The 64,620-nt window shown below is 53.8% G+C and overlaps 7 protein-coding genes across 15 annotated transcripts; 5 read left to right on the top strand and 2 right to left on the bottom strand.

The window, feature by feature from the left end:
• Positions 1-6,190: 6,190 nt before the first annotated feature.
• On the top strand, positions 6,191-18,374 carry RSPO1 (R-spondin 1). Of its 3 annotated transcripts, none has more exons than XM_027668664.1 (7): positions 6,191-6,449; positions 6,579-6,698; positions 13,703-14,091; positions 15,711-15,902; positions 16,724-16,873; positions 17,212-17,400; positions 17,965-18,374. In XM_027668664.1, the coding sequence occupies exons 3-7, from the start codon at positions 13,998-14,000 to the stop codon at positions 18,114-18,116; spliced, it is 777 nt and encodes a 258-aa protein (XP_027524465.1). In that variant the 5' UTR covers positions 6,191-6,449; positions 6,579-6,698; positions 13,703-13,997; the 3' UTR covers positions 18,117-18,374. The 3 variants fall into 3 exon arrangements, with proteins under 3 accessions (XP_027524465.1, XP_027524462.1, XP_027524463.1); XM_027668662.1 differs by having other exon boundaries at positions 6,193-6,250; positions 6,375-6,698; XM_027668661.1 differs by having other exon boundaries at positions 6,191-6,698.
• A 6,563-nt stretch (positions 18,375-24,937) lies between these two features.
• GNL2 (G protein nucleolar 2) lies at positions 24,938-34,514 on the top strand. 2 transcript variants are annotated; one of them, XM_027668660.1, is made up of 16 exons: positions 24,938-25,170; positions 25,246-25,330; positions 26,171-26,265; positions 26,722-26,861; positions 28,118-28,302; positions 28,566-28,632; positions 29,684-29,842; positions 30,402-30,515; positions 30,639-30,767; positions 31,092-31,196; positions 31,280-31,438; positions 31,582-31,698; positions 32,023-32,441; positions 33,080-33,159; positions 33,840-33,937; positions 34,334-34,514. In XM_027668660.1, the coding sequence occupies exons 1-16, from the start codon at positions 25,107-25,109 to the stop codon at positions 34,481-34,483; spliced, it is 2,166 nt and encodes a 721-aa protein (XP_027524461.1). In that variant the 5' UTR covers positions 24,938-25,106; the 3' UTR covers positions 34,484-34,514. The 2 variants fall into 2 exon arrangements, with proteins under 2 accessions (XP_027524461.1, XP_027524460.1); XM_027668659.1 differs by having other exon boundaries at positions 30,402-30,767.
• Positions 34,515-35,117: 603 nt separating this feature from the next.
• DNALI1 (dynein axonemal light intermediate chain 1) lies at positions 35,118-38,008 on the bottom strand. Its single transcript, XM_027668665.1, has 6 exons — positions 37,889-38,008; positions 37,669-37,775; positions 37,422-37,591; positions 36,798-36,976; positions 36,437-36,601; positions 35,118-35,463 (listed from the first exon to the last, which is right to left on the bottom strand). The coding sequence occupies exons 1-6, from the start codon at positions 37,967-37,969 to the stop codon at positions 35,428-35,430; spliced, it is 738 nt and encodes a 245-aa protein (XP_027524466.1). The 5' UTR covers positions 37,970-38,008; the 3' UTR covers positions 35,118-35,427.
• Positions 38,009-38,088: 80 nt separating this feature from the next.
• Positions 38,089-41,722, top strand: SNIP1 (Smad nuclear interacting protein 1). Its single transcript, XM_027668680.1, has 4 exons — positions 38,089-38,222; positions 38,299-38,401; positions 38,839-39,398; positions 40,261-41,722. The coding sequence occupies exons 1-4, from the start codon at positions 38,095-38,097 to the stop codon at positions 40,523-40,525; spliced, it is 1,056 nt and encodes a 351-aa protein (XP_027524481.1). The 5' UTR covers positions 38,089-38,094; the 3' UTR covers positions 40,526-41,722.
• Positions 41,723-42,418: 696 nt separating this feature from the next.
• Positions 42,419-49,117, top strand: MEAF6 (MYST/Esa1 associated factor 6). 6 transcript variants are annotated; one of them, XR_003531853.1, is made up of 9 exons: positions 42,419-42,546; positions 42,651-42,766; positions 42,846-42,933; positions 43,454-43,499; positions 44,080-44,272; positions 47,061-47,090; positions 47,194-47,251; positions 47,852-47,885; positions 48,354-49,100. XR_003531853.1 is itself a non-coding variant. In XM_027668670.1 (8 exons), exons 1-8 carry the CDS (start codon positions 42,451-42,453, stop codon positions 48,360-48,362), a joined length of 612 nt encoding a protein of 203 aa, XP_027524471.1. In that variant the 5' UTR covers positions 42,419-42,450; the 3' UTR covers positions 48,363-49,117. The 6 variants fall into 6 exon arrangements, 4 of the variants coding, with proteins under 4 accessions (XP_027524471.1, XP_027524472.1, XP_027524473.1 ...); XR_003531854.1 differs by lacking the exon at positions 47,061-47,090; XM_027668670.1 differs by lacking the exon at positions 47,194-47,251 and having other exon boundaries at positions 48,354-49,117.
• A 2,117-nt stretch (positions 49,118-51,234) lies between these two features.
• Positions 51,235-53,450, top strand: LOC113959561. Its single transcript, XM_027668678.1, has 5 exons — positions 51,235-51,364; positions 51,504-51,772; positions 51,963-52,056; positions 52,152-52,491; positions 52,759-53,450. Exons 1-5 carry the CDS (start codon positions 51,235-51,237, stop codon positions 52,808-52,810), a joined length of 885 nt encoding a protein of 294 aa, XP_027524479.1. The 3' UTR covers positions 52,811-53,450.
• A 3,234-nt stretch (positions 53,451-56,684) lies between these two features.
• ZC3H12A (zinc finger CCCH-type containing 12A) lies at positions 56,685-64,513 on the bottom strand. Its single transcript, XM_027668673.1, has 5 exons — positions 64,093-64,513; positions 61,051-61,190; positions 60,296-60,530; positions 59,693-59,799; positions 56,685-59,590 (listed from the first exon to the last, which is right to left on the bottom strand). Exons 1-5 carry the CDS (start codon positions 64,491-64,493, stop codon positions 58,575-58,577), a joined length of 1,899 nt encoding a protein of 632 aa, XP_027524474.1. The 5' UTR covers positions 64,494-64,513; the 3' UTR covers positions 56,685-58,574.
• Positions 64,514-64,620: the final 107 nt, after the last annotated feature.

The raw sequence follows: 64,620 nt of genomic DNA, 5'->3' as shown, positions 1-64,620 counted from the left end.
GGTGGTGATGAGGGGTGATGGGGGTGGTGATGAGGGGTGATGGGGGTGGTGATGAGGGGTGATGGGGGTGGTGATGCAGGGTGCAGGCTGGACCAGCCTCACCCCGAGGTCGTGCATGACATACATGTACAAAAACTGAAAGAAAGAGGAAAAAACAGAAAGAGGGAGGGAAGAGCTGCTGCAATGGTACTGCCGGTCCCTCTCGCCGAGGGGAAGCACGGCAGTCATCCTGCCCTTCACTCCTCATCCTCCCCATCTCAGCCTCCCCTGTCCCCTTGCCCCGGCCCCAGGAGCCCGAATGTTGCTCCCTGCCCAGCCTCCTTCATCCCGGCCTCCTCCTGCAGCACTGGCTGGGCCTCGCTCTTCTCCGTGTCTGTACAATGACCGAACCCCCCGGGCAGAATTAGCTGCTCACCAAGCACTGCATCCAATTAATTATATAGTTTAGCACACAATACGTAGACACTTCCCATCCACACCAGCAAGGCTCCCAGCTCTGCTGGAAACCTCTGCAGAGCCGCTGCAGGGCAGAAGGTGGCTGGGCACGGCACGGGAGAGTCCTGGGCTCTAATTAGAGTAATTACAGGTGCCCTGTAAATGGCTCAGAACAAAGTAAGCACATCGCTACGGTTCTTGCTGCACAAGGATCCCCTCCACATGTTTTCAGCTGATCTATTCAGCTGGTTTCAGCACCCTGATGCTCCTGGGTCGACCTGAGCAGGTCCCTGCCCGGGGGACGCGCGTCTGCTGTTGGTGAGGACGCACGGACAGGCACTGCTCACCCTTTGGTCTTGTGTCAGTACAACCTGGAGCACCAGCACCAGTTCTGTGGGCCAGCAAGAACCTCTAGCTCATGCCTGGGAGGTTCCCAAGCAACCATAGGCTCCCCAAATCACCCCAGTGTCCCAAAACCACCCCAGGCCCCTCCTGCCACAGCCTGTTCTCTGCGGGCACAGCTGGGCCAGGAAGGAGCCCTGTGTCGTTCTCAGCACCAACCTGCCAGCCAGGGCTCTGCTCCCACTGTGGCAGGTGACCCGTGGGGCACTCGGGAATCCCCAGGTCACCAGCCTGTCCCCACGCAGTGATGGGAGTCCACAACAATTACAGGCTTCCTGCGTGTCCCGCCTCTGGGGTTTTGTCACACATGATGTCCCACATCTGGGACTCACCAGTTGGGGATGGCAGTGCTATTTCCATGTCAAGCTGTAGCTTTTTTACCCCCAGCCGTTCCAGGGCTTACAGCTATTGTGTGGGGCTTTTAATGTTGCAAGAATTTATATTGGGAAAAAAGTGCCTTTTTTTTTTTCCCCTCAATGCCTTGGGAAATGTCATCCAGCAGGAATGTTCCCAAGAGCTGATCATGGCGGAGAGGAGGATGGGCTCGAGCAGGGACTGCATTCCCAGCTCCCATCCCTGTCCCCAGCCTCCCAGGACCAGCTCCTTAGGCTGTTGCTCCCATGGGTGCCCCATCCCTGCTGCCCAGACTCTGCCCCGTGCTCCTGGGGGACCTCTGTAGCAGCAACAGCAGAGGTAGGAGGGAGGGAGCAGATGCCTGGAGAGGGACAAGCTGCTCACAGAGCCACTCCTGCTGCAGAGGCTCTTAGTTTCATGTCCTCTTGGCTGTGCCAGTGGCCTCTTCCACTTCCAGCTCTGGATGGAGTTTACAAGAAATGCTGGAAGTCCCAGCCCTGTGGTGTGTCATCATTCAAACTTCTCTTTAATAGTGTCCCAAAGTAATTTATTTTTCCCAAACATCAAAGCCCCCCGAGCAATCTGGGAGAGGCAGGGCTTCCCCCCAAGCCCTGGCAGCTCCCACACACCCCTGCCCTGCTCATGGGGGCTGCACACCCTCCTTGGCTGTCTCAGGTGGGACTGTGGAGCATGGGGGGGCAGAGCTGTGACACTGCACACAGGATGAGAAGGCAGATCTTCCCCCTGAAAACACAAGGGAGATGCATATTGATTGCTCTGCTGTGAGGGTGCTGATGCCTTTTCTGGGCTTAGCATCACATCACAGACCACTTCCACCAGACTCAGGAGAGGTACGAAGGGAAAAAGAATAATGAGGAGAAAGAAATAGCGAGGAGATGTGAGTCTGCATCTCCTTCTCTTTTGCTGGGATCCTGAGCTGCCCTCCACCCTCCAGCTTACCAGAAAATGCTGGGGATGCAGGCAGAGCATCTCATACCCAGGGTGTCCCCCCCGTCCCCCCAGCACTGCTCTTCTCCCCCGCCGCAGGAGTTTTGTAGAGGGAATTTGACAGAAACATTGCAGCAGCCTCTAAAAACACAGTGTGCTGCTGTCCCTGCCAGCACTCCATGCTGGTTTGCCTCAAGGAATCTGTGAGATCCGTCCTGCTGTGATCTGTAACAATATTGGGATTAAATTAGCTTCCCTGAGCTGCAGAGGGGTCAGTGTGTAAGGCCCCTGGTTAATCCAGCAGGCCAGAGAGAACAGAAGCCTCCCTGCATTGGGAAAGGAAAACAACAGGGTCTGTTTGCAATCCGTGGAGCTAATTCAAACAGCATTCCTCAAACAACAGGGGAAAAGGGCCTTCAGAGCAAATGGGAAAGGAGCGTTTCCCAACATGCGCATAACACCCCTCCTTGGGGAGAGGGGGAATGTCCAGACTGCACGGCTGAGGTGTCAGAAAACCTGGCAGGCACGAGAAAGGGGTCTGAAGAGCTGGGCAGCTGGTGTGACACATGGGAACTACCCCCTGCTCTGGGCATGGTGAGCCCAGAGCAGGTCAGTCCTACTGGACCCCACGGGGAGCACCTGGCTCTGCCTGCACCACACCCAGGTGGGGTGGAGCACCTCATCCCACCCAGCTCTGTGAGTGATGGGATCTTGCTCTCCTGTCTCCCACAGAGAGTTTTACACCGGTGTAATTATGGCTCTGCAGCTCGTGGTGCTCAGCACCAAACGGGGATGACAATCCAGGGGCAATCCCAGATGGAGATGCTTCCTGCCCAGGCTGCTGCCAGGCTGCCAGTGCTGCCACCTCCGAGCACAGCCAGCAAGCAGCTCTGGTTGGATGAGAGCCTGGGCTTGCTTGGGAAGCAGAGGCATGCCCGAGTGATCCTATCAGGAAGTCAATCCCTCTGGCTCCCACTTCTCCTGTGGAAGGCGTGGTCCTGCGTGCCCCTGTGCCCACCCCAGCATGGGCTGTGCAGCCCCTGCAGGAAGCCAGTCCTTGTCCTGTAGCCAGAGCGAGTGTCGGTGCAGTGAGTGGGCACTGGGAGAGCAGTGTTCCTGGGGCTGCAGGCTGCAGGTGTGCAGGTGTTTACAATTTACAATTACAAATAATTGCCCAGGCTATCAGTCATCCTGCAGCAGAGAACCCTTGGAGCAGCAGACCACAGCAGAGCTCTCATCGAGCCTGGGACCGTCTCAGACACTTTGGGACGTACTTGCTTTCCTTCCGCTTTCTCTGTGAGCACCTTTTCTGCTTTTTGCTTATGCTGAGATATTATCAAAGGCTGATGAGGCACCAGGGATGAGTAATACACCCTCTGTGCCAGCGGGGAACTTGTAGGCACTGGTAGGGTTAACGTGGGTCTGACAGAAGCTGTGGTGCTCAGTGCTGGGGCTGCTGGGTGCAGACCTGGGTGCATCCCCGGGCCCACTGACCTCAGCTGCACCCTGGGCTGAAGGACACAGCTCCTGGATGTCCCTGTGGTCCATGGGCAGGGTGGGCCTTCCATGGAGAAAACCCCTTTCCCCTTGTTGAGAGAGGCAGAGGGGTACACAGGGCAGGACAAAAAAAATGGCAAGTTTTTAACATAAGGGAGAACAACATGTTTAAAGGGTGGTCTGGGGGATGTGGGGGAGTTGGTGCTTCCTCTGCAGAAACGGGAAGCAAGGTTCTCCCCTCAGCTTTGTTCAGTACCACTGTGCCAGAGTCCCAGCTGGAGGAGCCTGGGCTGCCGGGCACCTGCTGTGGGCGTGAAGGAACCCTCCAGTCAGAGCTCTGCTTTCAATCTGGAGTCACTTGGCATTTTAGCCTGCTAAAATGTGGAATTTCATGTCCTTTTGTACAAGAGAGAAACAACCTGTTTAGGATTAATTTAGGATCAGCCTGAACAGCCATTAGTTGAAGAAAACCAACTCAGTAAACAAGCTCCTGTCAGAGGGAGAAGAAATGTGGGACTTGATGCTGGATTTACTGTGGAGGGTGTTAAGGCAGGATTTAGTGTGATTTACCATCCCCTACAATGACACCTCTAGCACCAGGGCACTGTGAGCACGTCCCTTTGCCCTCAGTCAGACCTGCTGCTCTGTTGGCTCATTCCTGCCATGATAGTAGCCCTGCTCCTGTCAGCATTGCCAGGACAGAGCTCTGTCTTCAGGGTTTATTGCTCACTTATAAACATTTGCTCCAGACTGAAACTTGATCTACAGCTGTCAACTGGGGCTACGGTGCTCCAAGATCAGAGAGGAGAAGGTTTGGCTGTTCAACAACAGCATAAAAAAAGATCTTGGGTTCATCAGATTTTTTCATTCTTACAGTCAACAGAGTGATGTTATCCCAGAGCAACATTTGATCGTACTTGAGAATTCCCTAGAATAGAAAGCAGAAAAGGTCCAAATATAAGTAGAAAAAGGTCTTCAATATGGAGACTTGTGGCAGCGACTGCTGAGCATCTGCCAACATTCAGAACACATTCACAATGCTCTTATGAGATAAGAAGGATCTCGGTGATATCATTTACAAGTGGGAAATGAGGGACATTTAATGAGGTGTCAAGGAAAATTCAGGATGAATAAAACTTCCATGTACATGTGCATTGACACACACACAGTGCAAAGGAAAAAGCTGCAGAAAGGATGAGTTTTCCCTCCCAACTGTTTTGGGTTATTTTGCACTCTTGTGTTCCCACCTGCCCCCACACAAGCGCTGTGCAGAGCAGAGAAGATAGCAGGTGTGTGAGGAATTCAGGAGGCTCTCCAAACCCATGTGGCTGGGGGGCTGCTTGATGCAACATCTTGTACCCATATCCCTGCCCTCCTCTTCCTCGGGGCTGTCAGGTCCATGCCAAGTCCCATGGAGCATTCCAGGGCTCATGCCAGGGGCTGTCAGGGATGCTCAGGGACCCATCTTCAGTGGGGGCTTGTGGGCAGCAGAATGTCAAAGGGGAACTGCCCTGGCCCCAGAGAGGGACCCAGGAGGGATTCAGGAGCCACCGTAGAGTCTGTCACAACCTTCAAATGAGCCCATGCCCTATGGCTTCCAGCTTAGAGCCCTGCCAGCCTTGGGAGTCTCCCCCAGGAGACTGCCAGGGTCCATGGGCACAGCACACTGAGGGGCTGGCCATCAGCTTCTCACACAGCTGAGCCCTGGGACCACCTGCTGGGGCACCAGGGCCCTCAGCAGAGCCCCAGGGCCACGGCCACAGCCCTGCAAGAACCGGGGACGAGGGTCAGTCGTGCCTGGCACCCACTGCCACTGGCCATGTGGCACCGCTGGCCCTTGGGTGGACACTGATTCTGCGTGTGGCTGGTACAGGGCACTGGGTCCAGCACGGTTCCATGCCCACGTGTCCTGGGGCACCAGTTCCCATTTGAGCTCCAGTGCAGGATCCTGCTCATCCCGCCCGGCACGGGGAGTCTCAGGGAAGGTGCTCAAGCCCTGACATCCCCTGTGCACCTGAGAGAAGCAGAGTCTGTCCCATAGCCCTCCTGGACACCTCAGTTCAGGCAGAGGAGGAAAGGGGAGCTGATGGCACCGGGAGCAGAACTCCCAAGCTGCTCAGGTGTGCTGGAGGGCAGGTGTCCAGGCAGCCCCACCACAGCCACACTGCTCTCCTGAGCAGGAGCATTTCCTTCTGCTGTGCAACCAGTGATGGAAAAATAAGCAGGCAGTGAGCTCTTTGACTTCATGCCTTCCCCCCTCCAGAGGATAATAAGCTGCCTTTAATATCTGACATGTTTATTAACAGATGCAGTTGTGACAGTTGATGACTTCATATGCCACTTACCACTAAAATGTTCGTAATAACTCAGAATTAACTGTCATAAATAAAAAAGACTGCAAAGACAACTCAATGGTGTGTCACTCTGCAGTAATTTACTGAGACCCCGTTGGCTCTGGATGTGAGGCTAGAAGGTCCTTTGTGGAGCTCCAGTCCGGGTTTTGCAACAGTCACAATATTTTGGCTGGATATTGTCTTAGGAGGTGGTACTAGTGGGGTGGAATTCCCTCATGCAGGAGTTTGCACTGGATGCCTTTACAAAGCTGGATACTCTGGTAATAATAATAATAAAAAGCCCCGACCCCGTGGATGGGGATGGAGTCTACGGATTGAGACCAGGATTTATTAATGTGCAAATTGCTCTGATATGATCACATACTTTCTGCTTTGCATACGCAGGGAGCAGCGTGGGCTGATGGAGTAGGAACTAGCCTGAGCGATTTTACGAGCTGAGATCCTGCACATCGCAGAAGGGTTTGTTTCTCCGCGCAAAAGCTGGGACCCTGTAGAAACCTGCTTTAAAAAACAAGTGACCAAAATACTCAAATGCACCAGACTTCTTCATGAACTCGCCATGAACATATTTTTCATTTTTTTTGGCAGAAACGTGCGTGTAACTTTCTCTGGAGGAATCGAGGATTTTTGTAGTTGGTCTTCTAGTATTTTAAATCTGAGAACCCAGTAGAGTCTTTTCCACAGTGATGAGGGAGTGACAAGTTGGAGGTAAGGGCTTCAGCATGCATGTTTGTGTCGATGGAGCTTTTGCAATGTGGGCTGCTAATGAGGAACGTGAGCCGTGTCAGCATCCGACTGCGGGTTTGCCTTGTGCAACGTGGATAATGAGTTCAGACAATGAGAGCTGTGCGGAATCACAGCGCGATCTGTGGGATCCACATCCCCCCACCCGAGGGGTGCAGGGAATCTGGGCTGCTGCGTGTGCCCCCTGCCACCGTGCTGCTTCCCGATCTGGGGAAGGGGACACGGAGAACCGGTCTGGATGTTGATCAGCTTGCTGGAGCTCGTTGTTGATCCTGGACTGGCTGCGGGGTCTCGCAAGCCATGGTGTGGCGGGTGGCCGTGCCCTGCTGCCCTCCACTGATCCCAGAGACAGGGAAAACGGGGGGACAGGGCAGTTAAGCAGATGCTGTGTTCAGTACTGCTGTGGCTGTGCCTAACCCAGCCTCCTGCCAGGCACCCATGGGGGCACGGCAGGCACCCAGAGAGCGTGGGGTAAGTATGTGCTCCTTGGGGTTTCGGATGCGGGATCAGTGGAGAAATGATTAACAGGGATCATGGCAATAATTAGACGTGGTGTGAACACCCAGTGCTGATGTGCCTGGGAAGTGCTGCTGGATCTGTGGCTGCCGTGGGTCAGTGAGGGCTCCCGTGGCCGGGCTGGGACACGGGTCCCCAGTGAGGCTGCTGGTCAAGGTGACACCTCCACACTGACAGAGCTGGGGTGCTGTGAGATGTGGGTGTGGGTGACCCTTGGGCTGCTGGAGCATTTTATAGACTCGAGCGTGTATTCTCCCTTGAACAGCCCTGGGGACAGAGGAAGGGTGTTCAGGTTATTCAGTTAAGGTTTGAAGAGGTGCCTTACAGTAAAAGGCATTAAAACAGGGTAATATTGGCAGAATAAAATGCTGCACGACAAGGCAGGCATGGAGCCTCCACTCTCCTGCACCAGGGTCAGCAGGTACCCACGCAAAAAATCCTGTCACCTGAATGTCTGTGAACTTGTGGCAGTGCTTACAGTCCTATTTGGGGTGGCCAGGTCTGTGCTGAGATCCCACAGGGACTGGGACTTGCAGTGAAACATCTGCCTGGAGGGTTCTCCAGTTGGAATCATTTTGTCTAAGTCCATCCATGATCCTGGAGCAGGTGAGCTCCTGACTCCATCCTCTCATCCCCACTGTGGGGCCAGGGCAGCAGAGGCTGGGTGGGAGGATGGTGGCAGCACTGCAGGTCTGGGAATGCCAGCGCTGTGACATGCCTGGAAACCACCCTGGAAAAAGGGCTCGTTTCAGCTGGATCAGCTCCCTGGCCCTCCCGCAGCCGCTGCGAGAGCAGCAGCACCACCCTGAGGGATGCAGCAGGGAGGAGCTGGGGTGAGGAGCACCCGCTCTGGAGGTGCAGGGCAGTGACTTCCTGAGCACAGCCAAAACGACCTGGCCCTGCCAGTGTGTGCAGGCAAAGCAGAGCTGAGCAGGAACCCCACGTTTCCATTACCTGAGCTAGATGTGAGCTGGCAAAGCTCTGCCTGCACTGCAGAGCCGAGACTGCAGTGGGCAGTAGAGCTGGGGGCCAGGTCAGCCCCCCTGGCCTGTGGGGACAGCCCTGGAGTGGGCAAAGGGGACCATGCAGCTGAGAGAAGTGGCGCTGGCAGCAGAGACCATTCCCCAGGGCAGTGTGAGGGCAATCTGTTGTCTTGCCAAGAATGGAAGTGCCCGTGTGCCTAAGACCTGGCAAACACAGGCAGGCTTACAGTTGTATCCACCACCAACCTGCCTCCAGGAGGATCCTCTGGGATTGCAGCTTCCCCACGCGCTCATGGGCAGCAGGGTGAGGGGCTGGCTGCAGGATGCCCTTCATTGCCAACCACCCCGAGCGCTGCCAGGCCTGCAGAGCTCAGAGCTCAGTCCCCCCATCCCAGCAATGCAGGGTGCTGTCGTCCAACAAAAAGGCAGAATTTGGATGTCCTCAGTCCAGGCTGGCAGCAGTGGCCAGTCTGGAGGACACCTTGGCTGCCTGATTGCTCCCTCCTACCATCCGAGTGCCCCGTCCTGCCCCATGCCCAGGCCTGAGGCTGCGGGTTATTTTTCCCAGTTTGTTTTCCTCTGCTGCTGGAGTTCACACTGCTCCTGGCTCTGCAGGGCTCATGTTTCCCAAGCAGTGACATCTCACTGGGAGAGCCAGAGCACCAGGAATCCCTGCAGGAAGCTCCACTTGGCAGATGGTTCCTGTGCACATGGCCAAGCAGAAAGTCCCAGGTGCTGCTCAGGGCTTTGGGCTTTGGAGAAGCAGATCATAACAGGGCCTATGGTTCAACGGGCAACCATGGCTGTGCTTCCAGGTTTGCATCAGACCCCCATGCTCCCCATCCCCGCGGGGTCTCTGCGAGCAGGGCTGTACCTGTGTGGTGTGTGTCCATCCCGCACATCCCAGGGCACCTGCTGAGCATGTTCCTGCTCAGCAATGGACCTTTGGGGCTGCTGGGGAGCCCTTTTGGGGGAAGAGCGAGGTTTTCGGTGCCCTGATTTGTGCTGCCCCAAATTGTGCTGTTCTGAGCTTCCTGGTCTGAAATTTGCTTTGGTTCTGCTGTTCTAATGCCTTTTGTTGGCATTTGGGGAGTTACTGATCTGTAGGAGGCTCAAACTCACCTGAGCTGTACCTAATAGACCCAGGTTTGCTTTTCCCATGACTGTAGCCAGATGCCCAGGCAGTGTCCCAGTTGCATTACAGAGCTGTGTTTGCTGGGACAGCTCCAGTGCAATTCCAGATGCTGCTCTGGTTCTGTGGAGAAGCAGCAGTCGTGGATCCTGCAGCTCGCCTCAGGGCTCTGCCTCCTCCTCCTCCAGAGTGTGCCTCCTCGGCGCTGGCATGAAGGCCCTGGAAATCCCCCTGTAAAACATTTCCTGATGTTTTACAGCGCCGACGGACAAGCACTCCTGGAGGGAGGCCTGTGGCACTGCAGATCACAGGGTTACTTGGAGCAGCTACTGTGACAGGCACTGTGCGAGGCAAACGAGGAGCCCGTGCCGAGCGGGGCCAGGGCTGGAGCTGGGGGCTGGAGAGGGGACTGGGTGCTGCTGACCCCCGGGGCAGCTCCCACTGCCAGGTCAGGGCAGAGGGGCAGCCACGAGCAGCAGCCTCTCCTCGGCATATTCCCCATCAGCGGGTCACAGCACGGCTCCGCAGACCCGGGGAATGCAGTGCAGGAGCTGGTGGAAGGAGTCAGACCTCAACAATGCTGTGGAGAGCTCTGCTGCCAGATTGGGCTTTATTATTTTATTTTTTCAGTGAAGTTTATGGGTTGGGGATTTTGCAGAACTTGGCACTGGGATCTAATATCAAATGAAGACCTTCTGGTTCGGAAATTTGACTTAACGCAGCCGTCTTTTATTGTTTCAAGGATTAAGCAGAACAAAGTGGCTCTGCCTGTGCATGTGCAGAGACGTTTTGCTGGAGGTGCGTGAGACACCCTGTGGCAGCTGTGACGGCCAAGCCAAGCACGGTGGGACCTTCCTCCACGGAGGGTTCCACGGTGCTGCTCCCGCAGCATCAGCCCTGCCGACAGGAAAACAGCCCTCGGGAATGCAGAGAGAGGAGGACTTTTACAAAGAGAACAGGGCCCAAGCCCTCTCCCTGCAGCCCTGGCTGCCTCCCTCCCGTGGCAGGGCTGGTGGAGCAGGCAGGGAGCTCTGCCACGGGGTCACCAGTGCAGGCACAGCAGGCACTGGCCTTGGGGAGCACCAGCACCGTGGGCACATCCCTGCGTGCCTGTAGAACAGGGACAGTGCTGCCGCCTCTGATACCTGGGTGCCATCGTTGGTATTTGAGGGGTTTGGTATTTGAAAGTTCCACAAAGGCAGGCTGGGGAATGTGCTGGTCATGTGAAGATGGACTCTGCCCTGGGGCTGGGCGGGCTCAAGCTGAACTGTCCTAGGTGCAGACCTGGGACCAAACCAACCTGAGTGAGATTTCGTGAAACTGTGATTCCTCCTGCAGGAAACCTGTTCCTGCACATTCGCACCCCTCGCTGACTACCAAGGGGAAATTCAAATACCCTATCCAGCCCTGGGACCTGAAAAGCCAAATTCTCCCCATCACAGCCGGTGCCCAGCTGGCTGTTGGCAGTGACCTGGCAGTTCCCAGGGGTTGGTTCCTGCTGCTGCTGTAATCAGGCTTGTCCTGCCTCCAGCATCTGGTCCTTCTCTCCCAGGCTCAGTAAACCTTTGGAGAGCCCGTTTACATTACGGATCCCTGGTACGTTCAGCAAGAGGCAATATATCAGCAATTTAGTTATTGTGGATTAGGTCTTGAATATCCTGGGGCTATAATGTTGGTCTTTCTCACCTTGTGTGTAGGAGGACTAATGGCAAATTATCTGGATGGTTTATATTTTCTGGTTTGTACTGGAGCTCACAAGAACCAATTTATCCTGATTGAATTGCAAACAAGGCTTAGTGCCATCTCAGGCTCAGGGGCCAGGCCTCTCCATAAATGAATTCAGAGCAATTCAGGTTACCCCAAATTCTTCCTGGCGATGGGATAATGGCATAAATCCTGCTAATGTTTAGACTGGAAATTGTTTGCAGCAACCTGAGCTTGATTGATGGATGGAATAAGAGAAAGAATCATAATTTGTGTTCTGAGGTGAGGGTGGGAAGAGCTGGCAGCCTGACCCTTCTGCTGCAGCCCCCTCCGGTGGGCTTGCCACAGACCCTGAGTGCTCAAGGAGGAGATTTGGAAACCTGTGGATCGTGTGTGACCTGCTGTGGCACTGGCCCTGCAGCACCCGGATGCCAGTGGCCTTTCTGTGATAAGTGGGCAGCCGTGGTCAAACCCAGACTCTCTTCAGGCTAGAAAGCAAGGAAATAAGGAGGAAAAAGTGTGTTGTGCTTGTCTGGTTTGTGCTGTGGCCTCAAGGTTTCCCATGGCACTTCCCTACCCTGGCACTGCACAAGCCCTCAGGGATGGGGTACGTGGCGGTCGCACAAGCTTCACACTGGCTCTTGGCGCGCTGGGGCTGTGTTTGCTCTCTCCGGACATCCATCCCTGCTGCTGTCCTCGCGCTGGGGGACTGTGCCCAAACTGTGAGTGTTTTGTAAACACGGCGTGTGCTTCCTGTGAACGCCCTTCACCGGCAAAGCCGCCGTAATTAAAAGCCGAGGGCGGGCGGAGCAGGCGGCTGGCGCTCAGTGCTCATTTGGGGAGAGTTTGGGTCGTGCTGTCCTGACGTGCCTGCTCACACCAGCTCGCGTCCCCGGGCTCCTCTGGCCGTGCCGTGCATTGCCGTACCGTGCCACACGGCTCGTCTGGAGGGTCTCTCCTGACCCACCCTCGCAGGGATGCCCCGCACCATGCCCAGGTCCCTGCACAAGGTACTGAGGAGCTGCAGGGCTAGAAGGATTCCCAGTCTGCACAGCTCTCTGCTCCCTAAATGCTCCCACAGCTCGGCTTAAGCACTTGACAGTGTTTATAAAGCAGCTTGCAGCAAACAGGCTTGGAAGTGCAGAACAAGTTGGTGTTTACACGAGTGACTAATTATTTATTTGAAAATCCTGTGGACGAGCCGCGAGCTGTAACGACAAGCACATGGGGAGTGCTGGGCTCCTGCCCCGGTGATCACAACAGGGATACGGTGAAAAGTTCAGAGCCACCGGGGTGGGGGGACAGTGGCAGTGCCCCCCAGCACCCGATGGCCTCCAGCCTGGCCGGCACGGGTGAGCCAGCGCTGCCGGGAGGGGCTGTGACCGGGCACAGCTCAGCGCTGGGGCGTGTGCTGCACAAGGCCCGCTGGTACCCCGGTCACATCTCCCTGCAGCAGCTGCCTCAAGGTGCTGCCAGCCCACACCTGCTGCTGGAGCCCAGGGTGGGTAAGGGAGAAGAAGACAGGCTGCCCAGGGCCTGTGTTCACCCAGGCTGCAGCCAGGCTCCCTTCCAGCACCATTGCCACCAGTCATTTGGGGCATCGGTGATTGCGCAGTTATTATAAAGGGATTAAAACAATTTTCTGTTTCATTTGACTTCACAGAGCGAATGTTGTTGCCTTTATTCTCACACAATGGCTGCCGTCGGCAGGGCTTTGCTCTGCCAGCTGCAGAGAGGAGCTGGTCCCTGCCTGGCTGTGCCAGAGCTCTTGGTGCAGCCTGAAGTTCACCCCTTCCTGCACACCAGGCACAGGGCACAGGGAAAAACACCTGAAAACTACATGGAAAACACCCCTGGCCAGCAGCCAGGCAAAGCAAGGGCTTGGGCATTCCCAGGCAAGAACAGGGCATGTGAAGTCCTGGGCACCAGCAAATGCCCTCTGCCTGGGCTTCCCTTGGCTCTCCAGAAGTTCATGCAGAGCCATTGGTTTGCTGCCCACACTGTCCTGTTGGTGTTGCCATCCTGTCCCCCTGTCCTGCCACACATTCACCGTGGTTGGCAAGGGCAGCATGGCACTCAGAGCAGGGCCATGGGACACAGCGAGCCTGGGCAGAGCAGCTCCTGCTGACCCTGCCCTGTGCTCCAGGGAATGGGAGCTGGGAGGTTTGGAAATTCCCTCGGAGCAGAAACACAGCATTTTGGGCAGCTCATGAAGGAACCCATCCTGTCCCCAGACAGCCCCTGCCCCTGCTGGGGATTGCAGGCTCGCTCTCTCTTCAGCTTGACTACCAGCCCCAGAGGTGCCCACTTGATGGGAAACATCTTGTGTGCTTGGCACCCGCAGCAGCAGCCATCTGCCGCTCGGGGAGGGCGCCCAGGGGTCTGGCTCTCTTTTAAACAAGTTCCAGCTATAACTGTTTGCAGCACTGGCAGATGGCAAAGCTGCATTGAGCATTTTGATGGGTGCTCACTATTAGCAAGAGGGACCTGCGGATGAGGCTGGAGCGGTTCTCCCCACGCCGCTCGGGTGCCACCAGCACCTCTAGTTCATGCCACAGCCCCTGTGCTCGCCCCCAGCCATCGTGGGAGTGGTGCTGGCTGTCGAGTTAACCTCTTGTCCTCTTCCTTTGCAGTTTCTGTCAGTGCACCTGGAAACTGTGAGCAGCTAAAGCCTGCTGCCAAGCCCCCAATGGGACCAAGGCCAAGCTCCTGCGCTCCTCACAGGGATGAAGGTAGAGCCATGTTACCTGCTACCTAAGCTCACTGGTGCTGATGTGGTTTGTGGATATGGTCCCAGACCAGGCTCCATGCACAGACTCTCAGCTCTGATCCCACCTGAGACATTTTAGCGGCAGCAGAGACCCCAGCTGTGGAGTGGGCTCCCCCGACCACCCCGTGACGGAGGGCCTGCAGCGCTGGAGAGTTACTATGCAGCTTGGACTGCTTGTGGTGGTGGTTTTTCTAAGCTCGATGGATCTAACAGGCAGCAGCAAAGTGGTGAAGGGCAAGAGGCAAAGACGAAGTATGTATGAAACGCTTTTCTTCTCTCCTTCCTCTCGTGGTGCCGGGTGGGTCGTGCGGGTGCCGACGTGTTCCCAGCACAGACAGCTGGGCAGGGCCTGCCGTGCCCTGCAAGCTCCCCAGTCCCACTGCCGGGCACAGACACACAGTGCCCTGTCCCTCTGGACCTGCCACAGCCCCGAGGTCACGGAGGGGTCAGTTATCCCCCCTGCCCAGAGGGTCCCTGGCCAGGGCTCATGTGGGGCAGCCAAGCAGAACTGGCACAAGAGCAGCCACAAGCGTTTGCCCTCCTCTATGTAAGCTCGTGTTAGAACTGTTTTACATTAAAACTGTTTTAAATTAAATTATATAACATTGATTTGATATTAAAACTGGGACTGCTGAGCCCTGGGAGAACAAGGAAAACCTGACATCATGGCTAATGCTATAAAGGGCAATTTCCAGCAAGGGCCCATTTTATACCTTTGCCATGGATGCAGAGCTTGGGGCCACAGCTCAGCGCTGCAGGAGGGATGGGGTCACATCCCCGAGAGGTCCCTGCATACAGGGGCCAGGGCACACAGTGCCAAGTGGCGTCCAGACCCAGTGAACCCTCCTGGCAGCCAGGGGACTGGGGGCTTCGGGATCCCTGCTGGGGACCCCTCTGCTTTCTGTGTCACTTCCCCAGGCTGTGGCAGCCCCCACACCCACAGACCCGGCAATGGGGCTGGGGCAGGCGGGGGGGCTGCTGGGCTCTCGGGTCATGGTGAGGGGACAGGGGAGTTCTCTTACCTCTCCTCTTGGCACATGAACACTGTGCTGCTCTGTGCTCGCTTTTGAAGTGTAGTAAACAAGGTATTTAAAAGAATACATCTTTTAAATATACAACTTTTCTATAAACAAGGACATGGCTTGCATAATAAACTAATAAAAATAACCTGCATTCTAGCCCGTAAAGAATGCAATTGGTTTCAAAACAACCAGCATTTTGCATGATAATTAAAAGCAGAAAACTCTCAAGACATGGGATTGAGTATTTTTCTTGGACTGAACATAGGAGCTGAGAACACATCTCTATTTTGGGGGCAGTGACATCTCCCGACTGCCAGAGAGAGTTTAACATAGGCAGAGTCAGAGCGAGCTCCAGCCTGGGATGCAGCATGGATGGAATTAGTCAAACGGTTTCGCTCCAGGGCCATGTGCTCTGGTCCCCACCGGTCCTCGAGGTGGAGGCACTGCCAGCTCCGAGCAGGAAGGCTGCAGGAGGTGCTTGAGCCCTGGGCACGAGCCCTTTGTGAGTGTCTGTCCCACGGTGTGTCAGGACTGATGGGCAGGGCTGGGAGCAGTAAGAGAGGCAGTGCTGGAGCTCTGGGTACAGCTGGTGGCTGCTTCTGGATCCTGCTCCTCACCACTGCCACTGTGGCGACTCTGTGCTCCAGGCAGCAGTGGTGCCTGTGGGCACCGGGCACGGGGCTGTGGTGCCCGGCCAGAGCTGTGCTGGGAGCGTGTCAGTGCTGCAGGACCCCAGCCCTCACTCTGCCTCAGTTCTTCCCCTTCCTGCCCGTGGTGCTGGTGGTTTGGGGTCGCAGCTGGTGCCTGCAGAGCCTGGCACTAACCACCACCTCTCTCCCGCTCTTCCAGTCAGCACCGAGCTGAGTCAGGGCTGTGCCAGAGGCTGCGACCTGTGCTCTGAGTTCAATGGGTGCCTGAGGTGTTCCCCCAAGCTCTTCATCCTTCTGGAGAGGAACGATATCCGACAAATTGGGATCTGCCTGCCTTCTTGTCCACTGGGATACTTTGGCCTTCGCAATACAGACATGAACAAGTGCATCAGTGAGTGTGGGGCTGGGAGGGAATGGGCACGGGTGGGTGGCAGAGCTCTGCAGGGCATCGTGTGCCTTCGCTCGTGGCTGTATGGAAGGGGAGAGCATTGCTGAGCAGGGCAGTCACCTGCCCTGGCAATAACCCCACTCAACACCACATAGGCATGCTGTGGGCACAGGATCTTGCAGGACGTTTGGGCAGCTCTGTTTGGGCTGCCAGACTGGCACCATTTTCCTCTGGGAGGAGGGGGGTCCTTTCAGCCATTTAGGTACTGCTCAGACAAGTGCCTTTTCTCCTCCCCTCCTGCTCACCACAGCCAGGCAGCTCTGAGGGAGATCATTGGCCTGTGGCTGCCTCCTGCAACCAGAGCACCAGAAAGAGCTGGACATGGAAACATGTGATCACTCCTCTGGCAGTTCCATGCACAGCACCCTCCTGGCAAGGCTTCCATATAACTCCCTTTCCATGCAGCCTGTCCTGTAGCTGCAGTTGTTGATCCAGGACTTTGCACTGTCCCCTTCAGCTGACTGATGATCAGCTGCACACCAGCCCAAAAATTTCCCACCCTGTCTGATTCTGTCCTGGCAGCAGCTGCTGTGGGCCATGAGAGCTGCAGCACAGGTCTGTCCTGTACAGGGAATGGTGCAAAGAAAACTGACTTCTGAGCCACACAGTCAGGCCTGGCAGGACACTCAGAGACATCTCAGAGATGAGCCCTGCTGCTGGAAAATCCCTGGGAGCCAAGACTGAGCTCCAGTTGGCAGCGTGGAGCTTCTTGTGTCTTTTGCTCACATCAGATTACATGATGGCTTTGGTGTTTTTTTCCTCAGAATGCAAAATTGAGAACTGTGAGTCCTGTTTCAGTCGAAACTTTTGCACAAAATGTAAGGAAGGTTTGTATTTGCACAAAGGGAGATGTTACGTCACGTGCCCCGAAGGCTACGCTGCTGCCAATGGCACCATGGAGTGCAGCAGTCCTGGTAAGTGGCCTCAGCAGTCCTGGTAAGTGGCCTTGGGCCCAGCCCTGTGCCCTGTGGTGGGTGGGGGTGATGGCACAGCCAGACCCAGCTGGGGCAGAGCCCTCTGGGAACCAGCCTGGATGGAGAGCAGCCCCCAGGGTTTGTGAAGAGCAACCCAGAGCTGGTGTGGTGCAGTAAGGAAGGGGGTGCTTGGGAATTTAGGAAGCTGCTGGGGAAACACACATTCCCTTCCAGCCTAAGGTGGGGGAGAGATGTGATGTTGTGCAGGGGCTCTGGGAAGGCCTGAGGTAGCAATCCAGGAATGGGAGTTACTGCTGAGCTCTCTTGTTATCTGGCAGCACAATGTGAAATGAGTGAGTGGGGGCCCTGGGGGCCCTGCTCCAAGAAGAGGAAGCTCTGTGGCTTCAAGAAGGGCAATGAAGACCGAACCCGGCGGATTCTGCAGGCTCCCTCTGGAGACGTGTCCCTGTGCCCACCCACCACAGAGGTGCGGAGGTGCACTGTGCAGAAGAGCCAGTGCCCTGAAGGTGAGCAGAGGGGGAGTCCCTCGCTGTCCCTCCCCACACCCTGTATTGCTCGGTCAGACACAAATATTCAGCCCGTTGTCCAGTGTCACAAATGCACTGCACAGCTCCCTAACCCTTTATGGAGCAGGGTACACAATGTGATGGCAGCTAGGAAGAGCCCTGGGTGGAAGAGGCATGGCCCCCAGGGGGAAAGGGGCATAGCTTCCAGGGGGGGTGATGCTCAGCACAGCTTGCTGCATGTTCCACAGGCTTTCAGCTATTTTAGCTTCTTCCCTGGCCGAGAGCAGCTGAGGGTTCATGCCTGTGTGCTGCCATGGTGGGGTTTGTCCTCCCTACCAGAATGCTCAGGTCTATTTTTCACAGGAATTAAGAGTGTCCTCAGGAGGAACTGTGGTTTGGTTATCCTGTTATAGGATGGACAGCGTTGAGTGTTCTGAGGTGCTGAGCAGTCACTAACAGCACAGGGATTAACCAGCAGGGCAGGGGGAGGTGGGCACGGCCGATCCATCCCCTCATGGCTCGTTCCACCAGAGAGCCTCACACTGCCTCTTTGCTTTACTGCAGGGAAAAGGAAGAAAAAGGAAGAGCAAGGAAAGCAAGATAATGGAAATAGAAATCGGAAAGACACCAAAGACACTAAGTCTGGCACGAAGAAGAGGAAGAGCAAACAGAGAGGGGCCGCAGTGCCTGTGACGCCTGCCAGCCCTGCCCAGTAGCTGGCCCTGCGTGTCACCCGAAGGCAAGACTCCATTGCTGCTATGTATATGAAAGCTTTATTGAACAGAGCACTGCTACACCACACCTACACATGTCCAGACAGACATATACTCCAGACTGATCCAGAGACCAACAGAGGCCACGCACACAATACTTCAGGAGGCTGCACACACCCCGGGCCCGGGAAGGACAGAAGGACACTGCCGAGGAGAGGAAGCGCACACAGAGAGGGGAAGCCCATGGGTCCAGGGCTCTGCGGGGACAGCAAAGGACACAGATGTGAGATTTCATGACCAAAGGCCTCAACTGGAGCCTGAATGCATGGCCCCACACAGCCCCAGTGCAGCCCCACAGAGCCAGGGGATGAGACTGGACTCGCATGGCTGCTCACCCCAACCCGGGACCCAGACACACATGGCAGTGGCCTCTTTCTCTTCCCCATACCCTTTATTTTGTGTTTTAAGCTGTATGACTTTATCATTGCGAATACATGTTAAAAGTTTGTGGTAAGAAGTCAGTGGTATCTGCCCTGAATCTGCTTCAAAGAATTATTTCAAATTAAAAGAAAAAAAAAAAAAAAACAAAAAACAAAACCAAAATGACAACCAGCTTCCTGAGTGTGTGGTTCATACCTTGGCCCCTATGGAGGCTGGTGTCCCACAGGACAGAGACTCACTTGTGGAAGGGAAACTCACCAAAGCTTTAAGAAAATCCCAGAGAATGCTGCCAGCTGCACTGCAGCCACAAACCAGCTGCCCTGCACACAGGACCCCGGCTGTGCCCCGCTGAGCCCCGAGGAATTCCCTTCTGAAGGATCCAGTTAACACACAGCAAATTGAGAAAATGAGAGGTTACAACGAACCACAGGTTGCCAAAACATTGTGACTCCGCTCGGACAGTCACAGCTGTGGGACCATCCTGGGCTGGGGACACACCAGTCCAGCTACGGGACACCGCCCCAGCACGTGGCAGGAGGGAGGCAGGCAGAAGGGGAAGGCACAGCTCAGGTTCTGCAGAAGAGAAATAAATTTTTAAGTTGGGTAGAAACTACTTGTCTGCATGCCACCGGCTGGAATTCCCTGGATTCTCCTGCTCTGCACGAGCCGACATCTGGACAGTGGAATCAGGACGAGGATTGTGCAGAACAGACCTAGCAAGGCCCATGCAGGGTGCGTGGGAACGCTGTCAGCTCTGCACGGGGAGTTCTACCTTTGGTGGCGTCACAAAGTGCCACATCACTCACTGCCCTCGTATTTAAAATGTGCTTCCTCTGTAGAATTGTGTGGAGACACATTTAATTCCTCCAGAGTTCAGCAAAAGCCCTCTGGTCCTGAGGGATGGAGCTGGGGAGATGCTTGGCTCCCAGAGATGTGCCCCGGGTGGATCAGGGACATGCTGCTGGAGCTCCAGCTCCCCTGGGAGGGTGATGGGCAGGGGAAAGCTCACCCCAAACTAAACCTGACAAGTCCGATCACCGCTGCACTCACTTCGTACGTCCCTCTGCTCTGTGGTTTTGGAGGGCAGAGCGAGCCAGCGGGTGTGCAGGGACCCCCGTGGGAGAGCCCCCATCTCTCTGAGGGGTCACCTGCCCACACCTGCAGCCCTGGGTCTCTCCTGCAGCTCACGGTGCCTGCTGAGGACTCGGCTCTGGCACAGGACACCCCGAGTCCCTCCCTGCCGCCCCGGGGCTGGCTCGGCTCGCTGCAGGACGTGGGGGCTGCACAGTTGTTTCAGCTCCAGAGCTGTACCAAGCCCTCCGTGACTGCTCTGCTGGCAGAAAACCTTTCAGCCCATCATCCACTTTGTGTTTAAGTAAACAAGAAGCTGTTACATCTTTGAAAGGGGATTCCATTTCAGCACAATGATAAACGACCAGCATACCAAGCAGGGAGAGAAAGAGGTTCTTAAAAGTCATGCTTTGAGTTGTTTATGGATCATGTTCAGACGATTCCTGAAAGCCTCCTAGCTGAAAGATCCGATCTCATTCTATTTTCTAGCCTGTGAGAGAAGTATTTTGTTTGTGCCAGGGTGTTGCACGTAAGCAGAACCATTTTCCCTTTTGCTTTCAGCAGCACCCACCAGTGACCCGCTGGTGAAGCTGAGCTCACTCCCTCGCTGTGCCTCCCTCCTGCTGCCCTATCCCCATCCAGTCCTCAGCAAGGATTAGGGAAAAGAGAGAGTGCACAAGGAAGGTTTTCTACACGAGGCTCTGTTAATGCCTTGATTCCCTGCAGTGACTCCTGGCACTATTAGCACAACTATTTCAAAATTAAACTGCATATAATAAATGAACAGAACCTATTTTAGAGAACTCTAGAGATTTTTAGAAAAACTGTCAAACTTCTTTTGCTTGTAGCCTCTTCCCTTCTTTCTTCCTTTTTCATAGCAAAACGGGAAGAAAAAGGGACAAAGGCAACAGGAAGTTTAAAATGCATATTAAGAATATCCAAGATTTTTCAGTATGGTAATTTTAAAATTAAATTGGTTTAGAACAATTAGGAGAAAAAATATAAGAAATCTTTTTTTTTTTTAAATCAGCTCAAGAACTGTGCTTATTCCCACTCCCAGAGAGCAGGTTTAGTTATGAATTTAGGAACATTATGCCTTTGACCAACGTGAACTGCATGCTGAGCTCCCCAGTCCAAGCTGAGATGTCCTTAGCAAGGTGATGTCACCTCAACTCACACGCACATGAACGTTCTCTTTCCGCCCACCAAATAACCCTGTTGTGGTGTTCTCTCCATGGCATCACTGTAAAATACACATGTTTAAACAAATAAATCAATAAATGGGTTTGCTGAAGCAGCTTAATTTGTTTATTCACTAAAATTGGAGTCAAATCCCAAATAACCAAAAATGTCCACAGACAGAGCAAGCCTCTCCTGAGAGCCATCTGTCTACATCCAGGAGCCAAAGGAATCGACACAGATCATGATGGGAACATCACTGCTCTGACTCCTGGGCGTGTTCCCACCCTGTGCCTTGACCGGCTCGATGCTGAACTGGAGAAGTGGCTGCTGGATGGACAAACAGACAGACAGATCCTTTGTCAGGAACTCTGCTGCACAGAAAACATCCTTATTTTCCCTGCTGAACAACCTGGTGTTATTCACTGGACAGAATTCCACTCAGAATCTGCAGGACAGTTTCTAGGCAGTTTCCTCAGCGTTTGGGCAACCCCTCCCATGCCATGGGGGACAAAGGGCCAGGAATAATGAACAGCTTACAGTCGTGGGTTTGAAACAGTTCCATTTCTCTCTCATTTGCTGAGATTTAGAAGCTAAAGCAGATGAATGTCACAAAACACAGGTTGGTTCTATCCTGTTCTTACCCTCTCTGGGTAATATAAATCTGTATTTTCTGTCAGATACAGTCAATGAGCTGTGTGCACACACTCCTCATGCAGTAATTCACTGGCTTTCTGCCCCAGAGAGGTAGGGGCAATGTATATACTGCTTAGCCCGTGTTTATGTTAAAATGGTTTCTCACTCAGAAGAAATCTTACCTTTGATTAAAGGAAACAGAGTAGAATAGTGAAACTGGTTATCTCCAACACTATTGTTTGGATTACATTTTCTGAGAACACTAAAAGGGATAGCTCAGATATATATTTACAGATTTTATTAAGTCAATAGCCTTCACAGGGAGAGTGTGAGAGAGAGATGTTAGGCACCATGCTTTAAAAAATCTCTATTAAAATTACAGAAATACCAATGTATTTAACCAGTCACCATAAATAAATCACCCTGATCGCCTTTATGTACACAGTAATACATCACACCCAACTGAATGCCAAACCATAGTTTAGAGGGAGCTTCTTGCTGGAATCTCCATGATTTTTGAAGAGCAGCAGGATCTTAGTAAGAAAAAAAGAGGCAGCCAGGTAGGTTGTGTTGTTATTTACAGCCCGAGGTGAAGTGCCAGGTTAGAGGCACTGACAAGGGCTGCTCAAGGCCATGGCCCCTCTTGTGCCCCATGGGAGCCCAGCCGGACAGGGAAGTTACTTTTCATCACTGTTAAAATCAAACACTGCAGGAAAACATTTACATGTAACTGCTTGAGCCCTCAGGGTGCTGGTGAACTCCAGGTCTCTGTGCCCAGAGTGAAGCCGAGGGCTCTGCAGAGCTCTGAGCCCCCCGCGCTCCGAGGGCTCAACCCTGCTGGGCTCAGCTCAGCCTGGGCTCTCCAAGTCCTCTACACCTTTTGGCCTTTTTTCTTGTCTTGGGTTTTCTCCTCCCTCCCAACTTCCAGTCCCCATTTTGGGAACTGGGATCCCTTCGGTTTTTCTGTTCAGGAGCCATCAAACCTGGAGCCTTTTGCTGGGGAGCCTCTTGCTCCTGTCAGCTGTATCCCTGGAAAGCTACTCCTCAGGAACTGAGCCGGGAAAGCTGCTGTGCTGATAAACCACCTATAGTGTCTTCTGGTTGTGATTTTGAAGATGAGCTACAAAGGCCACTTGAGTCCCTGTGCTCTGCAGGGAATCACTGCAATAGAGTGAGATGGCTGATGCTGCTTTATCCTGTTAAATAAAACAGGAGCTGGATACCACACTGAAAAAGGGCTCTGAGTGCAAGTCCAGTCTTGTTCTGAACTCTTGGAAATCTACTTTTCCTTCATTTAATTGACAAAATGTGTAGATCACACAAGGAAGACAGCCCCTGCCAAAAATCCAACATCACTAGCTTTTAATAATACAATGGGAATAACCCCTCAGAACATATGTAATTATGGGAATGAGTCATTCCAATGGCATCATGTAACCCCATTCCCTGGGATTTGACAAGGATGAGGCCACATAAAACTCGAAATGATTTCATTTCAGCCCTGGTCAGGGCAGTGGTGCCAAGGAGCTGAGGCTGTGTGGCAGAGCTGATGGACACCGAGCTCCAACCCCACTGTCCCAGCGGATCCCTCTGCACCCAATGGACACAGGACAAGAAAAAGTTAAAGATCCAAAAGGGAGGGATGCATCAATAGCAAAGGAAAAGCTGTGAGTCATAGAGTAACAAAAGATCAGTTTAGAGGAACAATATCCGACCCGTACTTATCAGATACACAACAAACAGCCGCGGGACTCTGTGAGTTAAATACCAACTGTTGGCCCCAGTGATGGAATTTGGGTCAGGGAACATGTGAGAACAAGGAGAGTGCTGCAGAAAGGATGAGTTGGTGCCAGTCTGAATGCAGGTCTCCCACGTGATCAGCAGGATCTTAGGACAGAAAATCCCACCATAGCCCACTCCAACGGGGACACGCTGTGAGCACAGCCAGGGACAGGGGCTGAGCCCTCACTGCCAAACCTTCCAGCCTGGGAATTCAGCACCCAGCTCTGAGGCATCCCCAAGACAAGTTCTCCACACCACAACCTCCTGCCCAAAGCTGGCTGGGTTTGTTCTCTCACAGAAAGAGAGAGGGACTTTCTGGCTGCACCCCAAGATCTCTTGCTAACAATAAAGAGGGAGTTTTCTTAAGGGAAAGGAAGAAAGAGTGGGGGAGAGCAGAGCAAGTATTACTCAACTATTTAGTCTAAAATTTTGAAAATCAAAAGGATCTTCTGACAGATTGATATCGACTCTAATAGAAAACACACTTGTCCTGGGAAAACTCTCCTACATGAGCCTCGAGTCTGATAGCTTAGACAATTATCTACAATTTGGAATTGATTTTTATGCCCACATCAGTGTGTACTTTTTCAATGCCCAAGGCACAGATAATTCTATTAAGAGAAAAACCAGAACTTGTAGGCTTAAGCCAAACAGCCTCCAAACTCCAGGCTCCATCTTACAAAACATCTCCCAGGCCTGACTCATCAGGGCTCCCTTGCACAGCAGGGACTCTGCACCTCACAGCAAAACGCTGAAAATCATTAAAAGAACAAAACCCCAGCAGCTCTGTTATTGTTCTGGGTTTAGAGGAGCATTAGCAGCACCAGAAGGATGTTGCACTGGCCAGGAATGCTCTGCTGCTAATAAGTGTTTAAGAAGGATGGGCCAGGGCTGTGTTTTGGGGAAGGATTTCCCAAGGTGCTGAGCTTGGCCCTGGCCCAGGCTCTGGTATCAATTAACACCATTTCAGTGCAGTTTTGTTCATTTCCCCTAGGTGAGGAGCTTTCAGACTGCTATTAAAATCTGGCAGTAACACAAATGTAGGCTTAGGCTTTAGACATAGAATTTGCCTAAATTTGATTTGTTACTGCACTGTCCATGCAATTCTTTACACGTACATAAAAACACCAATGTTGTTATTTCTAATTTTTAAAATTCTTTGCCAGTAACCCAGAAGGAACAGCCCCGTGTGCCTGTAAACACCCACCAGTACTGCCCTGTGCATGAGTCTCTGCCACGCCAGTGGCCCACCAGCTGCCCCAGTGCCCTCCAGCAGTCCCAGTGCCCCTCCAACTGCCCCAGTTCCCCACCAGCAGCCCCAGTCGCTCTCCAGCTGCCCCCATTTCAGCAGACGGCGAGGAGCGCTACTGCCGCGCTCCCAAACGATTCCCATTATGTGTCTATGAACAAACGTTCCCAAACAATGGGGGCTCCCCGTGCCAGCGGCCCCGCCGGGCCTCAGAACCGCTCCGCGGCCCCGGGAGGGACCCGGCCAGACCGCAGCGCCCCAGGCCGGGCACAGGCGCGTCCCGCCGCCCTCTGGGGGCCGGAGCCCTCCCGGAGACGGGGGGGACACGGGAGGGACAGAGTGACACAGGAGAGACAGGGGATACGGGGGGGCCGAGGGGGGCACGCGTTGCCATGGCGACTGGGCCCGCACGTGGCTGCCCGGAGACGCCGCTGCGCCTGCGCCGCCTCGCGGCGGCTCCCGGAAGTGGGTCAGGCGCGCCGGAAGTGCCGCGCGCGTGTCCGCGGCCCGCCCGAGCACTGCGGGACCGGCGGAGACACGGACGGGACACCGGGACCGACGGGGACACCGGCACCGACGGGGACACCGGCACCGACAGGGACACCGGGACCGACGGGGACACCGGCACCGCCGCGATGGTGAAGCCGCGGTACAAGGGCCGCTGCTCCATCAACCCCTCCCGCGCCAGCACCAACCCCGGTACGGGCCAGGAGGGCCGGGACGGGATGGAACGGGACGAGCAGGGCCGGGACTGACCCTCTCTTGTCTCTGCAGATCGAATCGGGGGCGCGGGGGGGAACAACATGCGGGATCGAGCGACCATCCGGCGCCTCAACATGTACCGGCAGAAGGAGCGCAGGTGGGGACGGGGGGCAGAACGGCTCGGTATTGGAACGGGCCTGTGTCAGTGCTCTGTGACCCCGGGAGCTGGGGAGCCTCACCCTGAGCCTGCCCCAAGCCTGGCCCAGAGCTCCAAGCAGCCCAGCCATGTCCCAGAGGTGCAGCTGGAAAAGGCTGAACGTGTCCCTGAAATGTCATGAGTCCCGAAACAACCCAGAATTCCCAGATTTCCCGCAGCAGCATAGCTCAAAAACTGCTTCCCAAATGCCTGAAGAGCCTGACTCCCCCTGGCTCCTGCATGGAGGGATCCCCTGAGGGGATTCCCCCTGTGCCCCACTCAGGGATCAGGCTGGGGAGCAGCTGCCACCGTGTCTGTGCCATGGGGGCTCTGGGAGTCCTGGTTCACATCAGCAGTCCTGGTTTGTTTTGCCCCGTTTCCTGCTGTCTGGGCAGCAGATGAGGAGGAGGGATTTTGAAATGTTGCTGAACTTAAAGCAGGTCTGAGCTTGGGAACGCTGTGCTGATGAGTGCCCTGCAGAGCTGGTTAAAAGGCTCCAGAGAGAACTGAGGGGGGTTTGCTAGAAAATGGTCCTTGATTCCTTTTGCAACCCCAGGAGCCCTCCCTGGGCTGACCCAGACAGCTGCAGGGAGGGTCTGGCCAGGCTGGAGGGAGAGCCAGGGCTGTGAGTGCCACTGCTGCTGTCAGAGCTGGATTGACTCCCCTGCACAGACCAGGGAACACTCTGGAGCACTGGCTGTGGGTGAAGGGTCTCCCTGGATTTCATGGGTGTGCTCCTGGCCTGGTGCACACAAGTGCTGGGGGGGTGAGTGCACTGACACGTCCTCATTTGTCCCTTAGGAACAAACATGGCAAAGTGATCAAACCCCTGCAGTTTCAGTCCACCGTGGCACCAGGCACAGTGGCGAGGGTGGAACCAAATATCAAATGGTTTGGTGAGTTTTGTTCAGCTTCCAGACTCATCGAGCTGAAAAACTGTTGAGCTTTGTGTGTTGGAGGGTGTTTGTTTCAGAGTTGTGGTCTGAGGGCCGTGTGGGGCAGGGACTGAGCTGAGGGACCCCTCACCTCTGGCTGTGCTCTGGGGGTTTGCTTTCCCTAAGGGTGGTTATTCTGGTTCCTGTGATCAGTCCCTGGTCTTTGCCTGTGTACATGGATTTTAAGCGTCCTAGAGATAGTTTTAAAATTTCCTTTAAATGGTGGGAAAGAGAGGGATTGGCCTATTTGTGCATTTGGAACCTATTTGGAACCCCAAAGTCTCAAGTAAAATCCTCTGGTTTTGTCTGTGGTGTTTTTGATCCCAGACAGAGAGTTCATGTTTTATTGGTGCCCCTGGGGTCTGTGGAGCAGTTAAGTGAGGAATGGCCAGGTGCAGTGTTTGTTTTTACATGCAGGAAATACTCGTGTGATCAAGCAGTCGTCCCTGCAGAAGTTCCAGGAGGAGATGGAGACGGTGATGAAGGATCCTTACAGGGTGGTCATGAAGCAAAGGAAGCTGCCCATGTCCCTGTTCCATGATCGGATCAAGCCACACGTGGGTGTCACTCCCAGTGCAGGGGGGGCTGTCAGGAGAGGCATTTCCCTGTGGACATGTCTCTGCTCAGTCTGGGGAAATGTTAGGTTCTGGAAGCTTTGGGAGAGGCAGCTGTAGTGGATTCCTTGGGGAAGGATGGTTCTGATTCCCTGTCACTGCGGGCAGCGAGTGTTAGGGCAAAGAAACAGTGAGAAGATACCTTATTTAATAGAAATTCTCATTTTGCATTGGGAAATTACCCAAAAGTCCTTCCCTGTGAGGGTGGGGAGGCCCTGGCACAGGTTTCCCAGAGAAGCTGTGGCTGCCCCATCCCTGGAGGTGTCCAAGGCAGATTGGACAGGGCTTGGAGCAACCTGGGCTGGTGGAAGGTGTCCCTGCCCATGGCAGGGGATGGGACTGGATGGGCTTCAACGTCCCTTCCAACACAACCCTTGTGGGATTCTGTGATAGGTTATGATATTACCATATTACAGTATATTCTCTGATAGGTTTGTGTGCCTGCTGATGTTCTGAATGTTCTAATGCCTCTAACTGCTCCTGGACCTTTTCTGAGCCTGTTTCACACTGCAGACACTGGGGATGAATTTGAACGTGTGTTTTATCCTGTATCACAAATCCTTGTGCATGCAGACTTCATTTCTAGTACATCAAGTTTTAGTTATTGCCAGTTTTTTTCATGGTGTCTGAACTATTATTTTGGACTCTTGGTAGCTATTTTGTCATATGGAAACTTTTTAAGTTTTATGTAATAGAAATGTTACTTAAATTAAGAAAAGGTTATGTCAAAATGTGCATTACAAAAACAAATTGCTGCTTTCAGCAATGAATTGTTTGCTGTTCCAAGAAAAATTGGCTTTCATTGCAAGCTTTAAAAATCTACAATTTTGATGGTAATTGTCCCTGACAAAAATCTGAGAATTTGGCGAGATTTGTGCTCTTGTTAGAAAAATAAGAAATGATCAAAGATAGCAGCTGAATTTTCATCATTGTGGCTGTAATTGCATTTGACACCATTTATGGTGGAAGAACTGAAGCATAGTTCTTTGGCAAGTGCACAGTGTTTCGTTGCTTATTAAATATCCACTCTTATGTTTCCCAAAGCTTAAGCTGGAAAACTCAAACATTGTTATGGACATGCCTGTCACTTGTCACGGGCTCCAGGGCTGTGTTGAACTCCAGGCTTCTTCAGTATATGTCACGAGAGATGGAAAAAGTGGTGCTTGGGTTTTTTTTTTTACCAACCTGTTTTTCCTCAGACCTCCAGGGTTCACATTCTTGACACGGAAACATTTGAAACAACGTTTGGCCCCAAATCACAGAGGAAAAGACCAACGCTGTCTGCAAGTGATGTGCAGGCTCTGGTGGAGAATGCTGAGGCCTCCTCAGAGTCTTATGACCAGGACAAGGACCGAGACCTGGTGACAGAGGACACTGGTGTAAGGTGAATGGAAAGGAAAAATGATTCATTGTTTACCTGTCTGAAAAACCAGCCTTGTTTTTAAAGAAGTATCTGGTACATCCGTCAATGCTGTTACTGTGTGAGGACTAAGGAAAGTGAGATTAGCTGAATTTGGGATTTTGGCTAAATCCCAGCTGTTACTTGGGCCTCGTCTTCTCTTTTGTCTGTAAAGGGCTTTAGAGAAGAGAAGACAACACTGTGACCCTGTTTCTGTGGTTGCTGATGTCTCTGGTGATGTCTTCCAGGGATGAAGCACAAGAGGAAATCTTTAAGAAAGGACAGTCCAGGAGAATCTGGGGTGAGCTCTACAAGGTAAGTGGCATTTGGAATTCACAGCAGTCACGTCTGTGGCACAGGCAGGGCCTGCAGCACAGCACTGGAATCCTGTACAGCAACAATGAGAGAAGCTCTAGGAGAAAACAGAGTTTCATTTCCAAATCTCTGCGTGACTGAGCTTGATTCTTGAGCTCTTGTCCTACTGGAACAAACATTCTTAAAATACATTATCTAGAGAAGGACTGGCAGAGCAAAGGTAACAGTTTCTCTTGGATTCCTGGGGCTTCACCACAAGTAAACCAGTCATGTTCCCTGAAGTTTCTTTCGGCTAAAAACATCTGGTGTGTGGATGGGTTCGTCTTGGGAGAGCTCTGACCCTTAATTCCCTGTGAGCCACCTTGGCTGCTAGAGAAATGGAGACTGAGAGTTTATGCTCTCTCTCCGACTGTTAGGTGTGAAATGGCTTGACTTTTTGCTCTGAATTTCTGAATGTAGCTTAAAACCTTTTCATTTGGATCTAAAAGCACTGGGAATGATCGAGCAAAACAGATTTCAGTAAGAGGCTGCCAAAACTGCAGGAAAAAGCTGTGAAACAAATTCACTTGGCTTGAAGCAAGTCATAAAATGACAGCTCCCTGCTGTAGATGCTTAGTGGACTAACAGCAGGTTCCTGCTTGGTTGTGTGTTTCATATTGATCCAGAAAACATCCTTTATACCCTGATCCATTATGAAATGGCAGAAGGGAATTGCTGCTGAATGGATGATGAACACTGGGGGTTTGTGTACTGAAGCAATTGGTTTTTTCACATTTGGGTGCGGTGTTTTCTTTCCCTGCTGCATAAGAACAGGTAAAAGCTATTCAGCTGTCCAGCCTGAATTTGGAGGGGATTTAGGAGAGGGGAGAGCAGAGCATCAGTGGGTGTTAGTCTGAGCTTCACAGGTCTGAGGGGAAGTAGCAGTTGTTTGTGAAGGATACAAGATTTTTAAATAAATGCTGTAGTTTCAAAAGTGACTAGTTTTTAGGAGGTACAGATGTCCTGCTTTCTGTAAAATCCTTTCCTTCTGTGTGATTTTTTTATTTTTCAGGTGATCGACTCGTCAGATGTTGTTGTTCAGGTTCTTGATGCCAGGGATCCCATGGGCACTCGCTCCCCTCATGTGGAATCTTATCTGAAAAAGGAGAAACACTGGAAACATCTCATTTTTGTCCTGAACAAATGTGATCTCGTTCCTACCTGGGCTACTGTAAGCACAGTCCTGCCTGTTATTCCTTGGACCCTCTTTGTTCCTGTTGCAGCTTGGCTGTAGCTCCAAGCCAGTCCCCATGCTGGTCTGGAAGGGTGTACTGCAACTGGGGCACTGGGAGCTCTCTGCTTGCCTGCTGTAAAAGTAACAATTACCATGTGAATCTGTCCAAGTTTGGCCGAGTTGAGCAACACTCACCAGCCACAAATTCCCTACTTCCTCTGTCTGGATTTAACAGTTCAGCTGTTGTCTCCAGAGTATGCTAAATGTTAGTCTGCCTAGGATCCATATCCACCCCAGCTGGTTTGCTTTATGTCGTTATACTAATGAGTTTTAGCTAGCAGTGAAGGCGTTTTTGGGAAATTGTTTGTCTTTTATACAAACAGTACTCAGTGCTTTAAGCTGTTGGGTTGGGGAAATGCTTCAAAGGTTCTTCCCTAGCAATGTTCATGGCCATTGCAGCTGTAAGCCCGGTGCAGACACTGTACCCCCCTCTCTGAGCAGGTGGTGTCACCCCCTCCAGCCCCAGGTCCCTAACCCAGCCTGTTTGCCTCTCCAGAAGCGCTGGGTTGCTGTCCTTTCCCAGGAGTATCCAACACTGGCTTTCCACGCCAGCCTCACAAACCCTTTTGGCAAAGGTGCTTTCATACAGCTTCTAAGGCAGTTTGGAAAGGTACAGAACAGTTCTGGGGATCTGTCTGGTTGGGGTGGGGGAGTTAGTGTGCGGTGTTTTGCTTTGTTGGGGTTTGGGGCTCAGTGCTGCAGTGGTGTACAAGGACGTGTTATTTCTCACCAGTTACACTCTGACAAGAAGCAGATCAGCGTGGGGTTCATTGGTTACCCCAATGTTGGCAAGAGCTCAGTGATCAATACCCTACGATCCAAGAAGGTCTGCAACGTGGCCCCCATTGCAGGGGAAACAAAGGTAAGAACATCCCTGGGTTACAGATACAAATAAGCTCGTGCTCGAAGGCAGAGTTGGTGTGAAATCAGCCCGATGACGTTGTCAAGTCCAGCACTGAGCTGCACAGGCTGTGTGGCCCAAGGAGTGGCTGCTGGGCAGTCCCTTCTCTGAGGCACTGCTCTGGCAGCATTCCCAGGTTCCCACTGTGCCACTCTGCAGTCGTGGGAGTGCCTGTGCTCTCTGAACCAGGCGCTGGCCCAGGCTCTGTCAGTGCCGGTTCTGTGACTCATCCTCACAAACAGGACAGTAGCCAAGCACTGAAGAGCGGCTGCTGCTCTGTTCCAGGTGTGGCAGTACATCACCCTGATGCGGCGCATCTTCCTCATCGACTGCCCCGGGGTGGTTTATCCGTCGGGAGACACGGAGACAGACATCGTGCTGAAGGGAGTGGTACGTGTCTGCACGGGGGCTGGGGAGCTCTGCTGTTGTCCGTGGGGTGGGCTCAGGGCTGATCCTCTACCGTGTGTTTTCAGGTTCAAGTTGAAAAGATTAAGAGCCCCGAAGACCATATTAGTGCTGTGCTGGAAAGGGCCAAAGCAGAGTACATCAGGAAGACATACAAAATTGATTCCTGGAAGGATACAGAAGACTTCCTTGAGAAACTTGCTGCTAGGACTGGAAAACTGCTAAAGGTGTGACAACTTCCTGCATTTGCAGGCTGGAGAGCGTGGCCTGTTACTGAACATGGGAGATGGGAACATTTCTGTTGCTTACAAGGCTTAGGAAGGCGCTGTGCTCTGCAAATGTGGACAGAGATTGTTCCTGGTTCTTTCAGGGTGGTGAGCCTGACTTGCAGACTGTGAGCAAGATGGTTCTCAATGACTGGCAGAGGGGCAGAATCCCATTCTTTGTGAAGCCACCGAATGCAGAACCCGGTGAACCAGGTCCCCAGGTGAGAATGTGAAGCTCATGCCTCCTCTTCTACATATTATTTGATTTTCTTAAAGGAATTCGCTGCTGCTTTTCCCAGAGTGCCATGAGACTTGGGCACTGACTGGGCTCTGCACAAGCCTGGTCACTCAGGTGACACTTGAAGTCGGTGAGGACCAGGTTTGTGCTGTGCTCTTTACAGAGATATCTGAGCTACTACTGACTACCAGAAATGTCAGTGATTATCACATTGTCATCGCTGGCTTTTTACAAAGAGAGAAAATAGAAGTTGGAGATGATGGGACAGACTTTGTGGATAATATATCCATCACACTCTTCCTTGCAGCCTCCTGCATTGGAAGCAAGCCAAGATAATACTGAGGAGAAAGTCTCTGAGTCGATGGCATCAGGAGTGGAGCCAGAAGAGAAAAACAACCCAGAGAGTGAAATCAGGCAGCTCATGTCCCACGTTCGGCAGAACTTCGGCAGGATTAACGTGGCACCTCAGTTCTCAGAAGAAGACCTGGTTCCTGTGGATGTGCCAGGCTTTGATGAGACAGACAGTGATTCCTGTGGAGAGGAAGAGCAGGAGGAGGAGAAGGAGGAGAATGAGCAACAGCAGGATGCAGGAGAGGAGGAATCACAGGTGGCTGCACCGGGTGCCAGGGAGAGTTCTAAAGCAGTTCTTAAGGCTCTGGAGGACAAGATTGCAAAATACAAAAAATTCCTGGATAAAGCCAAAGCCAAGAGGTTCTCAGCAATAAGGTACCTGAATCTGTCCAGTGTTTTCAGGGGAGGAAAGGGTTGATGTGACTGCTGTAGTTCCATTCCACGCCTGACTTGCTTGACAGTTCCCCTGTGCTGCCTCACATAAGCCACTGTTTGTCTGGTTTAGCCATAAGGGTTGGAAATTTGGCCAAGCAGCAGTTTGTTTTTGAAAGGTTATTCCAAGAAGTACTATTTACCAGCATAATTAAAAATGTTCTCACTTTTGAAAGTTGCCTCTTAAGCTATGGGTTAGAAATCTCTTGGTATTCTGAGCAGCAAAATTGTATCCTTGGATCTCTCCTTGATGTTGGGTTATACCAAGGTTGATTCCTACCTCGATATGCCAGGTGGGTCCCTGTGCACATGCAGAGTATCCTGGCCCATAGAGCAGGCCCAGTTTTAGCAAAGCTCACTCACCAGCTTTGTGAAGACTGAGATTTCAAGGTTAAGGGTTATATTTTGTCTCTTGTGCAGCACACAAGCCCAGTAACTCCAGAGACAAGAGTACTGCAATATGTTTTTTAGGTGCAAAGACTGTGGCTTTGGTGCTGACAGGGGACTGGGATCTGCTGGAGACCGGTGGCTTCTTGGTTTGTGTTACAACGACCTTTTATTGCTGATTTTATCTTCTGTAGAATCCCTAAGGGACTGAGTGACAAAGTGTTTGCAAAATCCATGCAGAAGGCTGAAGAACCCAAAGAAACTGAAGACAGAGGTAAAACAAGATTAGTTAATGTTCTTAATCTGTGTTGGGAAATCCTGTGAACCAGAGAAGAAAGGGAGTTAGGGGGAGAAGCATCCACTGGCTCCTGCATCCAAGTTCTTTTCCCCTGAAGCTGCTTAAATGTCCCCTTAGCTGACCCCAGAGCTGCTGCTGACCTGCTGTAGCCTCACACCTGTCTGTGTGATGGGAGATGTCCCTGTGAGTGAGGGAAGGTCCAGAGAAGGTAAATGTTGTGTTCCCAACAGCCTGGGCTCCAGGCTGCAGCCAGAGCAGCTCCCTCTCCCTGGGGTGTTACACAGGAGGGAGTGAGGGGGGTTGGAATATTATAAAAGCACAGAGATACTTCAGTCTGTTGGTTTTACTGTGGCTTCAGCTGCCATAGGCAGTTTGATTAAAGGCACAGTCAGTGGGAGAGCCCCATTCTGAAAGGACTGTGGAAATCTCCTGGGCTCACTTGAGGCTGGAAGCAATCTGCTTCTTGAGAGCAGCTTTCATGGTAAGAGCTACTGATTCTCTGGTGAGGAACATGCACGTTGTTTGGGTAGAAGCTGTTAAATAAGGCCAAAGGAATGCATTGCTCAAGGAGTTGGGATGGTGACCCCAGTCTGAAGTTCTGCAAACAAATGGGTGTTCTGGAAGATACCCAACTGTGTAATTTCTGCTGGTTGCAGGCAGCACAGAGAAGAAAAGAAAGAGGAAAGCAGAAGAGGGAGGTGATGATGATGACCAGTTGGGTAAACAGCCTTGCAAGAAACTCACATCCAAAGAAGTAAGTGTGATTTTATGTAGTACAGCTGAGCAGGGAAATAGAGTGGCTTTTTTATCCGTGGATTGTCCGTTACCACTAAAGAGCTTTGAGAGCAGGAGGGAAGACTGAATTCTGTTACAAATGTCCTGTCACAACTTATGTCACAGCCCTCTTACCTGACTGGGCACTCTAGGTTGCTTCTTTTATCTTGTTGACTACTCAAGTAAAGATTGAAGCATAGCTTTCTTTTTTAAGAGCATGGGTGGGCGGGTTCCCTATAGGTTCTCATCAGTAACATTTTGTTGGAAATTATATATTTTACTTAAGGCGTGTGGAATGTGAACACCATTGGAGAGCTGCAGACACTGAGGCTATGGATGCTGGGGATTTGCTAATGTGTTTTGTCTGTGTTTGCAGAGGAGACGAGCCGAGAGGCAGCAGCGCTCCAAGAAAGTTGGAGTCCGGTATTATGAAACTCACAACGTGAAAAATAAGAATAAGAACAAGAAAAAAACTGGCTTAGAGGAACAAAGATCAAAGCACAAAAAATACAAACATAAGCAATAGCTGCTTATTCTATTAAATTTTACATAAAACAGTTCTAGTATGCGGTGGCTTTTTTTACTATAAAACTTGCAGTTCCCGTTCAAAGCCCAGTGTGACCGGTCTGTCCTGGCCCCAGGAGCAGCATCTCCCTCTTTGTTTCTGCATCATCTGAAAGTTCTTTGTGCAGTTGGAGCTGATGGTATTTCCACATCTCCATCCCAGGCCAGCAAATCCTGCACTGGCCAAACAGCTCCTCCAGTGTTGCTCAGTGGTGGGTTTTGGGTGGTTTTTTTTCTGGAAACCGGCTTTCTGGGGTTTTTCACATGACTGCAGGGAATTCTCTTTCCCATGTCTGCTTGCTGTGGAACCAGCTGCTTACACAGGTACCTCAAGTAAAGATTTTATTTGTTTCCACTGAGAAGTGAATCCATGACTGGCATGGTGTCCCTTTGTCTCACTGTGCTTCACTTACCACTGACAGGGATTTCCAGGTACAATCGACACCAATTTGCAGCTACTCAAGGAAATACCCCAGACACCTAAGAATCACCTGCTGTTCGTTTCTTGGTGCATGGGACTTGCAATTCTTGTAGACACCTTTATATTGTTTCTGAATTTTCTACAACATTTTCAAATTAATAATATCAGAGAGATGTTTGCATTTAAAAATGTTTATTAGTTATTGCTTTGAAGGTCATTAGCACATTACCAACAGGCAAGTCCCAGACACGTTCACTGTTCAAAGAGCTGACTGCTGAGATGGCACTGAAAGAGGGAGCAGTAATTAATGAAGCTCTTGAATTTCAACTCTTCAAGAGAGAAAGAAAGAAAGAACACAGTAATGCTGCCTTCAGTTACTGGTAAGTGAAAACTCAAGATCGTTGTAGAAGACAATTCTTTGTCACTAATTGCAAGCTTCTTGCTCTGACAGTTTTTCTGAGCCTGCCTCGAGGACAGCAAAACAATTAGTTCTTTGCTGCAATGATGCTTTCAAGTTGTGACTGAAAAACAAATGAGACAGTGAGGCAAATTAGATTCAACCTAAGAAATAAACCTGCAGTGCTGAGGGACTAAACTGTTGGATGTTCACACTGAGGAACTGAGGGATCCTGCACTGCTGCCAGGACAGCCAGGCCAGGTTTGTTCCCCAGCCATTCCATTCCTTACTACACGTTTTATAAATTAGCTTGTCGTTCCTGGCATGCCCGGTTGTTGCATTCTGAGGAGAACAGAGCTGGCCTTGGCTCTGTGCACTGAGACACTCAGCTTAGAATGTAAAGCATCAAGGGGGAAATTAAATAAAAGCTGTTGAAACAGTGGTCTGAATTCTCTGATTTCAGGCTGGACTATGTGAGCTAAATTAAATATTTGGCTCTCTAGCATTTGGAACACAAACTGGGAGTAGAGGAGCTGGGAACAGCAAGTTTTGTGATTACTGAGACAACTTGATGCCCAATTAGTGGATTGATGGGAGCTGCCCCCAAAATAACCCACAGCAGTGGCACACACAGCTGCTGGAGTACAGGCACTTCAAAGAAAAAGCTGTGGATTCAGGGGCAACGCACGTTTGTTTTAACAGTTACTCCATTTTGTGCCCTAAAACATTCCAAGACAGCCTGAAAACGTGGGTTGGCAAGTAGGTCCTGCAGGAGAAGTGAAGGTAAGGAAAGCAGCTTGCTCTAAGGGAAATGTTTTTTACCTGTAGCCAGAAACATTCACTGTTGTGCAGGGTGACATTCTTTCCTTACTCAAAAGATGTGGGATTTTTCCTTTCAAAAACAGAATATGGAGCAGAAGCTCTTCTCACCAAAGCCACATGCACAAATAATTACCCATTCCCTGCTGCAGGAGTACACAGTTGTTCTTGGGTAATATTTAATGTTCAATTGGTGTGTTGTGTTCCCAGAGGGGCAGCTTTAGTGGCTTTGATGAGAATGTTACCATTAGTATTTGGAGTTGTGGTTTTTTACTGACCTTCAGCTGCTGGTTTGTCCGTTTGAGGAACAGAACCTCCTCGTTGTGTTTCTTCTCCTCTATCTCTCGCCGTTCTACTTCTTGTTGTTCAATAGCCTCACATTTGGCTTTCTCCTCACTCACTTGCTTTTCCAGCTCCCTCCTTTCCTCTTCTAGCTCTGCAATCTTGGGAAAGAGCACGGATCTCTCAAGTTTTGTTGATGAATAGCCAATTTTCAGTTAAAAGTGGTGTGTGGTACAGTCTCTAAAGCATTTCAGATACAACAGAACCAGGCTTCAGGAGCGCAGCAGAGCCCGAGGACTGCGAGCCGAGCGTTTTGATGGTCTTTGCTGCCATCCCGCGGCAGCACCCCCGACTCACCCGTTTCTCCATGAGGGCCTTGCCCTGCTCTGCCTGCAGCGCCTTGCGCACGCCGAAGGCCACGCTGCTCTCGTACAGCGCCTGGTAGGCGGCCAGGGTGAGCTGCAGCTCGTCCCGCACCCGCAGCAGCAGCAGCCCCCGCTCCGCGCAGCTCACCGTCGTCTGCCGGATCAGCTCGTCTGCAAGGGAGGCACAGCACCTGCAGTGCGATCTCTGGCAGTGCTGCACACACACACGGCCTCTCTGACCGTTCTCTGCTCCACAAGAACAGGGATTTACCAGAGCAGCAGATAAAAGAGTGATGGTGCAGCCTCTCAAGTAACAGCAGTGGTGCTGATCCCCTAAAGCTGTAACAGGGAACACCTAAGAACGTGTACTGACTTTTCCAGTTACAGGGGAGCCTCCAGGGGATCCTGCTCCAACCCATGGCCACCCCTTGCATTTGGAAGACCAGCTGTTCCCAGCTACTCTACTCCCAGTTTGCTGTCAGAGTGTGTGAGTTAGACAGGCTTCTGAGCTATTTTAAATGAACTGTTGGGTAAGTACAACTAAAAGGATTTTGAGCTGTTTTACACGTGTTGCCAGCCCTGTCCTTTGCGTGTCAGCAGCGGGAGGAGCACTGACCGAAGCACTGTGTGTAGAGCTCCCTGCGCACGGGGCACAGCCCTGTCTCCCGCGCCTGCCGCTGCTGCAGCTGCCGGTCCAGCTGCTCCTGCAGCTGCACGACGTCCCGGCGGGTGCTGGGCGCGGTGGACACCTCCTGCACCCAGAGCTTCTGCGCCTCCTCCCACTCCCTGCCAGAGAAGCAGAAACGTTATCGGGCGCCCCGGGGCCCGCCGGGCCCTGCCGGCCCCGGCCCGGTCCCGCTCACCGCGGCGGCAGGATGGCGTTCAGGAGCTCCTGCGGGTGCTTCGGGGAGGGGCTGACGGCGCCGGGTGTCCGGGGCGGCGGCGAAGGGGTCGCCTTCGCCGAGCGGGCCTGCGGGGGCCGGAGAGGAGAGCGCGGTAGGAGCGGGCGGGGGAGCGCGGCGCCCTCGGCCCGCTCGCCCCCGGCAGAGCGCGGCGTTCCGCGGTGCCCCTGTCCCCGCTCACCCCCGAGGAGGCCCTGTCGCCCCGCCGGCTGATCAGCTGCGGTGGGCAGTAGCGCAGCAGCGACTCCGGCGGGGCCGCCATGGCGGCCAAGGGCGCTGTTGCCGTGGCGACCGCGACGCCGCGGCCCCGCGCAGGCGCAGCAGCGCTCAGGCGGGCGGAAGCGGCGCGGGGCCGGAAGTGGCCGCACTTCCGTCGGCACGGCCGCCATGGAGGCGGGGGGGGAGCGGCGGCGGGAGCGGCGGCGAAGGGACGCGGCCGTGAAGGCCGAGCGGCGCAGCCCTCGGCGCAGCCCGTCGCCGCCGAGCGAGGAACGGCGGGGCAGCCGCGGCAGCAGGTAGGGAGGCCCGGCCGCTCGGGCCCCGCGCACGGCCCGGCCCCCGCCGCTCACCCCCCCTCCCGTTGTTTTCCAGGTCGCCCCGACGGAGGAGCCGGTCCGGGCGGAGGAGCCGCTCGCCCCGCGGCAGGAGGAGCCGCAGCCGCAGCCCGTACCATGGCACCGTGAGGGTGAAGCAGGTAAAGGGTGCTGTCGGTGCGGCGTGGTCCCGGTGGCTGTTCCCGGAGACTCGGCCGTGCCGGGCACGGGAGGCACCTCCTCACTCGGCAGTTCGGTTCTGCGGCCCCTGTAGCCCGTCCCTGAGAGGACCCTGAGGGAGGGTCTGGACGGGTCTGCCCACCCCAGGCCGTGCCAGCGGTGACCGGAGCACCCGTGCGAGCCCAGCCTGTGCCGCGGCGCAGCCGTCCCTGGCATCTGCACTCTGAGCCCAGAGCTGGCGATACTGCCTGTTTCTTGTGCTTCACTCGGTGCAAATTGTGGGAACGGGAGTCATTTGGGCAGGAGATGCATTTGTCTGGCGCTGTGTCAGACCTGGACACGCCTGCCCCAGTGTGTGCTGTTCGTGTGTGGGGTTGGGGTTTCGCTCGGAGCCAGAGCCCGTCCCTGTGCCTTGCAGGAGCGGGACGAGCACGGCCGCAGGGGCAACGAAGAGCGCAAGCCCAGGCACCCGTCAGAGCAGGAGCAGCGGCGGGACCGGAGCGGGGACCGGGATCGGCACAGGGAGCACTCGGAGCGCAGGAAGAACCCGGGGGCTCGGGGCCACGAGCGGGACGCGCAGACCCTGCGGGAGCAGCAGGCGGAGAGGGAGCTCTACAACGAGAGGCGGCGGGAGCACCGGCAGGGCAGCGCCGAGCACAACCCCGAGCTGCGGCCGCCCGAGGGCAAACCCAAGGAGAAGGCGGCCGCCAACAAGGAGAAGCCGAGCTTCGAGCTGTCGGGGGCGCTGCTGGAGGACACCAACACGTTCCGGGGGGTGGTGATCAAGTACAGCGAGCCCCCCGAGGCGCGCGTGCCCAAGACCCGCTGGCGCCTGTACCCCTTCAAGAACGACGAGTTCCTGCCCGTGATGTACATCCACCGGCAGAGCGCCTACCTGCTGGGCCGGCACCGCCGCATCGCCGACATCCCCATCGACCACCCCTCCTGCTCCAAGCAGCACGCCGTCTTCCAGTACCGGTGAGCCCCTGGGAGGGACGAGGCACAGACCAAACCCCCTGCAATGCACGGCTGTCGGTGTGTGTGAGGGCCAGGCAGTGGAAGGGTTTGGGGGGGGACACTCAACATACCAACACAAATCTGCACTGGGCCTGAGAAAGAGACACACTCCCTGTTCTTCTCAGGGCTTTTGTCACCCCTGGCCCCCCCAGACATGTCTGCAAGAACTTATCTTCTCTCGTACCCGGGAGTCATCTCCTCAGGAATGCAGGAGGAGAAAACATTTAAAACTGTCTCTGGGAAAGATGCTTTTTTCCAGGCAGGAAAGCTTCCTTAAGCGAAAAACCCAAATCTCTTCATAGTACAAATTTCCAGAAGGGTCTTCTACACTTACATTACATTAGAAATGGAATTTCTGTGTGACTGCCATGGGTTCTCCCAGCAGTGACCCAAAGATACCTGTAATTCCTCTTATTTAGCCACAAGTAGAAAAATGACACAGCGGGGTTAGACACAGGGTAGGGTGTGAACCCGAGTTGGAATCACACGAGGTGTGATTGGCAGTGAAAGCATTTCAAGGAGAGGTTTGCTGCTTTGCTCTCTCGCTCTGACTCGGGGGGGGGCTGCTGCTGCCAGCAGCAGTGCTCTCTTGGGGAACGTTATCTCTCCCAATACAAGAGTTGCTGTGTGAAATCACCAGAGGCTTAGGGGATGCTGCAGCCTCTCAGAACCTGCTCTGCCACACACAGTTTCTCGTTGTTCTCCTCGGCCTGTTCTGCTCTCTGCAGAAACCCACTCGCTCATGGAGCACGATTTCTGTCTCACCTGCCTTTGGGGCATGTTCTCTGTGCCTCTCTTGTGACTCAGTGTTTGTGTTTTGCAGGCTGGTGGAGTACACCCGAGCTGATGGCACCGTGGGCCGCAGGGTGAGGCCCTACATCATCGACCTGGGCTCGGGGAACGGCACCTTCCTCAACAACCAGCGCATCGAGCCCCAGCGCTACTACGAACTGAAGGAGAAGGACGTGCTCAAGTTCGGGTTCAGCAGCAGGGAGTATGTCCTGCTCCATGAATCCTCAGATAAGTCTGAGGCCAATGCAAAGGACGATGATGAGGATGAGGAAAAGGAAGAAGAGTCCGACAGTTAACAGATGAGGAGGAAGTTGGAGAGGGGCAGAGGAGAGAAACTCTTTGCAGTTGAACGGGATGACCACGGAGCATCGCAGCACTGATGCCTCTTGTTGCCTTAAAGTCCTTTTTCTGTTGCTGGTCTGTTCTCACAGTTTGTTTTGGGGGACTTTGCTGGTTATTCATCTTTTATAGGTTTTGCATATCAGGAAATACAGCTTTACTTTTATTTTATTTTTCTCCCAACAAGCAGAAGAGCACCTGGACATGAAAGCTCTGGTGCTGGAAACCCTGCACACACGTTGCCAGCAAACCATGTAAAACACAGATGACATCTGGAAAATTATTTTTATGACCTGTTTTGTTATAGCCCTTTGAAAATAGTACAGACTGAAATGTTAGTTAGAGAGTCCCCGACGCACGTCCCGTTCGGTAGTTTGCCAAATTCTTCTGCCTGTTGGAAGTTCTGACAGGAGAATTTATCCAGGTCACTGCTGAAAGGGCAGAAATGTGGCAAAGCCCCTCCTGTATTTGTATGTTTTGGGTATTTAATTTGCCTCATGGTGACTGAGGGAGGGCATTCCACTGGATTTTTGCCTGGAAATCACAAGGGAACGTGAAACAGAATTTAAACACTTCCTGGGATTTCAGGTGACTAGGCTGTGACGGGGGCTGAGGGCAGGGCCTGCCCACGTGTTCCCACATTCGATGCTGACACTGTCCTTGGATGTGGAGTGTCTGGGTCGAAAGCTGGAGCTGTTACTTCTGATCCCACCCTGCCACAGTGTTTATTTGTCACACGGAAACTCCTTCGATGTGGTGACACGTTTGAACCAGAGTTTGCACTATTTAAGTTCTCTTTTTATATAAACTTACCTTAGTTCCTTGTTTAACTCAGTCTCCCCCTGTAAAGAAATCGCGTTTAGGAAGAGAAGCACCAATCCCACTCGCTGGGGGTTGCACAGTCTTTGCTGTCTCCTCCCCGTCGCTCTATGTTAAATGTGTATTTCCCACACTTCGCGGGGTGTTTGTGGCCGCACCTGTTTGTTCGTCCCTGCCGTGTACAGACTGTCCACCGGCCCTTCTCGGTGTACACCCGCCTGGAAACACTGACGGTGTAAATACGGGGCATTGCCGTGGGGTTTCGGACGGGGTTTGAGCTGGAGGAGCTCCTTTATATCTACTCCAGGAGGTTTTTAAATAAAGACTTTGTAAATTCCCGGGTGGCCGTGCCGCTGTCCCCGTGTCGCAGTGTCCCCGTCCCGCTGTCCCGGTGCCACTGTCCCCGTCCCGCTCTCCCCGTGTCCCGCTATCCCCGTGTCCCGCTGTCCCCGTGTCCCGCTGTCCCGGTGCGGGGTGGGCTGGGCTGGCTCGGGGGTCCCGCCCCGCCGGTGCCGGTGTCCCCATGCCGGTGTCCAGGTGCCGCTATCCCCGTGTCCCGCTATCCCCGTGTCCCGCTGTCCCGGTGCCGGTGTCCCCGTCCCGCTGTCCCCGTGTCCCGCTGTCCCGCTGTCCCGGTGTCCCGCTGTCCCGGTGTCCCGCTGTCCCCGTGTCCCGCTGTCCCGGTGTCCCGCTGTCCCCGTGTCCCGCTGTCCCCGTGTCCCGGTGTCCCGCTGTCCCCGTGTCCCGCTATCCCCGTGTCCCGCTGTCCCGGTGTCCCGGTGTCCCCGTGTCCCGCTGTCCCGGTGTCCCGCTGTCCCGCTGTCCCCGTGTCCCGCTGTCCCCGTGTCCCCGTGTCCCGCTGTCCCGGTGTCCCGCTGTCCCGCTGTCCCGGTGTCCCGGTGTCCCGCTGTCCCCGTGTCCCGCTGTCCCGCTGTCCCGCTGTCCCGGTCCCGGTGCGGGGTGGGCCGGGCTGGCTCGGGGGTCCCGCCCCTCCGGTGCCGCCGCCGCCCCCTCGCGGCCGTTGGCGGTAGCGCGCGCCCCGCCCCGCGCAGGCCGCGCCGCCATGGCCGCGCTGCACGCCAAGGCCGGCGGGCCCCCGCAGATCCCGGACACCCGCCGGGAGCTCGCCGAGCTGGTGAAGCGCAAGCAGGAGCTGGCGGTGAGCGCCGGGAGGGGCTCGGGGCGGCCCGGGGGGCGGCCCGGGGCGGGGGGGCGGCGGCGGCGCGGCCGGGCCTGCTCCATGCGCCGCGGTGTTCCCGGCAGGAGACGCTGGCAAACCTGGAGCGGCAGATCTACGCCTTCGAGGGCAGCTACCTGGAGGACACGCAGATGTACGGGAACATCATCCGCGGCTGGGATCGGTACCTCACCAACCAGAAGTGAGTGGCAGAGGCTCTACCCGCCCGCCCGGCCCCCCCCGCCGGCCCGGCCCAGCCATCGCGCCTGTCTCTGTTTCAGGAACTCCAACAGCAAAAACGACCGGAGGAACCGCAAGTTCAAGGAGGCCGAGAGGCTCTTCAGCAAGTCCTCGGTCACCTCGGCAGCGGTGAGTGCCAGGATGGGCACCGGCAGGACGAGCAGATGCTCCTGACCCCATGACCGTCCCTGTGCCCATCCCCGCCCCCATCCTTATCCCCATTTATGTCCTAATCCCCATCTTCGTCCCCTTTCCTGTTTTAGTCCCTGTTTCCTTCTCTGTCCCCATCTCTGTCCCATCCCTGTCCCTTGGTGCCCCGGTCCTGCCATGCTCCCCTGTGCTGCTGCAGAGCCACTTTTCCATTGGAACTCTTGCACCTGCCCTGTCTCCCTGACCTGAGCACCTCCAGCCCACCCCACAGCCTCTTCCAGAGCCCCTTTCCCGGATGTCCAGGGAGTGGGAGGGCAGTCAGGACCCCGGGCCCCTGTCTCTGGTGTCACTGCTGTCCCCTGGCTGTCCCTGCTCCACACCCTCTGTGCCTCTGGGCCATGGGCACTTCTGAGGGAGACGTCTGTGTGAGCTGAGCCCTGTGCTTTGAGCATTGGGAAGTGAATCCCTGCTTGCCTTGACATCCCGTTCGGTTTTCCAGGCTGTCAGTGCTTTAGCTGGAGTCCAGGACCAGCTCATTGAGAAGCGTAAGTCACTTTGTCATTTCTCTGGGAATTTGGGAAGAATTTCACTGTCCCCACCATTCAGCCCTGTTTCAGCTCTGCAGATCTGGGCTGGACTCGGGGCTCCTGTCCCAGGCCCTGTGGATGCTGCCCTTGGGCTGCTCCCAGCCACTGCAGTGGGTGCTGTGAGGAACAACTGGAGTTGAACCTCCTGAGTACCTTCCATGCTCAGCAGGGGTTTGTTGTGCAGAAAATGAATTGAAGTGGGTTTTTGCTTTTTGGAGGAAGAGGCTGGAAGAGCTGGAGCGCCTCATCACTGTAGGTGTGTCAGTCATGAGGGACGTGGAGAGGGGCCACTTCTTACCTCCAGGGTATTTAAAAACATTTCTGTGATCAGCACCAAATGGGACGTGGTTCCAGAGAGCCTCAGTGCTGAGGAGCAGCTTCCTCTGTGTCCTGCAGAGATGTTTCCCAGGTTGTGTTATTCACCTCCCAGTGCTGCAGGGCTCAGGTGTTTCTGCTGCTGTTCTGGGGTTGTTTGTCCCACTCAGGGCTGTGCCAGGGCAGCTCACCCTGGCGCTCACCTGGGTTTGTCCCGCTCTAGGGGAGCCAGGCAGTGGCACAGAGAGTGACACTTCTCCAGACTTCCACAACCAGGAGAATGAGCCCAATCAGGAGGATGCTGAAGAGCTGGATGGCTCCGTGCAGGGGGTGAAGCCCCAGAAAGCTGCTTCCTCCACTTCCTCCGGGAGCCACCACAGCAGCCACAAAAAGCGGAAGAACAAAAACAGACACAGGTCAGTGGGATCAGCAGCCTCTTCGACACCTGAACAGGTGGCTGGGGCTGGATTGAATTTATTGTAACCTTTGGAATAACGGGCAGCTGGGGTCAGTTGTTGGGGAGGTTTTCCTGGTTTGTAGCTGTGCATCCCATGGCATTTGGCAGGACCCCGGGGCCCTTGTACTGAGCTGGGGAAAGTGCTGAGGAAGTTAAACCAGCAGCACAGGGTGCTCCCTCCAGCTATGGCTCAGCTGTGCTGGGCAGCTTCTCCAGCTCTGCTTTCTCTCCAGGAGGATAAAGCTGATTCCTTCCAGCAGGTCCTGACCTCCTGTTCTTGCTGCTTGGTTTCTGCAGATCCCAGTTAGACAGGAATGTCAGTGCTTTCTTTGGAGGAGGGGGAAAGCAAATGGGAATGTTTTGGGGGTTGTGGGCACTCCCAGTATCTGGATTTCCACTCCGGTGCCTTCCAGCTCTCACGTCCCACCCAGTCTCTGTGCTGGCAAAGAGGAGTTGCTGTGTCACCTTCACCTCAGAGTGTTTGTTATTAAACTGACCTGAAATTCAGGTGAAACACATTCCCTGAACTCTTTCTGGTTGGATTTATCTGTCCAGCTCTGCCTCTAAGGTGTGATGAGGGTGATGGGCTGGTGGCTCAGACCCTGCAGTGACAGGGCCTGTGAGTCAGGCCCTGAATGGGGAAAAACATGGAAATCCATGGAGAGGAGACACTGCAGAGCTGCACCTTCCTGGAAAGATTTCTGGAGCTGGGACCTAAGGATTAATAGAAGTAATGGAGCTTTTAAAACTCCAGAGTGCCTGTGCTGACTCTGAGCTGTTGGCTCTGGGAAGGGACAGGCTTCCTCTTTAAGGGACTTGCCCATGCAGTTAAAGAGAGAAGTGGTTTAAAGTGGTAAAAGTTTATGAGGGGGGCTGGGGGCATTTGGGGTGGGGACACGAGGTAGGTACACTGCTTGAAAAATGCTTAACTCTTTTTTCTCCTTCATTAGGTGTTGAGTCATTAGCGTGTCTTTAATTCTTAGGTTAGAATTTCCTTCCTACAGCAGCCTGAATTGGGCAAACACCCAAAAGGACTGGATGTCCCTTTGGTTCCTCACGAGCTGGGAATCCAAAGAAGTTCAAATCTCTTTTTTTGCCTGTAGATATTTGGAAGAAGTTCAGGAATAACACAAGAAACTACATCCGTGAACAAGTCCAGAGAAACAACCTGTAAAACTGAAGTACAGCTTAAGAAAATTGTCATTTCAAACAAATTATAAAATACTCTCCCAAGCACTTCCCTGGACAAACCATGGCCAGCAACATGGTGGGGTGCAGGGCAGGTGCTGTAAATGATGTAAATCCCTTTGCTCCATTCCATAAACCCAGATTTTAGTGACAGGAGCTGGGGGAAGCTGCCCCCCGACAGGTTGTGTGCCTCTGGGTTCCTTCCCGTTCCTCCCCTCTGCAGCTGTGGCTGCTGCTGTCAGGTCGGGCTGTTGGACAGAGGAGCCCTGCTCTGCTCAGCTGGGGCAGCTCCATGTCCCCAGGACCTGTCAGACACACCTGCAGTGCTGAGGGGCTCAGGGAGGCAGGAATGGACTGTTTGTAATGCTTAATGGGGCCAGGTAGATAATTAAAACAAGACAATTAAATTTTTCTGTAATAAAAGCTCTGTTAAAATTGTGATTGCTGTTACTGACTATCCCCTAAATTTTGTCAGACAAGACCAAACAATTTTCAAGTATATTTAGGTTAAAAAAACCCAGCAACAACCCCATCCCAGTGATCTGAGTGTGCAGCAAGAGCATTAACAGGCCCCACTCCAGCCAGACCTATGGGTCTGTGTCCTGAGTGTCCTGGCATGAAAAAGAGAAAAATAAAACGAAATGTTGGCATTTCTCTTTGTTCAGAAGCTCTTCCATTCACCAGCACACCTCTGGGTTCCACTCCCCCATTCCTGGGGAGCCGGGAGGTGCTGGGAACAGCACGGCCTCACTGGGGTTCCTTGTGGGGAACTGGGTCAGACTGGGCAGCACGGGGTGAACGGGACACAGCTTCAGCTACACAGGGTGGAGGTTACAGAGCCTGTGCTGTCACCCTCTGCTCCCTGCAGCACCACAGGAAGGCCAGGATGGGTGGGCCTGTTTGGTCTTAGCAAAGCAGGGCTGAAATGGGGTTCCATGGTCAGGCCTTCCCAGCCAGTGTCAGCTGTGGGCAGAGCTGAGTCTGAAGGCTGTGCTGTGGCACCTGTGGGAAGGGGTGGGACTGTCACCAAACTAATCAGCTCTGGCCAAATAACTCTGGTCCCTCGTTAGCTGGGGGGTGGTGCTGGGGGGGGTGTGGGGAGGAACAGCCCAGTGCTGAGTTGGGCACCAAGTTCTGTCGCCTCTGCCTGAACCACCTTTGCCTTGCCCTGGCAGCCCAGCCCACCCCTGCTCCCTGACCCCCCTCTTTGGTTTTCCAAGCCCACGGGTTCCTCTCCCAGCCCTGAGCTCTGCACTCTCAGGGTCTGGCAGCTGCCCCTCTCAGCTCCTAAAATCCCCTCTGCAAACCAACCCCACCTCTGTGCTAACCTCTTGTTCCCAGAGATCCGGTGGGTGGGGGACTCTGGATTGCCATTCCAGAGTGCTTTTTGTGCCCAGTCCTGGTTAAGATACCTGAAGAACTTGATGGCGTTTGAACACTGGCTTTATTATTTATTTTATTTTTTAGCAATCTTGCTAGGGTGGCTAATCAACTAATTGATTTAATTCATTAGTATATTAATTTCTATTGCTTTCTTCCTTTCAAATGCTGCCCCTCAGCCCGTCTGGCATGTTTGATTATGACTTTGAGTAAGTTTGACTTGAATTAGTACTTGTGCTGTGTTGTTAGTGTGTAGACACCAATGTGCCTTTTGAGACCTCGCTAACCCCTAGTTTATCTGTTTAATTGTAGGTATGTATATTAGGTTAGGCTGGGAAGTTTTTTTTAAAAACAGAAAAGCGTGATGGAGGTAACATTTTATTTAATAACTTCAGCAAAAATTAAATTAACTTCACTCTTCTTTACCTTTCTGTTTCATATTTAAATAGATAAAACTTTTTAACTTTAAAACTTAGTTTAAAAACTGATTCTTCTGGCTTTGCTGCTTAAGGAGATTAGTATAGACTTCGATATTTCCTTCTGGAAAAATGTACTAAGCTCAATACCTTTGGCTCATATAATCCCTGTCATCCTAACTCCTCTCTCTATCCAAGTAAATAACCCTCACACTATGTCTGGATAATTACCTGTGGCATAGTTACACCCCTGACAGATTAAATTAGCATAGAGCATGCATAGTTCCCCCCTTCACCTGCCTAACTGCCCTGTGATTGATTGTGCCCCTTGATTAACTCTGTCTGGGAGTGGATGGAATCTGCTTTTTGGCAAATAATAACGGCTCCACTCTCCTGCTGCTCTCATTCCCAGTAATCCTGGGACAGCGCCCTGGCTCAGCCAGTTGGGAATGGATGGATTAACCGTAGTCTCTGTCGTAGCTGTGCCCTGTGCAGTAGCTCTGGTGTCGGGTCAGGTATTGACATGGACATTTCTCTTGTCTCTCCAACCACAGGATTGATCTCAAGTTAAACAAAAAGCCAAGAGCCGTAAGTATCTGTGCTCTGTCCGTGTTTTCATTGCTCACTCTACACCTGAGGGGCTGCCTGACTCCTAAGCTTAAAAAACCCTCCCTGTGCTGTCATTTAAGTTCTTGTTTTCGTGGTTGAGGAGTGTCACAGTGTGAGATCAGGACTGTCCTGTGGCTGTAACAGCAGCTGAGCCCAGCTGGGCTGTTCTGAGGTGGGGTCACAGGTAACTCCTGTGCACTTCTGGAAAAAGCTGGTTTGCACCCTGTTACCTTGTCATTATCTGGAGCATCGAAAGCATCTGGTTTGAGTTGATGCTCGGGGTTGGAAGGCTCCATCCTTTTCAATGTTTAGCTACAAGAAAAAAAAAATCTGGTTTGCCTGCAACTAATGGTGTGTAAGATGAGAGAGGACTGAGCTCCCCCAAGTCCATGAGCAGAATCAGAGGTGGGAAGGTGTTAACGTGCCTGTGCTGTCCTTTCTCTGCAGGACTACTAGAGCCATGAGTGCTGATGCTCCTAGAATTTTGGTCTGTGACTCCCCACTGAGAAGCCCTGAAGCAGGATGGCAGCTGCAGCTGGAGTGACTCACTCTGAGGGACTTGGATGGGGGGAGGAAATCCTGGACCATGTACTTTGCATCATTTTTAAATCACCTGAGTTGCAGGAAGACTAAGGTGGTGTAGGTAGTAGTAGTAGTCCTGAATTCCTGACTGTTCTGTGCTTACACCTTGGTCAGGAACTTGCTGAAATGGCTGATGCTGCTGCCCCCCTGCCACCTGCAGACCCACAGAGAGGCATTTCCTTTTCCACTGGAACTGGGGTAGAATTCAGTGTGTCCCATCCATGTTGTGAGACTTAGATTACTTTTGTTGCTGATATTTAGCTTTGTAGGTTTGGTTTGGTTTTTTGTTAGTTTTATTGTGGTTTTTTTAAAGCCAAAGTGTATAGTTAAAAGTCGACTTTGAGTTTCTTTGTTTAATCTGTGTAGTGGAAGGTTCTTCATTTTGTGGAGCAGCTTGTTTGATTCTTACTCAAGCAGAGAAGGTGGTTTAACCCTTTTCTCTTTCATTTTAAACACCATCTCCCAAGATTCCACAGTGATTTAGGTGCAGGAAGGGCCAGAGCTCAGAGCCAACTTGCTCTTTGCTGTCACTGACTTTGGGTGGATTCTCTTTTTAATACAAACTTCTGTCATTTGTACATAAACAATAAAAGTTCCATGTTTGTCTCTTCCCATGGTTCGTTCAGTCCAAACTTTGACTCCTGGTGCTTTTTACTGTCCACCTTCTTTATGAGGACTTTACTGGAATTCTTCCCCGTTGGCACGGGAGCAGTTCCTTGTCCCGTGGCCCCCGGGAGGTTCCCTTGGTGCTTTCTCTCCTGGGGTGGCTGTGACTGAGGAGTGGCTGTGGCTGCAGGGAGTGCCAGGCTCCAACCTCCAGCTGTGCAAGGCAGGACTGGGATGTCTGTGGGTTCTGCTGCTGCTGGCAGATTGCCCGTGGATCAGGGATGAGCTGGTGGGATTGTCCCTGGAGCAGCACAGAGGGGTGAGGGCCAGGTGCTGCTCACAGCCCCCGGGGTCAGGACCTCGGTGCTGCTGTGGAACTCAGCTTTGCTTTGCTCAGGGTGGGGAGCTGCTGTTGGAAGTGGTGCTGCTGCATGTTTGTGTAACCCCTGCTGATGGGGAGAGCCTTGGGAAAGGGGCCTTGGGACAGGGGTGTCACTGAGCCCTCAGAGTGTGTGTGGCCCTTGAAACAACCAAGGGTTCATCCATTCTGCTGCACCTCTGATCCCCTGGGGTCGTTCTCAGCTCCCTCCAGGCACCCCAGTCCGTGCAGGGCAGGACCTGAGTGAAGGTGGAGGCACAGCAGCAGAGTTCTCCCTCGAGCTGGATCTGGTCCAGGATCAAGACAGCTCTGTGTTTGTTCCTGGAGGGAGCTGGTTTATCCCTCAGGGAGCCGTGTCTCTGCTCAGGGACTGGTTTATCCCTCAGGGAGCTGTGTCTCTGCTCAGGGACTGGCTTATCCCACAGGGAGCTGTGTCTCTGCTCAGGGATTGGCTTATCCCACAGGGAGCTGTGTCTCTGCTCAGGAGGGGCTTATCCCACAGGGAGTGTGTCTGGTCAGGGGCTGGTTTATCCCACAGGGACCTGCTCTCTGTGCTTGGGGCTGGTGGCTGCTTCTCCACAGCGGGGAGTGGGGGGGGTTGGGGTGGAGCAGCTTAAAGGCCAAGCTGCAAAGCCGGCCTACTTCTGTGTGTTTTAAATTACAGAGGTTAAATACAGGGGGGTGGAAGATCTGGGAAACAGGCCTTGCTGCTCTACAGTTTTGGAAAAGAGAACTCAGCTGATGGTTTTGATTCCCTGCCCTCGGTACAAAAGCAGGCATGGCTGAAGTCTCTGCTGCACCTCTGACCTTGAGGAAAGCTGACAGGCTTTTTTGGGCAGAACATTTTTGAGAAGGGCTGGTGTAGCTCGGAGCCCTGTGTGTGGGCGGGCTGTGTGACAGGGTCAGACAGCTCCACGTTCCCTGTGACACGTGGGGGTGCTGCAGGGACAAGGGGGAAACGCAGCCAGTCCTGCCTCCGGCCGTGTTTGTCACCAAAGGAGGGGACAGCCTGTTCTGCTGAGGCCCCTGTCTGATGGCAGCAGCCTGGGGGGAGCACATTGATTAGAAAGCAAAATGGCAAACACTTGGTTCAGTCAAAGGCACAGCTGTTCCCTGCCAGGTCCTGCCACTCAGCGGCCGCCCGCTGACTCTGGCACTTGTGCCTAAAACCTCCATTTGATTTCTGAAGATTTCTGTTTTCCTTCCTAAAGAGCCTGAGTGACTAAAGACCCCCCGGATGGCCAGTGCCTGGGCACAGGATTCAGAGCTGCACAGGCTTTACCCAGATGCTCACAAAAGCCAAAAATAGAGGTTAGAAATAAATTCCAAGTCCTTTGCTTGTGAAAGATGGAACCTGAGCACAGAAAACAAGGATTGCAGAGCAGCCACTGTCCTTATGGCCCCCAAAGGTGGAGCAGGGAAACGCTAATCCCTGTGCAGCCTCGTCACCAAGAGGATTAGGCAGGAGTTCATCTGGGCCGAGGGTTGTCACCCGGCAGGACAGGAGGCAGCGCATGGCTGGGTAAGGGGGCAGAGGGGAGGGGGCCCGGGGGTCCCTTCCGAGCGCGTGTCCCATGGGAGGGGATCTGGCCCCACAGATGCTGAGGCCCCCTCTCGTTGTCCTGGCAGGTGGAGAGCCGGGACAGGCACTGGCGTGTGGTGGCACCGCACGGCTGCCACACAACCCTCCACTGCACAGAGCGAGGCGTCGGCTCCGGGCCTGCAGGGCCGTGCCCTCTGTGTCCTGCTCCTGGGGGTGCCATGGGCCGGCAGCGCAGCCCCCCGGGGCCGTGGTGGGGGCGGCTCCTGCGCTCCGGGTGCTGGTGGCTGCTGTGGCTGTGTGGGACGGTGCTGCGGGGGCTGCGCTGGCTCTGGAGGCTCACGTGGGTCGGTACCGCGGGGCCCTTCCCAGGGACCCCCACGCGCCTGTGTCAGCTCTAACGTGGCGTGTTCGGGGGGCCGGAGGCCTGCTGGGCTGCAGCCTCTGTACCAGTGGTGCTGGGGACTGTGGTTTGGTGCAACTGGGGCAGCTGGGGGGTGTCACCATGTCACCGTGTCACCACATCACCACGTCACCACGCCATCCGGTAGCACAGCTGCGGGATTGGGGCCCTTGATCTGCAGGGGCTGGCTCTTGGCTCAAGGCACTGTATGGTTCTGCCCACCAAGAGCCCTGGGCCATGGGGACATCACTCCAGGGTCTGCACTCTGCAGAGCAGATGTGAGCCGTTCCCTTCCCCAGGTCCTGCTGATCTGCTACAAGAGCTGCTGGGACAGCGCCTTCCAGGTCACGGAGGAGGTAAATCCCCCAATGTGCCCCCCACCACAGGGACTGTGCCGTTTGCCAACTCTTGGGACATGGCCGAGCCCGGTGACACAGTTCATTGAGTGGCACCAGGGGAGTTCCCCTGGCAGGGTCAGTGCCAGAGGCCATCCAGGTTTGGCTGCCCATGGATGTGTCAGTCCCCAATGTCCGTGTTGACTTCCAGCTCGGAACATCGCTGCAGCTGAGGCTGGAGGGGAGCGAGGAGGAGGAGGAGGAGAATGGGAGCTCCGATTCTGTGCTGGAGCCTGGGCAGCCAGGTGAGTCCCCAGCCTGGGGATGTCCCTGGGGCAGAGGCTGGGGCTGGCAGGTGTCAGAGGGTGCTGGTGGCAGCTGAGCTGTGGTGCCGGGGCAGTGGCGCAGTGGCAGGGGCACGGGGATGCCAGTGAGGCCGTGCTGGAGAGGCTGGAGGGGCTGGAGGCCGACGTCCGCTTCCTCTGCACGGAGCTGGGGGCAGAGAAGCTGCTGTGGAGTAGCCGGTTCCTGGAGCTGCTGCGGGAACAACAAAGCCTTCGCCAGCGGGTGAGTGCCCCGTGGGGTCCCAGCCCCCCCAGCCCCCTCTGGCACCCCAGCCCGTCACACCCTGTCCCAGCTGCAGGAGCTGCCATGGCAATGGAACCGCAGCGACAGCCCCGAGCTGCTGGGGGAAGTGGAGGATCAAAGTGCCAGTGGGAGCGAGGGAGAGAGCCCAGAAGGTACAGCTGGGGACTGGAGGGGGCATGGGGAGCAGGGACCTGCCACCAGAGCTGGGGATGGGGACACGTGGGGAGCAGGGGAGCCCACTAGTTCCCCACCTGGGCATTGGGTGGCACTGGGGTGCCCTGGGGGATATTTGGGAGCAGGGGGCCAGGAAAAGCTCCCAGTTCTCTGCATGACTTCCCACCAGGAGCCTGGCTCGGTGCTCCCACACTCAGCAGAGCTCTGGCCATCACATCCCCTCTCGCCTCTCTGCTCTCTCCCAGGACACCAGTGGACAGAGCCACTGTGGCAACCACGCAGCACCACCCAGCCTGATGGCAGGAAACATAAGTGAAGGTGTGAGCAGGGCATCAGCGAGTCACCAAGGAGCCACACGTCCCTCCCTGCCCAGGCTGCTCAGGACACAGGCCAGGATGGTGCAGTCCCAGCTGTGTCGCCGTGTCCCTGTATGTGCCTCCACCCATCGGTGCCAGCCAGGCCTGGCCCCATCCAGCAGAACTGCAGCCATTCCTTAGGAGCAGGAACCAGCCGAGGGGCAGGTCGGGGTGAGCTGCTGGCCCTGGGGCTGCCCCAGGAGGAGTCACAGCCACCCCCTGCCCAAAGCCACCCCAGGGCTGACTGTGCCCTGGTGGGGCTGGCTCTGGTGGAGCCCGCTGAAGAGCATCCTCCTGATCTACTGCACCTTGTTGGGAGGTTCCAGGAACAAGAAGTCTGCTCACCAGTGGCCACAGACACTTTGCACAAGCTGGAGCTGCTGCAGCATGGATTGCAAAACTCACCCCTTGACTTCCTCGTGGGCCAGACCCGGCCCCTCCGTCAGCAGCTCTGCTCGTGCTGCAGGGCTGGGCCAGCTCTGGTGACAGCGGCTCCCCCCTCATCCCCCAGCTGATGAGCCCTGGGAGCTCTGGTCCCGTTTGGAGCAGGGCTGAGGGGCCTCCCCTTGCCCAGGAGTGGCCGAGCACAGAGGGGCTGTGTCCTGCACCCCACCCCGGGGTCCCCAGGGCCCACTGTGCTGGGGCTGTTCAATACAGGCAGCTGCTTCCCATCGGTTGTGTCCACCTGGTCTTTCCCTGGCAGAGCTGGGACAGCTGCACCCCCAGGTCCCAGCTCTTTGGGGAGGGGGACAGGATGAGCTCTCACTGAAGCAGAGCAGGGACCAGCACCCACCCGTGGCAAGGGCTGGGGACAGGCTCCTGCAGCAGGCAGGGATCGGCAGGATCCGTCCGACGTGTCCGTGCAGCTCCCACACCAGGGAACTGATGCAACACAAATAGCAGCGGCCTGACTCACCCACACCCACCTGGCTGAGGAGGGACAGCCCCACGCTGCTCAGGAACACCGAAATGAACCAGGTCCTGCAAATGAACTGCTCTGGGGACACCACTGCAGCCTCAAACACCCCTCTCCCACAGGGATCAGCAGCATCCACACAAAGAGGCAGTGGGAGCACTGGCCATGTCCCACAGCAGCTCTGCAGTGTCAGGATGAGGTCCCGTCCCTGCTGCAGCCACTGTTCACCTCTCCCGTGGCAATCCTTGGGCTGGAAATCCCCAGCCAGCCCCACAGGGACAGGGACACGGCTCAGGAGGTGGAGGGTGACATCAAACAGCATCAGCTGTAGCCACCAGCTCTCCCTGCCCCTGACCACCCTGTCCCCAGAGAGGGAAGAGCTGTCTCACAGGGAACGGAACATTTCCCAGGCCACAGAAACCTTTCCCAGGCCACCACACCATGCAAATCCTCCTGACCTATTGCTCAACCCGAGGCTGTGTTTACTCCAACATATTTGTGCAATAATGTTCCCTGCTCCCAGCCTGTGGCTTCCTCAGAAGGGCTGAGCTGGCAGCTGCTCTGCCAGCAGGGCTTTGGCTCCGAGGGGCAGCCCCTGGCCTTGGGGAGTGTGGGGGTACAAGGGATATAATCCTCAGGGCCTAAGCCCTGAGGAAAGCAGGTGATAGGACTGAAAAAACACATGGCTGGAGGGCGAGTGCTGACAGCACCTGCACAGGTAGCACTGCCATCATCATCCCATTCCAGCACCATGCTGGGACAGCACCCAGCTCCTCCTCAGCACCTTCCTGTTCTCTTGGGTGCAACATTTATTTTGCAGTTACTCGCTTCCTGCAGTTCTGTCTTACAGCAAGGCTGTGTTGCAAAAGAAGTTTGGGGTACAGAGTGCAAAGCTGCTGCTGTGTTTGGGACACCTCTTCCTCTCTGCTGCAAGAGCAGCAGCCTCAGCATTGGGAAAACACAGTGGGTTGATCCTGAACCTGCTCCCGTGTATGGGAGCCCCAGGTGGGTGACATCAACATATCCCCCATGAGGGCACACCCACGTGTGCTCCTGTTACACACCAGCCTCTTTCCCATGGCCTGCACAGGAACCTTGGGTCAGATTCCTGCCTCTGGAAATGCCTTAAAAAGTTAGAACCAAGCTAGCCACATCCTGGAAATCCCCTGATGGGAGGAACCAGTTGGGTTCAGGTGGAAGTCCAGTGAGCAAGGGCAGCACAGGCCGTGGTGCCAGGGAGAGGTGAGTGAGTCCCAGGGAGTGGGCTGGGCTGCTCAGAGGAGCTGCCTCCCCCCGAGCTCAACAGCACACAGCCCACAGGATGAGGGCTGGGAACCCCCTGAGCACAGGAAACCTTCAACAGGCCCATGTGTGACCTCCTTTCCCCCAACAGCCCCATGAGCTGACAAGCAGATCTGACCCATTTTGGCTGGCCCAGGACACAAAGCACACACCCAGCAGACATGGCAGGCTCTCCCCAAAACATGAGAGGAAATCCTGCACTGACAGCCCAGGGAGGCTGCCCGTGTGTGCAGGTGGGCAACTCCACCAACTCACTGCAGACTGTGCAAGGTGGGGAAAATGCGCAGCAGCAGCAGTTCCAATTAGCATTCCAATTTCCCCAGCTCCTGGTGAGCAGGCCCTGGGGGAGGCAATGCTTACCCAGAACACATGGGATGCTCTGGGGGCAGGTTTGCTCCCACAGAACCTTGTGTGACAGGAGAGAATTCTGAGAGCAGCAGTGGGATGGTAGCTGGGTGGGCCAGCTGCCCCAGCAGCACAGGCACCAGCTTGTGGGAACAGCTTTGACCAGATCTGACCCTCCCAAACTGCTCCAATAATGAACCTCTGCACTTCTGCACCGATTCCTGTCATTGTGTCAGATCAGCTTTGAGGGAAGCAAAAATAAACATCCCCCTACCCCTGCACATCCTGCAAAACTAGAATTACCTATTAAGGTCTTTTACAGGAAAAGCAGCCTTAACACCCTGCAGCATTTTTCAGCTACAGACCCCACCAAGGACAGGAGCAAACTCCACACCTGGTTAAAGGTGTGCTCAGATCTGCAACACTCCACTCCATCTCCCCACCACACACGCCCAGAGCCACGTGAGCTCTGTCACTGCAGTGATGTCCCCAGGGAGTTCCTCTGCCACAGCCAATATCAGACCTTGCAGACTGTGAAGTTCCAGGTTTGTTTTGAAATGCAGCTGGCCCTGGGAGCACTTGCCTCCCTCGTTTCTGATTAACTACAGAGTCATGGCCCTGTGGTAAAGGAAGAGCCCAAGTTTGAATACAGACCATAAAGTTATTTAACTGGTGAGATAAGAATGTGCTGTGCTGCACTGGAGCAGGTGGGAGGGGAAGATCCTTACACAGCAATGTGAGCACTGATATTCCTGCTGCACTTCCAGTCCATAACAAACCTTCAGAGCAAAGTCTGGACAGTTTGCATATTCCACACTCAACAGCTGACATGGATGTGCCATAACTGAATAAAATATGTATTTGTTTCCATACTGTACTATGGAATTGTCCCTTAAAACTGAACACAGCTCACGCTGATTTCAAAAGTCCCATGAGTGTTCTGTGCTTTAGCACCCAAGACACCCACAACTCCTCTGGTTCCACCTTCCCCTGCCAGTGCCTGCCCCAGGCACTGAGAAACCCCAGTGCTGCCAAACAAACAGCAAACGCTGCTCATGCTCTTATCTGCCACAGCACTTGGATGTTTTGGTCTCGCTGTATCAATTAACAGCCCGTCAATAACAAGCCCTCAGACTGCATATGGAGATCGAAGCCTGTCAGGGGAACCCAGGGGAGAAGGATAATTTCTGACTTTTCATGGAATGCCAGCCAAAATGTTGAATGTTCCTCCAAAAAGCCACCAGAGACCAAATATGCCAACTCAGCAGTTTTTATTTATATAACACAGTTCTTCCTTTGCCATGGCTGTCACATGGCCACTCGGTACGTGACTATACTGCACAGTGATACAGAAAATTCAGCAAGTGTCAGCTGGGGAGTACAAAATGTTAATCTTCTGATTGCAAGAGAAGCAGCAGATACCAGCATTCCACCAGAAACACAAACCCACCTCGCCCAGTAACACATGGCTGAGGCAAGAACAGCACTGAGTAAAACTGCAAGCAGCAAAGTGCTGGACAATAACATTTAAAAACCATTTTTCCTGTAATTTACAAATATGCAAAGTATCAGGTTACTTAAAATTAAGAAGCATTTTGCTTACTAACATGAAACATTACTAATTTGTAATGTATCATTATTAACCAGGTATACAGGTTTCTGTGTCCCTGTGGTCTCGTGGCACATGGTGCCAGTCTGGGCAGGTCACTCCTCGGACATAAGAGGGAAGAGCAGGAATGGACAACACTGTTCCCAGGAGGGTTCCAGGACCAGCTGCATTCCACTCTCCACTTCCTAATTTGCCACTCAACGACCTTGGTTTAACCACAGAAGGGCGTATTGTATTTAGAAAACAACAACACACACAGATACAATGTGTATCAACAAATCAACTGCTTCTGGCCTGCAAGTGCCAGGAACATCTCTGCATCCCAAGCACAGCGAAATTCCAGGACCAGAACCAATTACTACAGCAACTGGGTTTGCATGTTTAAAATCTCTTACAGTATCTACAGTAGAAAACATCTTACAGAGTAAGAGGAAATGAAACAGGAACAGTCTTGCCAAATAACTCTTATTCTACAATTCTGGATGCTGCTCTAGCTGGGCACAGCCAAAGGGGATGGGGGAACATTGGTGAGGAAGATGAAGCAACAGCTTTACAGAAAGAAATATTAAGGACTCCTCAGGGAGGGCCCTGGCAGCAGTCCAGATGTGACTACAGCTGTTCTATTGCTGTCTGAAGGCAAAAGGCACATCATAAACCCTCATCAGCACTGCACAGACCCAGCCTGGGCCAGGGACCAGCAAGGTGACTGTCCCAGAGCAGCACCCACAGGGTGCTCAGGTCACCCCCCTGCTCTGACACTGCAGTTGTCAGCACATGCAGCTCTGGAGCAGTGTCTGCCACTCCTCCTGAGTCAGGATTGAGCTCCTGGCTCCTGGTCTCCAGGAGCTGAGCAGCTCACTAAGCACTTGTGGGAGAATTACCTCACCTCAGGAAGGAAAGCTGAGGTGGGAGCGTTGTGGAAAGCATCAAAGAAGTGCACCAGTAAGACCAAATTAAAGTCAGCTAAACCCATCTTTAGACTGGATTTACAACCCAACATTTGCCACAGATCCACATGGTGGGATTTAGGAAAGAGGCTTAGTGAGGAGCTAAGAACAGTTTTGACAATGCATTTGGGTCTTCACAAACCAGCCACAGGCCACTGCAAAGGCAGCATCCCCTTTTCTCTTAGAGCCTCCCCGAGTTTTCCCTCTTAGCTCCATAGTGCTCAAAGCCATCTCAAAACTGAAGGTAATGGGAGGGGCAAGGACACATCCAGTTCTGGACAACTGCAGTAATTCAGAGTGTGCCAGATCCTCATGAACCCCAAATGAACAGTCCTGCTCTGGAGCTGCAGCCTCTGCTCCCACTCAGCAGCCCCTGGGGAAGATGGGGCCCCAGGTGCTCTCACCTCTCCAAAGGGCACACGGTCACAGCCAGAGCAGAATTTGCTGTGAGCGCCCCACACCTGGCATCCAGCACCCAGTCGGACTCCGGTACTTCCAAGGAATAAGGAGGAGCACTCAGAAGGCACCTGTGGCAGCTGCAGAGGCAAACACAGCCCCCTCAAGCTGTCCCCATGCCCGGCTGCCCTCACAAGCCCGGGTTCTGAGCCTTGTAGGTGAGGATCTCGGCAGCCAGGCGCTGGGGGTCCAGCAGCCGCGGGAAGCGGCTCATGACGGCGTCCACCAGGTGCGGGTGGAAGATGCCGCACAGCTTGACGTGCACGCTGGCCCGCTCCTCTGCAAACTGCTCCGAGCCAGCCCAGGGCCCTGAGTCCCCGTAGGCCGGGCCCAGGCCCCTCTGCAGTGCCCGGGGGTCGCGGGCCCCGGGGGATCGGGCCTGGGGCAGCGGGAACGGCTCCGACCAGAATTCCCGCGAGGGGGGCGGGGGGGCACTGAACTCGCTGGGCAGGCTGAACTGCCCCGCACTGCCCGGGTGCACGGGCACCCCATAGCCCGAGAAAGAGTGGGGTGCTCCGGAGTGAGAGACCTCAGGGCTGTACTGCAAGAAGCTAGCACCAGAGGAGGAAGATTTATGGGAGCCGTGCTTGTAAGAGACCAGGTCGTTCTGCTCTAAGCTGGGAGAATGTGGGTACACGGGTCTCTGCCTACCACAGCTGCAGACAGACACCTGCTCAGCATGGGAATGATCACAGTGACTGGTACATCTGTGAGGCCACATGTCAGACAGCTGGTTCTCCAGAGACCCGATGCCTGAGTCGAGACGCTCCTGAGAGATATAAGACAGAGAGTCCATGTGAGGCTGTTGGTACCTGTCAGAGGACCTGTGGCTCCCACTGTTCAGGGGGACACCTGACACACAGCCTTTGGCCTGAAGGGGAACGTCGCTGGGCTTGGCTTTGTGGGCCGAGCTCTTCCTGTCTGCAGAGACCTTCTGCAAAGAGCTTTTGTCACTCTCTGTGGGCACAGAGCACAAGAGCTCTGCCTGGGAGACTCTTCTGCCCTTTTTCTCCTCCTTGGCACTGGTGCTTCTGGTTGGGGACAGCCTTGCATTGGCACGGAGTTCGTCAGCCAACGAGCGCTGGGGCTGGTTGATCCTTTCAGGGTGGTAGAACTTACACTTAATTCCATAAGTGCATTTCTTCCCTGCGAGGAAAGGCAGAGCATGGAATGAGCAGCTGGATTGGGCTAAATTATGAATGACACTTGCACAGTCACCTCATCCTTCACATGTAGGAGGCATCTTACCATAAGGGCACTGCTGTTTCTTGTGTTCTGGCACCACGGGTTTCTTCCTGAGGAAGTTGTCCAGGCTGGGGCCGTGACGCCCTAGGGGATCATCTGGAGGCATAAACCTAAAGAAAAACAAATTTCAGTCAGGAACAGCTCACTTTTCTGGGTCAGGATTTCACTTCTTCTCAAGGTCCCCAAATGCACTGAATATTAAAAGCTATCTGAGCCCCACAGAGCTCTCCCACTTTCTGCAGAGATAACCCTCCTGTCACCCAGTCCACACCAGCACAAAAAGCTTCCCTTCAAGCACAGAAGAGGTTTAGTGCTCAGTTGCTGACCAGAATTAGTACCTGCTGCTGGGCCTGCTAACAATTGTTCTGTGAGGAAATCAAGCCCTGGAGCTCTCCTGGGAATTTCACTACAACAGAGCTCCTGGCTCCACACCACGAGCAGCTATCTGAGACGCCTCCAACTCCTTTTGCCTTTGTATCCCTCCAGCTTTTTTTAATTGTGTACCAGCATTCGCTCTTTTCACGCATCGCTTGCTGTTGCTTCATTAAAACAAGCCAGCAGGCTCACAGGGACCTCTCTCCAAAGCCCGGGAGGACGGGGCCGTACTTGTCATTGACGAAGGAATACATCAGCAGCCGCTCCTCGATGAACTTCTTCCACTCGGGCCGCTCGCTCTGCAGGTCCCGGTAGGTGTCGTTGGACACGACGATGCCGTCGGACTCGTGGGCCAGCTTGACGATGAACCGGTCGTCGTAGCACACCACGCGCTTGCCCCCGACCCGCCGGGACGGCGTGAACACCAGGATCTTCTTCTTCTCCAGGTCACGGAGGATGTACTGGTCTGGAACACACGCAGCTGTGAGCACACCCGCACAGCCCGGGGGCCTTCACGCACACAGAGCGTCAGTGGAAGAGAACAACAACATCCAGGCGAAGTCACCCCATCTCTCCACAACCCAGACTGTGCTTGACCCCCATCATCTCTGTTCCAAGTCACTCAGGAATCTCAGATGTTTACAAGTTCAGAGAAAACTCCCCTCAATTTGAATAATTCTGACTAAACATGCTTCAGTCAAATACAGCACAAAGGGAGGAGCGGGAATCAAGAAATGAGACAAAAAGTTATGAAGCAGAGCAGTATTACATTTGGTTCTCAGAATTACTCCAGCTGATTAAGGCAAAACCTTGCTCAGGAGAGAAGTTAATGACTAATTCTCCCTGGTCAGCTCGGCTGGCTGTATCTCCTACTACTCAGACCTTCCATTCTGAAGTTAATTACTGACTTAGGCAGAACTCTGCAAGCTCATTAAGTGACACAGAGTCAGCCTGAAAAGCTACTTTTGGTTTTCATATTTCCACACCTGTTATGAGTACATCTGGTCGGGGTTGCTCCTTCCTCCATGACGGCACAAAGACTGTGATATCCTTGTGTCCCCTGTCCCAGAACCACTGGACAGCCAAAAGGATACCTCGGCAGGAGAACACTTCTTTATTCCCATGGCTGCAGCGAAGGAGAAAATTAAGGATTTCATTAACTTCCTTATCCAGTACAGACCAGTCAGCCAATGCACCAAGCAAAGGGAGCCAGCAAGTTGGACAAGCTTCAGTGAAGTGTTGAGGAGCACAGGCAGCATTGGGTGCTTGTCTCGTGTAGACACCCTCACCCAGACCTGCCCAACCTCACTGTTCCCTTCAGCACCTCAGGATACCAGTAAACACCCAAATCCTCACTGGGAAGGAGCAGCTGGAACTGTTGCAGCTGCTCTGAAACAGCCTCTGCTTCAACCCTGGACTCCCAGTGGTTATTTTTAGCCCTGAGCACAATGTGATCCCAACCCCCCTTAGTTCTACACTGCCAGCTAATGCCAGTGGCTGTCCCCTGCCAGGGTGCACTGGTCTCTCACTGGCAGTTTGCTTGCAAAGTTGCTATGATCACTTCAGGAAAACAAGATATTTTACGCACTCTTTATGCTTCTTCATTACATTCTGGCTCAAAAACTCAGCTACAAATGCACTATTTGCACAAAATGGAAGCATCTCCTGTGAACATGATCAGTGCTGGATGAATGAACAGCTCATGGCAGTTGAAGAACAGAGTTTGACAACCATGTCAGAAGCCACGTACCAACACAAAAATGCTTCTTAATGATTCACTAGGTCATATCAATAAGTTTCCAGAACTTCTAAGAGGAAACTACCTCTCCTGTTTTACAAGCAGTAGTATTTACAGTGCAATCAGCTCTTATGCTGATAATGGTTCTGGCAAACTTTCAACTTCTCTCTATTCCAGCCCGGTCTGTGGCTCTGGGGATCCAGCAGCCTGCATTCCCTGAGGGCATTCTAGGAACATGCACTACACTGAAGGCAGCTGCTCTTACAATTCAGGAATTTTCTCCACCTGGTCACTACCTCTCCCGAGTCTTACTCTTCCATCCACACCTGAGTGACATTTCAGCTCCCCCAGCCTTCAGCAGCCCAGGGGGCTCCTCCCCAGAGCCATTCCTGCAGAGGCACCACAACAGAGAAACTTCACTTCCCCTCCTGGCCTCACCCTTTCGCTGAAACTACAAAGGAAGTTGAAGAGCTGTACAAAGATACTTATTCTAAAAGAACTAAAACACTTGGCAACACGACTAACATAGAAAAAGATGCCTAACATATCTCCAATAAAAATCCCAAGTTACAGAAGGCTCACAGTCACCATCAGAAGGGTGCTCCAAAAATTTTCTCTAACATCAGATGAGTATAGCTATAAATATCCAGACGTAATCTTTTAGAGGGATATGTAAAAAACCAATGTTTTTTGGTGGGTTGTAAGTTTTAGTTCAGGTTTTGAGTCCCTGCTACCAACCTCAAACCTCCAGAAAGCAGCTAATTGGGCTGATCTGATTTGGCAGCAGCCAAAGAAAAATTCCCTTAGAAGGAAGTAAAAACTAATTTCCACTGTGATTTGCATAAGTTTGTCAAGAGCTGTTGAGGGAGGCCCCGGTACACACTGCAAATGAATCAGCAGGGAACATCACACCATCAATACAGGAAGTTTCAGAATGGAATTCCCCTTCTAGCAAATTGCTTAAAGAAAGCCATACTGCTTCTCTCCTGTGAGACCCTGGGCTCTGGCCTGCCCTGACTCACAGTTGCTGTGAGTTCCCCTCTGCATTTTGGGATAACTTTGACTGGTAAGAGGCTCCTCATTCACAAACACACCCAATCCTGCTGTTAAAGCTCGAGCACTTATCCAAGGTAAACTTCACTGCCAGAGTCACTTATCAGCCCAAGCTCACAATGGGCCATTTTCCATAGTGTCTGAAAAACTGTGGAGAGGGCTGGAATAGGAACAGGCTCTCCTACAGGGACCCTGGGCATGGCTTTCACACTCCACTGCCATCCCCATTTCCTCGTTTGCCCTGGGCTCTGCCCCAGCTGCACAGCCAACTGTGCCCCATCTTTTCACAGTCCTGTTCTCGGAACTGTCAACCAGGGCTTGGAGAAAAACCACACCTGCAAACCAACCTCCGTGCAGCACTTTCACCTCAGACAAACCTACCACAACACATGTAGAGGCTCTGCCTGCACCCAGGATTATTTTTTATAAAATCTGCACACAAACGTACACAGCAAAGGAAGTGGCTTCTGCAACAGCTGCAACAGAAAGAGCTCTCAGAGCCCAATTCTGAACCCTGTGCATTAAATTAAAGAGAGTCCAGGACCACCCCAAGTAGAGGTGGGGAGCAGCTGGGGTTGGGGTGGGAGCAAAACCCAGGATGAAAGTTGGGACACCACACCAACAAATATCCAGCCCTGAGATTCTGGGTGCTCTGGTCACAGCGTCTGACAGGACCTGGGGCAGCAGCACCAGGACACTCAAGATGCTGAGGATGAGCCACAGCCTTGCTTTGGTGACACCTTCAACACTTCATTCTCTACATTGTACAGAAATTCACCAAACTACAAGAGTCACAATTTGGAGACTGGGCTCCAACACAGGAGACAGCTCTGTATTACAAAGTCTTCTCTAATTAACCCTATAATTATTTATTGAGCAACTTCCTGACACGGAAACTTACACAAAGACACTGATTAAGAGGACAATGTATCTTCAGTTATCCCCTCAGCGCTGGAGCACAAGAGGAAAGGTGTGTTCGCAGGAAGCTCGGCTGCCCTGTCACTGCCCCGTGACCGCTGGCTCCGGGCGGGCAGAGCCGTGCCAGGACCAGCCCGCACTGGCAAACGTGCTGCTCGTCCCCGTGAGAGCCGTGCGTGCTGGCGAGGCACCTCGGAAAGTATTACCAGCCCCCGTCCGGCACCCAGCGGTGCCTGCTTTGAGCGAGGAACCCGGAGCCTTCCCCCGTGCGCCTGGCACAGCTCAAACGAGCGGTCACACAACCCAGCCCCGCACGCACCTCATGGCCACGTTGCTGCCATCGATGACGATGGGCTTCAGGTTGTTGCTCTCGGTCTCCTCGGGGCCGGGCGCGGGGGATTTGTTACCGGTGCCCCCCCGGGGGACCAGCGGGGCCTCGCCGGGCTCGGGCGGGGCTTCGGAGCCGTCCCGCTCGGCCGGGCCGTGCTTCACCAGCTCCCCCAGCACCGTGTTGGTGTCGGCGCCCAGGCCCAGCTTCTGCAGCACGACGCGGATCTCCTCCGAGGAGTAGCCGAGCTTGCGGAAGAAATCCACCTTCAGCTGCAGCTCGGGGCCGTCCCCGGGCCCCTCGGGGCTCTCCCTGCCGCTCATCCCCGCCGCGGGCCGGGCCGCGCCCGGCAGCGCCTCAGGCCAGCCCGGGGCGACGCTGCCCGCGCTCATGGCTCCCGGCGGGGCACCCGCGGCCTCCGCTCGCCGTCCGGACCTGCGGGGCGACAGCGGCGTCAGCAGCGGCCCCGCCACCTCCGCTCCCCTCCCGGCCCGGCCGAGCCCCCGCCCCGGAGCCGCC

This window comes from Corapipo altera, unplaced genomic scaffold (genome assembly GCF_003945725.1).
Source record: "Corapipo altera isolate COAL_440 unplaced genomic scaffold, ASM394572v1 297, whole genome shotgun sequence".
Taxonomy (NCBI): domain Eukaryota; kingdom Metazoa; phylum Chordata; class Aves; order Passeriformes; family Pipridae; genus Corapipo; species Corapipo altera.
The sequence above is the reverse complement of the archived record's forward strand: the minus strand, read 5'-3'. Positions and strand labels throughout refer to the sequence as shown.

What these genes read in the sequence shown, in the direction of transcription:
- LOC113959561 (XM_027668678.1), top strand. Translation starts at nt 51,235, where the DNA reads ATGGGCCGGCAGCGCAGCCCCCCGGGGCCGTGGTGGGGGCGGCTCCTG. An exon ending in CCTTCCAGGTCACGGAGGAG is followed by an intron (nt 51,773 to 51,962) that starts GTAAATCCCCCA and finishes GTTGACTTCCAG; the next exon opens with CTCGGAACATCGCTGCAGCT. An exon ending in GCTGGAGCCTGGGCAGCCAG is followed by an intron (nt 52,057 to 52,151) that starts GTGAGTCCCCAG and finishes GTGCCGGGGCAG; the next exon opens with TGGCGCAGTGGCAGGGGCAC.
- SNIP1 (XM_027668680.1), top strand. Translation starts at nt 38,095, where the DNA reads ATGGAGGCGGGGGGGGAGCGGCGGCGGGAGCGGCGGCGAAGGGACGCG. An exon ending in CGGGGCAGCCGCGGCAGCAG is followed by an intron (nt 38,223 to 38,298) that starts GTAGGGAGGCCC and finishes GTTGTTTTCCAG; the next exon opens with GTCGCCCCGACGGAGGAGCC. An exon ending in CACGCCGTCTTCCAGTACCG is followed by an intron (nt 39,399 to 40,260) that starts GTGAGCCCCTGG and finishes TGTGTTTTGCAG; the next exon opens with GCTGGTGGAGTACACCCGAG.
- DNALI1 (XM_027668665.1), bottom strand. Translation starts at nt 37,969, where the DNA reads ATGGCGGCCCCGCCGGAGTCGCTGCTGCGCTACTGCCCACCGCAGCTG. An exon ending in AACGCCATCCTGCCGCCGCG is followed by an intron (nt 37,592 to 37,668) that starts GTGAGCGGGACC and finishes CTTCTCTGGCAG; the next exon opens with GGAGTGGGAGGAGGCGCAGA. An exon ending in AGGCCCTCATGGAGAAACGG is followed by an intron (nt 36,602 to 36,797) that starts GTGAGTCGGGGG and finishes CTCTTTCCCAAG; the next exon opens with ATTGCAGAGCTAGAAGAGGA.
- GNL2 (XM_027668659.1), top strand. Translation starts at nt 25,107, where the DNA reads ATGGTGAAGCCGCGGTACAAGGGCCGCTGCTCCATCAACCCCTCCCGC. An exon ending in ACCAAATATCAAATGGTTTG is followed by an intron (nt 26,266 to 26,721) that starts GTGAGTTTTGTT and finishes TTTTACATGCAG; the next exon opens with GAAATACTCGTGTGATCAAG. An exon ending in TCTGGGGTGAGCTCTACAAG is followed by an intron (nt 28,633 to 29,683) that starts GTAAGTGGCATT and finishes TTTATTTTTCAG; the next exon opens with GTGATCGACTCGTCAGATGT.
- RSPO1 (XM_027668664.1), top strand. Translation starts at nt 13,998, where the DNA reads ATGCAGCTTGGACTGCTTGTGGTGGTGGTTTTTCTAAGCTCGATGGAT. An exon ending in AGACATGAACAAGTGCATCA is followed by an intron (nt 15,903 to 16,723) that starts GTGAGTGTGGGG and finishes TTTTTTCCTCAG; the next exon opens with AATGCAAAATTGAGAACTGT. An exon ending in CATGGAGTGCAGCAGTCCTG is followed by an intron (nt 16,874 to 17,211) that starts GTAAGTGGCCTC and finishes GTTATCTGGCAG; the next exon opens with CACAATGTGAAATGAGTGAG.
- MEAF6 (XM_027668669.1), top strand. Translation starts at nt 42,451, where the DNA reads ATGGCCGCGCTGCACGCCAAGGCCGGCGGGCCCCCGCAGATCCCGGAC. An exon ending in CCTCGGTCACCTCGGCAGCG is followed by an intron (nt 42,934 to 43,453) that starts GTGAGTGCCAGG and finishes TCGGTTTTCCAG; the next exon opens with GCTGTCAGTGCTTTAGCTGG. An exon ending in AAGAACAAAAACAGACACAG is followed by an intron (nt 44,273 to 45,317) that starts GTCAGTGGGATC and finishes TCCTTCCTACAG; the next exon opens with CAGCCTGAATTGGGCAAACA.
- ZC3H12A (XM_027668673.1), bottom strand. Translation starts at nt 64,493, where the DNA reads ATGAGCGCGGGCAGCGTCGCCCCGGGCTGGCCTGAGGCGCTGCCGGGC. An exon ending in ACCAGATGTACTCATAACAG is followed by an intron (nt 60,531 to 61,050) that starts GTGTGGAAATAT and finishes CGTGTGTTCCAG; the next exon opens with ACCAGTACATCCTCCGTGAC. An exon ending in GAAACAGCAGTGCCCTTATG is followed by an intron (nt 59,591 to 59,692) that starts GTAAGATGCCTC and finishes CTTTCCTCGCAG; the next exon opens with GGAAGAAATGCACTTATGGA.